The 71,282-nt window shown below is 45.0% G+C and overlaps 3 protein-coding genes across 3 annotated transcripts in view; all 3 read left to right on the top strand.

Annotated features, from left to right (window-relative positions):
* VSTM2B (V-set and transmembrane domain containing 2B) overlaps window positions 1-19,874 on the top strand; it is a 20,330-nt gene extending 456 nt beyond the window's left edge. The window contains exons 2-5 of the mRNA XM_074586868.1: window positions 593-777; window positions 2,384-2,413; window positions 3,405-3,801; window positions 19,305-19,874. Of these exons, the coding sequence (XP_074442969.1) occupies window positions 593-777; window positions 2,384-2,413; window positions 3,405-3,801; window positions 19,305-19,393 (701 nt within the window). The 3' untranslated portion in view covers window positions 19,394-19,874. The remainder of the gene's footprint in view (window positions 1-592; window positions 778-2,383; window positions 2,414-3,404; window positions 3,802-19,304) is intronic.
* A 19,281-nt stretch (window positions 19,875-39,155) lies between these two features.
* Window positions 39,156-42,408, top strand: POP4 (POP4 homolog, ribonuclease P/MRP subunit). Its single transcript, XM_074583033.1, has 7 exons — window positions 39,156-39,221; window positions 39,295-39,347; window positions 39,817-40,040; window positions 40,693-40,770; window positions 40,987-41,048; window positions 41,398-41,499; window positions 42,021-42,408. The coding sequence occupies exons 1-7, from the start codon at window positions 39,215-39,217 to the stop codon at window positions 42,155-42,157; spliced, it is 663 nt and encodes a 220-aa protein (XP_074439134.1). The 5' UTR covers window positions 39,156-39,214; the 3' UTR covers window positions 42,158-42,408.
* A 19,723-nt stretch (window positions 42,409-62,131) lies between these two features.
* On the top strand, window positions 62,132-70,921 carry PLEKHF1 (pleckstrin homology and FYVE domain containing 1). The gene is made up of 2 exons (XM_074583034.1): window positions 62,132-62,220; window positions 67,607-70,921. Exon 2 carries the CDS (start codon window positions 67,619-67,621, stop codon window positions 68,438-68,440), a length of 822 nt encoding a protein of 273 aa, XP_074439135.1. The 5' UTR covers window positions 62,132-62,220; window positions 67,607-67,618; the 3' UTR covers window positions 68,441-70,921.
* The last annotated feature ends 361 nt before the right edge of the window (window positions 70,922-71,282 follow it).

Genomic DNA, 71,282 nt, shown 5'->3' with positions numbered 1-71,282 from the left:
GGGCTGCGGTGCCGGCGGGGCTCGCCGCCCTGTCCGCAGCTGAGCTCTTGCCGCTTCGCTCCCGCCGGCAGTGGCTCCGAGCCCCGTCCTCCCCGCCGCTGTTTCCAGGGGAAGCGTTGACGGCTGGGGGCGGGGAGCGCTGCCCGGGGGGGTGTTTTTGCAGAACAAGGTGGCACTGTTGCGGCCGCAGCTGCCGGCAGCGCGGGCTCGGCGCCTCGTAGCCACGGGCGCGGAGCGGCGCGGAGAGGGGCGCAGCGGGCGCACAGCCCGGGACAGTCAGTCCCCGCGCCGGATCTGGGGGAGGGGGCGTGGGACACTGATGGCCCTCTGTCCAGCCGAGGGCTTTCTTGGGTTTTTAAGATCCTCTTCAAACTTTCCCTTTCGGTTGGTGGCGGGGACCGGCTCGGCCCTGCCCCAGGCGCGCAGTCTGGATGCTCCGCGTATCCTGCGGTCACCGGACTGCAGGAAACCCGTGTCTCAGTCAGCGCCTAGTCCCTGAGCTGAAACCGCTCCCGTTACACGGAAAAACACTGATCTTGTCTTTTAATCTCTCCCGTTAACCAGCCCTTGTAACTCTGTCTTCCCCTCCCAGCTACCTTTACTGAAGTTCCCAAAGATGTGACTGTTAGGGAGGGAGATGATATTGAGATGCCTTGTGCTTTCCGAGCCAGCGGATCCACCTCATACTCCTTGGAAATCCAGTGGTGGTACTTTAAAGAACCAGCCAGAGAACTTGCACACGAATTAGCCATCAGTGTCCCCGGCAGCAGGAGCAAGGTAATCCAGTGCTGTGGAGATATATCTATTCATCGAGTGCAACACGCTCAGAGAGCGATCAAAATAAACTCGTCAGTCCCAGAGAGGAGAGTGCTTCTTCTAACCAGTGCCAGCGAGTGGTTGGAAGCACCAGCATCCCCAGGCCCTCCCTGGGGCAGAGGAGGACAGGGCATGCACCATGGGGGACTTCACCTCAGGAAAAAATGTCAATGCTTTAAGGATTGTAAATAGAAAATTATAAATGTCCTGCTGCAAAATCAGCAATGAGGGCCCAAGACAGGCAGTCAAAAACAGCTGTACTATGAAGTGGGGACAAGCAAAAACCAGTGGTTCTGTGGGCTGAGCTAAGAATCGTTGTAAAAGGTGGGAGAGCTCGTTGTAATTGCTGTTAAAGACTTGCTCACTGATAGAGCTGATAAAGGCACGAGGGATACACCTCTCTGTTGGTATGTTAAGTACATGTCAATCTGCATATACAAATGCACACAGTTACTTGGGGTGCACGTACACACCTGTGTCTGTATCTAGAGCTCCGCAAGACATTTTCAGGCAGTCGGATGCAGTAATTAAAATGCATGAAGCAGAGTTAAATCTTGCATGTCCTTTCCCCTCCCCCTAGCAAGCCACCTGGTGTGAGGGTAGGCTCTAGTCGAAATTTTTCAGCTGCATTTCCCCAACATAAGCCAGTTCATTCTGCAGCCTCCCCCCAGTGCAAGACAGCTTGCTGGTGCCAAACGAGGCCATACAGGAGTGGGGTAACACAGGATTTCTGGGCCGTGTTGCCCTACTGTGCAGGGCACATCATCCTCTCCAGCCCCTGTGCCGGCAGGGTGCCCCGCGGCAGCCTCCATGCCTGTGCCAGCTCCCCTCTCTGTGGCATGCTTGTTTTCCTGCAGAGCTCAAATAGAGATGCAAAGCATATAGACACTGAGCTAATGTGATGCCGCCTAGCTGGGGAAAGTGTAAGTCAGTTGTCAGACAGGGAAATAAATCGCTTGGATTTAAATGTCTTCTTTAACCTTATTTAAAAACCGTGAGTTGCTTTTACAATAAATGATGACAGAGCATGCCTGGAGAATGATGACTGTCTCCCTGGGAGATGCATCAATGATATCTGAGGCATCACTTAGGTTTACAGTTTACAGTAGTACAGACAAAAAAAAAAAACAACAAGTACGAAACCTGCTGAGCGATACCTTCTCCCAGGATGTTTCAGGACCACAGCTCTGCCCTGAGCAGTGCGGGATCCAGCCTGCCCAAGCACATCACCGCTGTGCTAATGCGTCTTCCCCCATGTTTGTCGCTGGCTGTGAGCAGCACGGCATGCAACAAGCATTTCTTTGGCTGCTGTTCGCACCCTTGGTGAAGGCAGCGCTTCTGTGGGCACCACAGGAGCTTTACCAGAACAGTCCCCCCAGCTGAGCACTGGCTTGCTGCCTTCCCCATTGCCTAGGGAACTCCCCCAGCCACACATGGGCTGTGTGAATGGCAAGCGGAGAAAGTTGCATCTGTCCGTGACCTGTCCTTGCACTGGGGTGGGAAGATGAGCATCTTTTTGATGTGCTGGCAGACCTGAGTCTAATCCCCCTTTTTTCTGTTCTTTTAGGTAACAAATAAGGATGCAACCAAAATCAGCGTAAGTGTAGCTTGAGCTGGGTGATGTGCACCCCTCCTCCCATATACGTGGGGTTTCCTGCATGCCCCCCTCGTTTCCTGAACATGAATGCAGCTGGTCCCACTGGCAGCCCCTCTCCTGCAACGCTGCGGGAGGGGTGGCACGTTTCCCCTCCTCGGTGTGTCGTGGCTCTGTCAAAACATTACCATCTGTTGCTGGTTTAGCAGTCACGTCTCATTCCTCGCAAATGGAGAGGAGGTGGTGCTCGCCTTACAGCCCTTCCTTAGCCACGTTTGAAAAGGACCGTGGGACGGATCAGGAGAGAAGTTTGCTTTTTTCCCTGCCCTCTGCAAACCCCGGTCGCCTGTGGCGACCCCCTTCTCCCGCTGTGCTGCAGGAAACGAGCCCCTTTCCCGTCGGTGCAGGCCCGGGATCGCCCCTGCCCCAGCGAGGCGGCCGCCGGCCCCTCTCCGTGGTGCTGAGGCGCGGCTGGGGCCCTTCCCTGCAGCGGCACCGCCGGGCCCGTCCTCGCTCGGGCCGGGCGTCCCTGCCGCGGGCGCGGGGCGGAGACCCCCGGGGTGCCGGCTTCGGGGCGCTTCGTGCGGGCTGGAGACTGCCCGGCACCCGAGGCTGCTGCGGGGCTCCGGGCGGGACCCGGCAGGGGGAGAAGGGAGAGAGTCCCCCGCCCCAGGCTATGGGCGGGCAGACGGGGCCGTTGGCAGAGCGGTGAGGGATGCGTGGGGATGATGGGGAGCAGGGTCTGATTCTGGATAGCCCCTTGGGATCCCGAAGTGGGGGTGCTGGGCTTAAATGTCCTGTGCTTTGCGGGGGGAATGAGCCCAGGTTCCGTGTTCTGGACAGCAAAAGACACGTACCTGGGGCGAGATCCAGGTCTGCCGGGGCTGCCCCGCGGAGAGCGGGGCCGCTGCTGGGGAAGGGAAGGAAGGGGAGGGAAGGCGGCGGGGCCGGCGGCCGCTGCTGAGGCGGCGCCCGGCGGTGCGCTCTCTTGCAGACGGTCCGCGTCCAGGGCAACGACATCTCGCACCGGCTGCGGCTCTCGGGCGTGCGGCGGCAGGACGAGGGCGTCTACGAGTGCCGCGTGGCGGACTACAGCGACGACGAGACGCAGGAGCACAAGGCCCAGGCGCTGCTGCGCGTCCTCTCCCGCTTCGCGCCGCCCGACGTGCAGGCGGCCGAGGCGGTCTCCCACATCCAGAGCGGCGCGGCCCCACGCCGCCACGGCCCCGCCGCCCGCCCCACGCCGCCGCCCGGCCCCGGCAAGCGCCCGCCGCCGCCGCCCCCGGCCGAGGGGGATGCCTCCACCGCCACCGCCTCGGCGGCCGCCGCTGCCTCCTCGGCCTCGCCGCCGCCCGGGCAGGCCGCCATCCTCCGCCAGCAGCACGGGTCAGGTAGGGCGCGGGGCGGGGGTTGGGGGCGGGCCTCTCCCCTGCCCGACCGTGGCTCCCCGAGTCCCGCTATTCGGTGTAGGGTCGGGTCCGTCGACCCCTTCCGCTATGGGCGGGACTGTCGCTGCGGTGCCAAAGCTAAATGATTGCACCCAAGTCTGTACTTAAATTCTCCCAACAGCCAGGGCTGGTGCGTCGCGCCCTGCCTTGCCAGAAGTTAGCACAGGAGCGTGGGGCTGGGGAGATGGGCCTGAGAGCAAGGTTGGAGGGCCTGTGTCCTTTCGGTAGGTGCTATGGGAGCCCCTGCTTTCAGAGTCCTCCTTGCAGCTTTTGGGACATGGTGTTTGAAAAAGTAGCTGCAGCTCAAGAGAGCGAAATGCCATGGCTGTTCTGCAGAGAATTTAAATCAGCGAGCAGTTACAGGGGCTGGTCGCCCCGGGCAGGAACAGGGTCCATGCAGAGCAGGGTGCAGGTTCCGAAGGGAAATGTCAATTGCTATGTAATAAGGTCCACATCTGAATTACTGGCAGGGTAAAAATTGGAGATACTGCACTCTTGTAATGGTTTGCAAATGTAAACATTGTGCTAATACCAATTGTCTATCAGTTAATACTGTATTAAGTTATTAATGCCACATTACCATGTTATAGCTAGCTGGAGAAGGCCGTTGTAAACCTTTATTTACATTAATGACAGCAAAGTCTGGGACAAAGAACGCAGTCTTAAATCTGCATTGGGAAAGTGTTTCAAGCCATGTGGTGCTGCTCTGGCTGGGCTTTAGCTCCCCTCTCAGCCACTGTCACTTAGCTAATGTTGAACAAATGTCCCTGCCAAGATATCTGTGGAAGAAGGGAAATAATTTTATGCCACTGACTGTGCAGGGAAAGCCCTGAGCTCCCCTCTCTGCTGAGTCTGTTCTGACGCAAATTCATAATCCTGACATAGGAATGTTCACACTTTTTCCTGATACCTATTCACGCTCTCAGGGTGAACGGTTACAAGTTTTGGCTCACAGTAATGGAACTCAGTTTTATATGGGTCACTGTGACCTGCTAGTGCTTTACAGGTGGTGTGTTTTCTCTGGCTACTACCTGTTGCTGCTTTCTGAATAATTTAGCATCTTTCTCATGTAGAAATATGTGTGAAAAGTAGGTTTTATTCCTTATCATTCCTAAGACTAAGCTGTCTGTTCGTTGGTGTCTGGTGGAAGACAAAGTGATAATTCCTGAGGTCTAATTACAGGAGTTCGTGGGCATATAAAAAAGTTCAATTTGCTCTTGCTGAATTCACTGACCACAAGAAATTAAACGATCTGTTGTCTTCCGATTGGAAAGATCTGCTTTCCTCCTAAGAGCCTAGGGCTGGTGGTTGTTTTCATGCTTCCTCTTTCCACTACCCCACAGTGAGAATTCTTGCGCTGTCTTCTATGCCGACAACAGAAGTTAGGTTTAGGATTCGCAGCACTGTGTGCCCTGCCTGCTGAACCCAGAGCTTACGCGGTGCATAGGAACTAAACACAGGACGACGGCAGTGCAGTGGGCTCAGTTCCATTTCAACAGATGGATGTGAGTGTGCGCCACCAAGACAGCGTGTCACATATGTCTGTTAGGGCGAGACCCCCTGCTCAGATCATCTAAACTGCTGTCTGTCCTGATTTTTTACATGTCTGTGGTTTAGGGATGTGTCACTGCTGCATCATTTCTAGGCTGGATTAAATTCTGAAAATAAAATAAAAGCATCATGGCCAGCAGCGGAGATAATGGAATGACTTAAATCAGTGAAAAAGGTAGTGGAATGCAGAAAAATATTTTATTGGGATCTCCAGATGGAAGCTGTTGCTAAGAGGGCTACAAAATAGGCTAAACCAAAATTTCCTGCTGTGACACTTCTCCTGTGCACACTGGTGTCTGTGAACAGTGCCACTCCATGGCAGTTTCTCTTCTGGGAGAAAGCTGAAGTCAGTGCAGAGAGCACAGAACTCCTGTTCTTGTTCAACATACTTATTAATAAGGTATAAACCAGCAGCTGCTTTTGTCTCCATGTGAGGGTGGCAACTTTTGGTATGGTCCTCTAGAAAAAGAATGTCTTTTTCCTCTACTTGAATCAAGACCCCCTGAATAACAGGCTTGTACTTGGTTTACTGTAATCTCCATGCCTCTGGCAGTTTGGAGCTGTGTGTAATTACTTACCAAGAAACCATCAGCCACAGCATGGCTCAGTAGATGAGTAGCTGCAAGATTTGGCCCTCAAAGTACCTGATTCAGGTGCCTCCTGGACCAGAACTGAGACTTGGTATCGTGAGATATCTCCTTGGTTGCTTTTGTGAAGCAGATTGCTGGTTGCCATCCCAGTCCCCATCACCGGTGTATTTTAGAAAGACTGTCTGGGCCAAGCACTTAGTTTGAAGCAGAGAGATACAGCTTGGTGCAGAGACAAGAAATGGATTTAGCTCTTCTAGACATATGGTGTTGCTCCCTACCCAGAATAAAGGCATGTGAGTAACGTGGAAGCCAGTGTGATGTGGACTTGCAGGGATATTGCCCGCTTTTGTGAGGAAATAGAAGACTCGGGTCTCCAGTGCTGGCACTCGGGTTAGATAAGCATTAAACTTTCTTCAAAACGTCTTAAAACAAAATGACGTCCTTGAGCTTCAGAGTTTCCCTTTTGTATGTTAAAGTGGTGTTCTTTAGAGCTATTTTAGGTACAGTAATTATTTTTCTCTGTAAAGAATGCAGTCTCTTTAAAGAAAATACATTTTTTTTCTCTTTTTACCTCTGTAAAGTGTAGAAGCCTTGATTTGAGTCCACCCCCTCAAGGCAGTGGCGTAGCTGGTTTTCCAGACAGTAGGGCCATCAAATCAAACCAAATCTTTGCTCGCGTAGGGTGTATGAGACTGCAGGAACTAACCCTGTGTTGCTGTCTATTTTGAGCTCTGTGACACACACACAGATAAGTACTTGCACCAAATCTGTGTGTAATAATTGAATCATCTAATACACTTACTCTCAAAAGTCTTTAGCATTTGTAAGTCTTTCCATTGTACATGGGGATATTTCCTCTGTATAAAAGCAGAAATGTCTTCAAACAATGGATTTGCCATCAGTGATTAAGAAACACCCTCTGGAGAGCTGTGCCTAAAAGCTGATGGCATGGCACTAGCCACAGTGTCCTGCACGAGTTGGATTCTAATCCTGTTTTCTTTGCAATAGAAATCTTCCCAATATGTTCAGTGTAGTAAGATAGGGCCTCTATGTGCTTGTATTCCAATAAATGTCATTATAGATCAAATGCTGCTTTCAGATGTGCCTGCAGGGCTCTTGTTGACTTTAGTTGGAGTCCCAGTCACGTGCTGTGGAAAAATGGGATTCTTTACATCTTCTAGTTGAACTAAAACATGAACTTACTGGAATAAATGTGTCTGCTACTGAGATTCTCTGAAGAGCATAGAGTCTCATCTGACAAACCAGGTATAAATAGAAAATCCATAGTTTTGTCCGTGTAATCTGAAATTGCATTTGGTAGAAATTTGTGATCAGCATCATAGTATGTAAGGGAATAAATCCAATGTAACAGAAAAATTGCCCAATATGCCAGAAATACTAGCTACTCAAATGGAACTTTATCAGTAATATTTAAACTGCCATATGAAAACTTAGTGCTGTGGTCTTATGAGAGTCAAAAATATTACTGCTTGTCTGCCGGTAAGGTAGACTGAAGTTGAAACTGAGAACAAGTTGCTTGGGCTGCAGGGAGGCAAAGATCTGCTGGTAAGATCATTGATTTTAATGCTATCAGAGAAAGGGTTGTTGTCCATATGGTTCTAAACGAGAATAATATTTAGCTTTCAGTTTACTTATAAGCAAATGGAATTTTTTGCTTTAGGAAAAAAATCAAGGTGAGCAAGTGAAAGAGTGAATATAGTATTAATGTGTTTGAAAGTGTTCCTAGTTTTTACTGGGTAAGTAGGGGGGATATAGGAGCATGGCTGGGCAAGACACGCAGTGTCTCTGTCCCAGCAAGTCTGTAGTCCAAATGGGTGAGAAGGACAAATGGCAGGAAAAGCAATGACCAACTTTGTTGAGTGTGTGGCAGCTGTGAAATTAAATATGAAAACTTAATTTCAGATCTCTTAAATTTAAGTCTGGTGCCTTAGTCATGAGACCAACTTTGTTCTCTGATAGCTGAAGTAATAACCAAGGATCTTCATACTGACCTTCTGGGAGGCAAATTGGCTGTATTATATCCTACCAAACGGTCTCCAAAACGAGTGCCTGTGTATTGGCTTGGGGGCAATTTTTTCAGACATTGCAGCTTCCAAATTCTCTTTTATTTGTTTGATCTCTAGCCTCAAAGCTCTGAAGTGAAAGCTTTAAATAAAATAAACAAAGATGGGAGTGTGAAACAAGAAACTGTGCTTCATTATGCTTAGAGTGCTCTAGGAAGGACACAGAGAGACTCATGCGTTATGCGGAGATGAAGTGTTCACAGCAAGGAAGAAAATAAGTCTTCACTTCACGCCTATCCCCTTCTGCCCCCCACAGAGCCTTTTATGTCTGAGGCAGAAGAAGTCTGCTTGTGGGCTTGTGGCCTGAGATGGCAAAGCACCCAGGCCCGATTCTGCAGTCTCTGTGCATGTGCAGCTCCCTGTGATGCTCTTGAGAGTGGTACGTGCACACAGTCAAGCTGTGGCAACCTACCTTGAGGCAGGACACCATGTGGGGAGAGTGTTAGATCTCCATTGAGCAGTGGAAAGCAAAAAGTATTTTTTTGCAGCTTAGAGACAGGAAAGTAAATGAGCACACTCTTTTCTTGAGTATAACAAGCTGTGGCTGGTTAGAGGGCCTCTGGAGGGGCTGTGGGTGAGTTTGCATTAATTTTGGGTCTAGGGCTCTCCTGGCTTTGTCAGAATTTTAATGCTAGTTTGAGAAACAGCCCATCATTTATCTTTGACAGAGGAACACTACACAAAATAACGAGAAAGTAAAGTCTGTGTATGTTGCTGCTGTTCAGCTTAGGCTCTCTGCCCTTCCAACTCGGTAACGTCTGGGTCTGCTTCACTCCCTCTGTGCTTTTTATAAGGCCATATATGAGCGCACACTCTGTTGTTATTTGTAGTTAAATGCAACCTGGGTCACACCACATTTTCCTTTACATTAAATAAAGTCACAAAACAGAGGCCATAACTGAATTATCAGGCTGACCTCTTAAATGTCACTGGACAATAAACATGCAAAAAGAATTCTCATTAAATACACATCACTAGCACTTTAATATCTAGGCAAATTAGACTGCTTTGAGGACAAGTGAGGTCAAATATCTTCTTTTGTGTGTGTGTAATATGGATTAATTCTCGAACTGGACAAAAGCATGAACTGCCGTACTGTGTCACCTCATTACCTAGGGCAGAAACAAGCTGTGCCTGGGTGTTTTTGTACTGTGGAAATGCAATTTATTTGAGTAGCCTCCTTTCAGCAGTTCTTGTTAGCTCCCCGGAGGACAGACAAGACTGTACTAACCTGTTCTACTAAAGCCTGCGCAGTGTCCTTGAAGAAATCTGAATATTATTTGGACTTCTTTAATATCTTCAAGTTATAGACAAAAAATGTTTTTAAAAAATACTACTGAACACAATGAAAGGGGTATTCCATGTCTTTATAATGAATATGGAAGCTGTACCTAAGGTTGGTCTAGATTTCTATATGAGATTGATTAATTAGTGAGTGAAAATTAGAAATTTCTATGAGGGAAGGCTGAGTGCACCCATGTGTCTTTTTTGCATGAACAAACAGCATTTTGGGCAGGAATGTCCATATTCTGCTAGTTCTTTATGTAGGGTTTCAAGAGATAATTTGCAAAATGAAGTCTTAGTTTGCAGTGCCAGGTAACTTAGTCTGTATATTTTATGAGGCAGATAATTGTTATACATTTCCCACCTCGGCTACACCGATGCAGCTTTACTGATGTATAAAATAACGCTTGAAGTGCTGTACTTAGCAATCATAGCACAAAGAAACGTCAAGACAGTCTTAACTGGTACTAGTTTTGGGAAGGGTAGTAATGGTGGTGGTCTGTAGTTGGAAAGCTAACATAAAGTAGGATCTGCTGGGAAATGAATCTCACAGTCGTCCTGTGAAGAACGTGTTTCTTCTTTACATAAGAGATCCTGACAGGACTGTGCTGGTAGTAAAAGGGGTTTGTAACAGGTTTTGATTTGGCTTTGCTAAAGCAGCGAGAATGCTGGCAGGTTCACTATTGCTGTTTGCTATGTGTTTTTTAAAATTAGATAATGGCAGAGCAGTCCCATATGTCAATAATAAACAGTTCAAGTAGGTCTGTATTGGAAAAAATGGGGTTGTCAGCAGAATGGTATTATTTGTCACAACAGCGGTTAACAACCGAGTATTTTATATTGCTAGGCTGTTATCAGTTGGGAGGCAATTTTATTAGCTGGAAAGAAGAGCAGTTTGGCAGAGCAGCGACTGTGCGCTGTGGAGAAGTCAGTGTGATCGCAGTGTGCAGATCGTTGTGCCACGGCTGGAGAAGGGAGCCGCGCTCGTGTAGCTTACGTAGGACGTCAAGAAGTTGCCATAATGTCTGGTCTTAACCCCGCACTTGCACAGTTGTGACTAGGAAGCAGAGCATCCTTGTGCGCTAGGAGCGGCTGCTAACCTGAGGCAGAGCACAGTCAGTAAGTCCTTTAATGGACACCGTCGTCTTTGTCGTTTTATTGGTCATGTGTAAAATTCACCAAACCGGTATAATTAGAACTACTTTACTACTTTATAAATTTAAAGTCAGCATTCTAATCTGAATCCCTCTCACGCCAGGGAGCTGGAGATTTTACACGTGAAGAGGGCACTGAGGAATATCCTGTGTCCAGCTTTTTCCAAATAACCCCTTGCTGGCTTGTTCTGTGAAGTTTGGCCTCCCTTAGTTAGCTAAGATGTAGCAAATATCAGTGGAAAGCTTTGGAGGGTCTGCATATTTCCCGCTCACTCCTAAAATGTAACTTTGTTTATAGCAAAAAGGTGTAAATCAAAAAGGTGTGTATTTATGTAAATCACAGGCTCAGGGTTTTTTTCAGGCACATGCTCTCAATACCGCTGTTTTCCTTATGCCATCATGTATTCTGCTAATGTACTTAGCTCTGTTCTTTAAGCACGGACAGGATAGGGTTATTTAAAAAAAAAAAAAATCCTTAGATAATCTGCACTCGGATCTGCTTAACTTCAGTAATTCTGATTGGAATGATAATTACAACTACATTGGCAGTTTGTTCCTAATCCTGATCAAGTCAAAATACTCTAAAAGACAGTGAAGTGGGAACGACAGTGTCTTGTTCTTTACTTCTGAGTTGCAAATACTTACAACTTGTATCACGTACAGAATGTGAAATCTGTGGTTCTGTCCAGCGTGACCTTTATTGCAAATGTTTTCCTAAAGTGTTGACTTACGGAATTGTGTGACCACATCTAGCTCGCCTGCTTTTTGCAATGTGGCTTTTTAGTGCTCCTGCTTATAACGAAAAGCTCAAGAATATGGCCCAGACTCCAGAGCTCAGTAACGGAAACCCCACTACCAGTGTTCTTCATTGCCTCCTGAGCTGGGCAGCTTGACTTGTGCTTTTTGCTATTTGTGTGTATCAATATGCTGTGGACTTGCTCACATGGTAGGACTGAAGAAGGATGTGTAGGACTGGATGCTCATTTACCACCTGAACTACCACTAATGTAGTTAGTTATTTTCTATATGTTTTAGTTCAAAATTCATTTTCCACCAAATCACATTACAAATAATTTTGTATCTCTCATTATTCAAGTGTCAAGGAGTGAATTAATGATGCTTGGTTTTGTTAAGTTAGTTTTAGATCATGGAACTGCAGTAAATTTGGGAAATGGAACAAATCCATAGTTGCATGTTTTGGGTCCCTCTAATAAGATATTTGGTGAGGAGAGATCAGCTCACGGATAGCAAAGCAGAAATCTGTTTATGGGAATGTACTACCAAGTAGAGACCAGCTGCAGGTCTCAAAAGGGGAAAGTTACAGACTTATTTACATGCAGACCAATAGAAAGTATTTAAGCTTTATAATCTATATAGAATTAATGACTTTTTTAAAGTATTCAGGATACGTTCCTATTCTACATTCACCGTGTCTATAGCAGTGTTTCGTTTTAGAGGTTGTTATAAATTAGTGTTGGTGTTTTCGTGAAGCATGTGCTGATGTTTTCTTGAGGTTTTTCCATAATTTCTCCCCAGAGCGGATGTTTGGAGTGGTTGGTTTGTTTGGCTGTCTCCAGTTGAGGACAGATCCCAAGAGCAGCCCCTCAAGGGCCCAGCTCCATGTGACTCGGCTCAGCTGCTGCTCTGCTGGGCTTTCGGGGGACACCACCTTCTCTCAGTACAGAGGTTTCCATAGTCAAACAAGGTGACTAGAAGTGGAGTGAGGCTTTCGGTAAGGCTGTTGACCACTCCGCAGGCATTTGGCTACTACAGAAGGCAAGTGGGTGTACTGAGGGAAGATGTACCAACTGTTCCCTTATTGTGTGTCCCTGCTTCTTGTAACTTTAGTGGGAGATGAGTTTTTACTAGCCTATTGACAATGAAACCGCGTATTTTTCTGGTAACCTAAAAAATTGGAATATTTTTGATAAAGGTATTTCTTGCTCTCTACCCAAAACGTACTTCCGTACATTCATCAAACCCACTAGTTCAACTACCCATCTTTCTGTTTATTAGTAGCTGTGTTTAATACAAAAATGTCTTGCCGTGCAGACCTGCAGCAACTGTCGAACTGGACCGAATCAATTGTCCATGTAATCCTGTAGCTATTTCTAATAAAGTCCTTATGATCTAGGAGAAAAAGGCAAAAGCCTACATAGAGGATAACTGAGCCCTTGACTGACCTGTGTACCATATGCATGTTTGCAAGGGAACAGACCTACCCCACAGACACTCACACAGATTGACTTCCAGCAAAGCACTGCAGTACTTTAGAAAATCAACATGGCACAAAGAATCTTTTTCTTTTTTTAGCTTTGTATCAGAACCAAACTTTTCTTTCTGCAGCTTTTCCTTGCATGACTATCTCTCCTTACCATCCAGTTTCTTTGTTTTCTAATCTCTCCATAATTATATGATGTACATGACCCATTTTTCATAGAATCTGCTGAACCAGGCGCTTCACAGTGTTCAGGAGTGGCTAGCTGTGTTGTAATTTTCTTTCTGAAAGTGGGGGTTAAGCGTGTGAGTTGAAATGCTCAGGCAGCTTCTCAAGAAAACAAGGTTCCTCTGCTCTCCGTAACAGTGCCGTCATGCCTCAGTATGCTGCCATTCCCATGCCTTCCCAGCTACCCATGCTGTGGTTCACCACTAAAACACCAAAGTCTTCTGCCCTAGATGGGCTTTTTTAGATGAAACATCAAGAACAATCAAAATTAAGAACAGGCTGCTACAAAGAATTGGATTCTTCTCAAATATACGTACTTATTTTTCTACCTATGGTGGAAATTTGCATTGTGCTGCCCTGTACCCAGCCTCTGCAGTTACCGAGCCTTACATTGTACCTCACCTCTATGTTCAGTCACATGAGGTCAGTCCAGCATCGATACAGGTATGGGCACATCAAACACGGTCATTTCAGGAGTGATAAATACTCCAAATGCAAATGCAAATCTTGCTTGAAATACTAAATTAGGATAGGAGTGGCTTTCAGTTACATGTTACAGGGTATTTTGGTAATTCACTTCTAAATACAGGCCTGGACACAGCAGTGGGTATCTTCAGAGAGAAGGCAGACAAACGGTGAAACTCAGGTGTAATTGAGAAGCCCTAGAGTTTTTACAAAACTCTGGCCAGTAAAACTGGTTTCAGTTTCCTGGAGAGTTTGAGGCTATGGTGTGGATAAGGAAACGTGGCATTTGCGAGACGGGTATGGAGGCCGATGCTGATAATTTCACTTAGCTGCGTGAGAAGATTTACTCTTCACTTTAAAAACCGTGATGGCATGGATGAAGGAAGAAAACGGGATCACTAGCTTATACCTGCATGGTTTTGTAGAAATAAATATATGTGCTGACTTCTATAAGGCATTTTTTTGAGTTGAGTTATGGAGAGGTGTTCCAAAGTTCAGCAAATCATAAATAAAAATGTGTAGTGGGTAGAAAACTAATTTTGTCCTTGTGCCTTCTAGGCAGGTTCAGTGGTGAGCAGATCCCATGCAGTTGCTTATAAACATGTGGGAAGTCACCATTGCCAAAATTAGCAACACCAAAAGGCAACTCAAGAGCCATTTCTGGCTGTGCTGAGGCACCATGGTGCACAGCCAGCTGAAAGCCAGGAGCAATCAGGACCCCATCGTTTAGTATTTTTGCATAGATTGCCATAGTACCACATACTTCTTTTAAGAAGAGCACCTCACCTCACATACTGTGCTCTAGGGTTCAGCTGGGAGAGCGTGCTGAAGTCAGCACAGGCTCTGGGTACAATTCTGCACAGCAGAATTAGCACTTGGTGAGGAGGAAGAAGTTTAAGGTACCAGTTACAAGCCTTTAAAAAAACCCCGACAGCAAAAATGCAGTGTGTGGATTGTGCTGTAAGTATTTAAGAGTGGAAGAAGGATATATGCAGCTTATAAGATCATGTCTTAAGCTGTGGAGCAATTCTAATGTGGTGTAGCTTATTATCTCTTCAGTAAGTGTATAGTGACTTTAGTAATGGTGTCTTTTTAATTAAAAACTTCTAAGAGGGTCTAAGATCTGAAGTTTGGTGAATTCCATTCGATTCAGTGGAAGTATTCCAAATGTATGTCAGTGAAAGAGAAATGGTTTTATCCAGGAGGTTATTGCCTGTAATGATCCTTGACCAACAACCCATATAAACCCCTATTTTTTCCATAGATACAAGATAGTAGGAGCAGTTTTTCCAAAAATATGTCTCGAGCAGAGTCTAAAGTTTCTGGACTGAGAGAATAAATCCATCTATATGGTCAGTTTGACCCCTCACCTCTTAATGAAATGCCAGGTTTGAGAGTTTTAATTGAACATTGTTCTGTAAGGAAACAGGCTGAGGCTAACGGGTCACTGCATAAAAGCCAGTTCAGAGGAATATCTCGTGGCACTGCCCGCCAGGGTCCCAGCTCCATCACGAACAGCCAGTTGGATTTTAGGTGTTACGTCATCTTTCAAGGAAAACAGGCTACTGATGTCTTTCAGCTTCTTATTATATGGGCCACTGCATTTTACCAGCACCTCAGAAAGAAAGATCAAGGGACGTTTCAGATTCTTTCTAGGAAGAAAAATAGGAAACTGCTGGAAACCATGTTTTTTTGCCATTGGTTAAATATAGCTTGTAAAAGAATCATCCCATTTTTGCCATGTGTGTCACGAGTCACTTGGTTAACTAATGTTTGTTTTCAATTCGATGAACTGTTTTAAGTCAAAATGTGATGAATGCTGGCACAAACTGAATTATTAAGTAGAAAACTACAGTAAAACGTTATTATGTTGTAAATCGAGAAGAAGGATGCCCAGAAAACAATTCACCATATACGCACAGAACAGTTTGTTATTGTTCTGCTTAGTGGTGGACTTTCCCTTTAAGCGATCTGCGTATAAATAATTGAAAAGCAAAATTGTAAATTTATCTAGTGATAAATAAGCTTACAATAACAAAGCATCAAATGAGTATTCAAAACATAAATGAAATTAAATGTTTTCTTCTAAGTGTCTGTAGTTTGTAAGTAACTCTGTACTCCTGATTTGAAGTCTCTGGATAGAAACTCTCTGTTCTCAACTCTGGATTGATGGAATGTCCAGATCAAGAATGTCCATGTCAAGACCACATTCCGTTTGTTTACATCTACAAATGTAGCAATTTATTGAGCAAGTCAAGATTTCCACTACTGCAGTAAAAGCAGAATTGAGGACACTAAGTCCAGCTTGTTTATAACAATACTACCTATAATGAAAAGGGTTCTGGTTAACTAAATAGGGAGAAATTACTGGAAATTGTATTTCTGGTCTGCTTATGTTCAGAGGGAGGAGAATTCTGAAGTTCTGTGTATCTGCTTCTACTGCCTGAGGTCTTAGAGCAGAATAACACTGAATTGGCATGAAAAAAAGATGCTTGTATGTGGTGTTCAGTAAGAGTAACTACTTTCAAACAGTTTTTTAAAAACTTATTTTATTTAACTGCTGAGATTCTGTTAACAGACTCTGAACTCACGTTCTGCTGCCAAATTAAGAAGTTGGAGAATGTAGGTTAAAAACAGCAGCAATTTCTACAAGAGGAAAAGACAAAAAATTTGGCCTGTTGCATTAATTCACAGTCCTGCGCTGAGATTTAAACTAGTACATAAAGGTAAAAGTGGCATAGGAATGATTTTGGTAGGCCGGCACACGGTTCCTGCATGGAGTTGTGACTAACACCCCTTTCCATTCAAACAATCCTTACCTGGTGTCCTTTGCAGCCCTCCAGTACAATGGTTCTAAGAGCACTCCAGCTACGAGAGCCCATTTCTCCAGGTTGAGTTCCTCAATGTTTCCAGAGGGATTCCCCCCGTACAAAAGCACAGCTTTCTTTTTTGATTAACTGGCAGCAGCATCTCCTCAAACTCGAGTCCTGTTCATCGAAAGAACAAGTTCAGCCCTGGCAGGGAAAAATGGGTTCTCACTACCCTCAGGTTTGAGCATAATAAATACCCAAAGCCAGATCTTCACCGCAGTGGTGGGCAGCTGTGGAATTGGCACAAATTCGGGACCGGTGAGCTGCGTGCAGCTGCCAGAGTATTGGCTGCTGCTGGGCTGCCCTTGCCATCCCCGGGCACAGGGGACGGCGAGAGCACATGGGACCATCCTGGGCTGGCGTTCCTGCAGCTGTGCCTTGTCCCAGGAGTGAGAAGAGCCATCTGACAGCTTGGAAATGGGGATGCGCTGACTGGAAGTATTGGGTGCGTTGTGCCCATGACTGCAATCTCTGAATAGGCAGCATGTCTTCAGGTACCACACAGCATGTCAGGCTCAGAGACGGACAGAAAATGGGGGCTTAACTTCAGCCTTCTTGGGCAGCAAGCTGTTTTCTCTTGCTGGTGTAGGTAGATTTGTTGTTAGGATTTTAGCCTTGCTAAAACCGTAGGATATAATGTATTTGTGAATTGACTGTATATTTTTAAGGGAACCGTGGGAACTGCTGTAGGAGGGAGGTCCCTGAGGCCAGGGCATGGCTGTCACAGCCCTGTTTGCTCCCAAGCTGGCAGAGGCTGGGAACTCTGGCAGGGCTGGCATCAGCAGGGGCAGGGCTCCCGCTGCCCTCACCCTCTCAGCGCAGGAGGGGGGATTGTTTATCCCAGGGACAGACCCTCCTTGCACCTGGGACGGTGTCTGGGCAGGGAAGGCAAGGCTGAGCTTGTGAGCTCCTGCGTTGCTGCCTCAGAGCAGCAAGAACCTTTGGGAGTGGTGATTGTCTGTCCCATGTGCCGGCCGGAACCTGAGCTTTGGCAGCTGTTGTGCACTTTCCTGCACGTTGCTAGTGTCTTTTTGCAAGAATTTAATAAGTTACCTGAGTTAATTGTGTTTGTTAATGCTTTTCAGCTTTAAAAAGAAAAAATCCTGTATTCATCTTGATGCCTTGCTGTATGTAGGCAGTCCTTAGCCACATGTTTGCACATGCAAGGATTTAATTAAAACCTTAATAACTAAATAATCTCTGCACAGTCTAGGCATCTATGAGATAGCACTACGGGGACATTTCTTGAGTTCCTCAATTGCACACCACATTACTATGAACTGTTTTTTGATATTGGATAATAATACTCTAGCTTTGCTGCTGAGGTATATATAGATTAGGAGGCAGCCGGAACAGTGAGCCCAAGAGCAGTGGTTTACTCGGGAACTGTTCGAGGTGTTTCCTTTGATCATGCCATGGCTGAGAAAGACTCACATCTCCTAGAGACCAAGACTAAAGTGTTCGCATTAGGGTGCCTGAAGTGACTTTCCTAAATAGAAGTGGCCTGATTCCTTTCCCAGAGATACTGAACATGAAAAACTGGTTTTTCTAAAGCCTTCACGCTTTGCAAAGTGGCTCTGACAGTCACTTTTCTGGGTGGCTGTCAGTATTTTGGGCGTTGATTACTCCTGTATGTAGGGTGCTCAGCACAGATGCAGCCCCTCCCCAGGTGCCTCTGTGCACTCCAGCTGCAGGGCAAAGCTCCAGATGGGCTCCTGCTTTTGCCCGCAGCCCTGTATTGTCATGTTACAGTGGTGGTTGGTGACAACTGCACACACTACTCCATGTCATGGCTTTGGAAAGCTGTCACCCATTGGCACTTGGGACGCAAACAGCTGGTGCTGTGGACCAGTCCTTGTTTGCCTGGGCTCAGCAGGGACTTGGGGAGTGAGGGGTGGTAATCTCTTGTCCCACAGCAATGCTGTAGGCTGCACCGGGACGGCAGAACTTCTCCATAGGAAGGGGCTACTCCCGCCTTTGCCCGGCAGCAGCACTGTGACTGGTTTCAGAGATGGGGCAGTCCCAGTGCCCCACGCCGTGCCTGCGTGTCCTGCTTTCCTGGCAGAACGTGGCCAATGGACCTCGGCCCCACGGTTCAGCCCTTCCACACAAGGGAGAGGGGCCGGACCATGGTGGCACACAGTAAATTGTGCTCTTTTTGGCGCAGGTAACTAGAAAATAAAAAAACTGAAGAAGTATCTTAGTGTAAGTGGATACGAGGCAGGAACAGGCTTGTTAGCTGCAATATGGACATGGATGCCACTTCTCGCTGAGAGCAAAGGCATCGGTGTCTGCCCCTGCCCAGGGAGCTGCGTCCTCCCTCTACAGCCGTAAGGGCACAGGCACCCGCTTTCCTCTGATGGCTCATACATAACTACCCCTGCAGCCCTACGTCGTGCCGCATAAGCTTACCTCGTAGAAGTGGGAGCAGTCTTGCCATCCCTGCGTTTGGATGAAATGACTGTAACAGATGTGTTCCATATCAGACCTCTGTTTTTCTACAGCTCCTGTGCACATTTTTAATTTAAAATTCTGCTCTTTCCTATAAAAGGTAAAGAAGATGTCAAGGTCTTGCTGTTCCCATTCCAAATGAAATGGGTTCATGTCCTGTTAATCAAGGAGTACAGCCACAGCATTTGTCATTTCCCTTTAAAGTAATGGGTGGTTGATACCTGTCATTTCTCAAGAAACTATAAACCAGATTAAGGTGTATTTATAGAAATCTCAATTGCTGGTAACTTGGCTGAAGCCAAGTTTAGGCATACCATTAGTAATGCATAATGAAATGACCTAAGTGGAGTTAGATTTGGGAGGGGGAAGAGAAAGCTATTTGAGTTGGATAGCTTGAGGATGCTGTTTTACTATTAAAATTAAGCTTCTGACCCCTGGCTCTGAAGTGATAAAAATAAATCTTCCTATATTTCTCTTCTGCATTTAATCTTCTATATTGGAAAAGATAAAGAATAAAATCTCCTTCTCTCCCTTGTCTCTTCCTTTTCTAGGTACAGGACCTATTTATGCTACAGACCCACTCCTATATATGTTCCTGTTAATACTGCATAAGCTTGTACATTTATTAGTAAACCACTGACGGACTACTTCCTCCACTCCTCCTCAGCGAAACAAAAGGGAACCTATTTAAAAACAGAACAAACCCCTAACAAAAAAATACCTACAGTTTTAAAGATGGACAGAAAGAGACTGAAAGAAGCATGATAAATTCTACATGAGGGGAAAAACGTATTTTTGGGGATGCCACTGAAAGTAAACCACATAGAATAATGCATCTAGTTTCCAGACTCTATGGTGTAAAGCCCTGCTCTGCGCATGGCACTTATGGTTTCTCTATTTTAATGTAATATTTTTTCTTTTCTAAACCTTTCCTCTGACTCTTCATTTTGCACGAACTGTTGAGCAGTTATCTTTATGAAATATGTAAAGATGTTGGGTCAAAGCCCTTCCTAAGAAAGGAAATATTTTTAGTAGATTATTGTGTTTAGGTTTTTGGGATTTCCTTTTTTCTTTTTTAATTAAATTATTTCTTTTGGAGACATTTTAATTAAAAAGGTACATCTTACCATAATTAATATTCACTGTCAATAATATTTATTTTTAAATGAAGATTGGAAACAAGGTAAGACATTTGTTTATAAACTGTATTGTATATTGCTGAATAACAGTTGAATAAAAAGATTTTGAAATAAAGTTTTTACAGATGTGCGTGCCTTTCCCTGTGTCCTGAAGCTTCCTGCGAAGGCTTCGTGGCTGTGTCTGTTCCCTGCCTCGTCACAGCACAGAGAATCGAGGAAAGGTGCATCACAAACCAAATAAAATTGAAATCGGTTATTTATTACACACCCCCATGTATTGGCAAACCCCACCACGGAATGTGCTGACAGCGAGTCACAAGCTCTAGCTGCATTTTCCTGAGGTGACACCAGTTATCCCTGGGCAGTTAATGCAAGACCTAGTCACAGGGACAGTGTGACAGTGTGGAGCATTCAAGGTAGGTTGGTTTGGTTTTCTCCAGCCTCTTTGCAAAAAGATGAATCAACCAGTGGAAAATAAAAATGCATCAACCTGGAATGTTGTAGTCCCCAGACCTGGTTCCAATATTTGTTTAAAATATATTCCGATTTTTAAGATTACATAATTGTGTCACTTGTCTTACCAAGTGAACTTTCCTCTAATGAAGCAAAAGGCTTTTTTACAGTAAATACAGCAGTTATTTTTCTGTTCCAAAATTCCTTGGTTTTAAGTGAGATAATAGGATGACTTGGTAAAGAAACACGACCTTTTTTAGCTGAATTTAGTGAAGTACTTTGAAATTTCCTGTGTCTGACTGTGACTCTTATCCTTTCAGTTGTGTAGCATTTTAGAAAGCGCCTTAATTGTGGAAAGGGTAAAGTGCCAGCTACAGCGCCAGCAGGACAGCAGCTGTGGAGCAAAAGCAGGACGTGCCGTTGCCTCACCGCGAACCTGAGTCCTCTTCTAGAAGGAGGGTAGGAAGGGATTTTTCAGTTTCTCCAGTGGTCAGAATTTGCTTTTTCTATGGCTGCCAGTAATAGGGAGGGATCTGTGCTGCTCGCATCTCACTAGGCGTGAGACCAGAACACATCTGTGGGTCATACGTGCTACTGCATTGTGGTGATGAAAGTTCTCTTGTACGGGGGTAAACTCACCGTGGGGAGCCAAAGGTGATGAAATCTTTGTAAGAATGTTCATCCCCTTAATGCCAGCTGTAGTATCCTGTGGACTGAGGAATAATCCGTAATCATCCCACAAAAAGCAGAACTGCTCTTTGTAAGGACGCGGGGGAGGTGGTTGTTGCAAGCCTGGAAGTGCATCAGCGTGTGAGACACTGAAGAGCAGGATGCTTGGCTTCCATATGTGCACGAGAGGGCAAATCTTTTATAACCTGAAAGGGAAAGACAGGTAGAAAAAAATATTTGAATGTTGGACCATGCCTAAATTAATAGCAGCATTCCTGTCTGGGAACTTGTTCAAGGACAGTTGTTCAATGCAGAGGTATGTGTGGAGCCTGTAATGTCACAAGAGCTCTAAGCCTTTGAGTAATGGCTGGTCATGAAAGTGAAACCTGCCCGGGTTTGAACTGTGAGTCCTCTGGTGCGCACACCATCACTGCTGCTTTTTGTGCAGGGCAGGGGATATTTCTCAGTGACTCGTCTTCCTTCTAAGGGAGAGAATCAAAACAATTTTTTCCACAAGAGGAAGAAGCAAATCTGCCTAAATTTATCTAAATAAATAGCTGACACTTGAAGCAGTGGACCGTGTCTATCTAGGAGTAGTTATGCTTCCAGTTCAACTTCAGCCATACCTCAGCATGGTCTCTTAGTAAATAGATCATATTCTTTGCTCTGATACTTTTACTTCATCATTTATGTGTCTTGAATTGCGTACTGTGTGGTTTGCAGAAAACATGGGAGGAAAATATATCATCTTGTGTTTGTCCTTCCCTTTGTATTGTAGCCTGTTACCTGCACAGCAACTGGAAGTTTTGTGTGCAGTGGCAGGAGTAGAATTATCAAGGTCTTTCAGACTTTAATGACATTAAAGGTGAAAAAATATTAAATCTGCAACTAAAAATAACTTTTTTTATCCTTTCTGAGATCAGAATTAAGTGTGCCACAGTAGGAATAACAATTATTATATTCCAATTCTCTATAATACCTCAGAACTACTAAACAATAACCTGAGGATTTGATGAAAAATCTCCTCTAACAGGAGCAGGAGGCATCTTTTCTTTCCAGTGAAGACCTGCACACATGCAGAGATAACTTGCTCCCAGCACACAGGATAACTTCAACAAGGGAGCAGATTGCCCAGATAACCTGGCTTTACCGTTACCTTCGCTGTATTGCTGCCTTGAAAAAATGTGCAGAATGAGTCTTCCAGGTTCAGGGCTTTGGTTTCCACATTTGGGCCAGCTTTTTTGCAAAATGCACAGCCTGTGTTTGGCCCCATATTTGTGTAGGGCAGGGGAAATAACTGGCTAAAGAGGCGGCTGCAGCTCTCACTACACTATTTAGTCTTTAAAAAGCACTTAGAGGAATGAGAAACATTTTGATGGAAAAATGTAAAGAATTTTCAGCCTTATTGCTTGCGAGTGTGTTAAGGACTTTTGCTAAAACGTCTGTCCTTTGAGAGTGCTCTTTCTTCTGAAAAGGGCAACTGCCTCACTTCTGCTGATTGTATTTACAAAGGGCAAAGTGAGGTTTTGCTGTACCCTTAATGGACAGGGGCTAGTGGCAAATCTTGCTCTTTCATAAATCTCAGCATTCCTCGTGGTGTCTGCTGTCAGAATCGATTAGGAGTAAGTGCTTGGACTGCAGAGCGTGGGAAGGCGGCGTGTCTCCTGCAGCGCCGGGCAGAAAGTCCCGCAGTGCCGGTGGTGGGGTGGGTGCATCCCTGGGCACCTGGGGAGACAGTCTCCGGTCCCTTCACTGGGGGACCGCACAGTCAGCGGCTCCTTTGCACAAAGCCAGCAAGAGGCAAGCTGGGCAGCGTGAGTGATGGCTGTTAGGGGCCAGAGCTGAGTCATCTATAATATAGTCATAAGGAAACACAGATTTTTCCTGAGAGAAAATCAATAGAACTTTGCACTTTTCCTTGTAATATTTCCAGTCTGCGCCATCAGCCATAGTTTGCTCACAGTTATACTGCTATAAATTCACTGTGAGTTAATGGATTTCTACAAAAATGAATGACTTTTTACAACAGTGTAGCAGAGCTGATGCTAGAGCCATGCACACGTAAAAATACATGGAACAAAAGTAGTTTTATAGCACAGAGGTGACCCTCAAAGAGCCAAAACCTAGCAAGTAAAATGCAAAATTACCTATTTGCTGGTATGCGCCTTTTCTGGCAAAATTCCCACCGAAAATAAAGCATGCAGTCCTGACAGCATTGCTGTGCGTGGCAAGAGGGCCAGAGACCCACTGAAGGGAAGACGGGTGAGCAAGCAGCTCCACACTGTGATGGAGAATGCAAAAGACTGTCTGAACATGTCATTATTTTTTTTTTCAGTTCCTGCATAAAACACTTTGGGGCCTAGTCTCACTTAGAATTAGTAAGTAAATAATGTGCTCCCGAGCTTGTGTGTCAAAACTAGGTTGGTTAATATATGAGCTGCCTCTCTTGCATTTGTTACTACACAGTAAATTTCATGCTTAGCCAGAGGGTGGCAAAGTTCATTTATTCATTATCCCCAAACTTCGGGCAGTTATTAGTCAAACTCCCCTAGTACATCTATTTAGTAAGAAAAGAACAGAAAATTGATGGGATCAAAAATGTTAAAGTCTTAATTAATGCTTTTAGCAAAGACTGATGGGGGAGGGTGGTTGTTGCGAGAATATTAATTTGTAGCGAGCGTGTGCACTGCTGGGAGCAGGGAGGGTGCTCCCAGCCCTGCCAAGGGAGCTCAACCCCTGCAGCCTGGGGAGCTGCTGGCCCTCAGGGCCACCACCTGCGTCACCCCAGGGGCCTCCACCACCACTAAGGGAAAACCAGTGCTACAAGCTGTGGGAGAGTGCTAAAATACCAATATATGCAAATTAGTGCTGATTAATAAAGTGTTTGAATGGTACACTCACTTATAACAGAGAAAAGATATGGTATTTTCTTCTTCTTCACTGTTTTGGGGCTTTTGTGGTGGTTTTTGTCCCCTGGCAGCCTTGCAGTACTGCAGGTCACTGAGCTGCGATGCTGGGGGCTGCGGGGCAGTTGGGGGCTTCAGTCTCCAGCAAGATGCCCTGAGGCAGAGCCCAGGGCTGCATGCACGCGTGGGACAGGTCTGGGCTTTGCTCACACAAGCGCAGTTACAGTTATTCCATATGAAAATTAACGTCCCTAAAATAAAGGGAAAGAGACGAAGGCTGGAAGAAACCCAGCGAGGCAGGAGGGTTATCATGGTTCCGGCATCACCCTGTCCTGCCGCAGAGCAGCAGCCGCGCTGTTCTTGGGGCACGGCCATGTGGTTTGACAGGGATAGGGAAGAGGAAGGGAGGGGGTGTGTTGTTGGTTTTAGACCATGTTTCTAAACCCAGCAATCTCTGCTGAGGACAGGCGGCTATTACTGTAAATGGAGCCAGCTGGGAAAGTATGTGGTTCAGCTCTGCATCAATGACAATCTAAAATAGAGCCCCGGAGAAGACAGCTTTTTTTAAGGATCCATGCTAATGTCAATGAACGGACTGAAATCTCCTGTTTTTCCTATGGTGACTGCCAGCCTTTTAATTATAGCAATTATGGACATTCCAATTAAATCACAGTTATATTAAGAGTCGAATCCAAGAGGACTGTGCAGTAGAGTTAGTTAATGGATTTCCCTATTTGTTACCTATAGATTTGGTTTCCTGTTATGGTTAAAATGTTTCTTAAATCTCATATGGAAAAACATCTGTAGTTTAATACAAATGAAATGGCCAAGGACTTGATAACTAACTCAAAAATGCTTACAGTTCAATTGAGGATTATACTTATTTATAGGACATTTTTGGCATTTACTCTGGGGAAGGTGGGAAAGGGGGTATTGAGCTATTTTTTTGCTATTCCTTGACCAGATCTGTCCAAAATTTTGATTTATCTCTGCATTAGTACCCTTGAAATAGGAAACAACAGGTAAGACTTTGGGAGTGTTATGCAGGATGAAAAAAAATAGATGACCACATAAAATGGGCTCTTATTTTTGGCTTTTCTTGTCATTTTCCTTGAAAAATCTGAAGTCATTGATTTTTTTAACAAACTGGAATAGGAATTCTTCATTACTAAATGTTTTCCAGGTTTGTCAATTGCTCTGACAATCCAGTGAGTATCATGAATCATTTTGGGTTTCAAAGTGATCTAGGTAGTATCTGGGCAGGTGTTGATATTTAGGCTCTCAGTTGAAGTCTGCTGTTTTGGCAAAAATTAGTAGGATACTTCTGATTTCCAAGTGCTGTGTTTTTTATAAGAGTTTTTAATTTCTTTTTTTTAAGAGAGTGCTTTTGTATTCATAGTCTATGGTAAACACCAGCTTTAGCTCTAAATTCCCACGGTAGAGCCTCTTTTTAATATATATGCTGTAATTTATTTACTTACTGTTCTGGACAGTTGTATTTCAGTGCTTCCAGAGTTGTCAGAGTTGATCCAAGTGACTGATACCTGCCAGTATGTCATTAATCAACTGTCTTCGCAGTTTTAAAAATGTGTCATCAGCCCCGCAGGGAGAGCTGCTGCGCTGTGAGGATGGGTATGAGGAAGGTCAGTGTCAGGACTTTGACACCCCCCCCTTGGTTTACCTCATCCTTCCCTGCCAAGAAGAGCAACATGGTGGGTTCCTGTGACCTAGATACGAGCAGCTTGGCCAGACTTTAGCGAAGGGTCTGATAACACAATTACCCCTTGGGACACGTGCTGTCCCACGGCATCGAGCAGCCCAGGGCTGGCGGATAGTCTGTGCTCTGAGACACACACTCAGTCCTCTGGGGCCTCCGAAGCATCCCCAGCATGGTGGGGAGTACTCTTTTTCCCTTTCTCTGCTTTCTGGGATCCCCTGAGAAAGCACTGAAAGCAGAACAGCAGGGACTGGGCCTCCAGGCTCCCAGAGCCATGGCCAGTGCAACTCGGGATACCTCTTGCCCACTGTCCCAGTTCACGGCTCGTCCCCACGTGCTCTGCTCCAGCAGGACAGGAACCACCTCTCCCCCAGCTTTGAGCCAGCAAGGACAGCAGGAGCACAAGAAAAACCGCCCATCGGTTCCTGAAGGGACCTCAAGGTCCTGAAGGGACCTCAAGTGGCTCAGGATTTAAAAGCCTCCTTTCCTTAGTTAAACTAATCCTTTGTCTCCAGCAGGAATTACGATGTTGTGGAAGCACCTAGTCAGTGTGCCTTGCCGCAACTAAACCAAGCTGTGTGTGAGCTTGGGAGCTGCGCTTGCTTGGGAACATTGATAAATCTTTGGACAAGGACATGGTGTGCACATCTAAATCCAAGTCAGGCCAAGGAACAACTGTACTGAGCGATGATCCAGACCGACTCACGTCTGTCAGTGATACCCGTTACCCTGAGCGGAATGCAACACTTGAAATAGTGCACAAGAGAAGCTACAGACAACAAAATCAAATGAGATGATGAAAATGTACAATTTGATTAAGGAAACATCAGATACTTTATGATCTTTACCAAATACACTCAGTTTTGTGATTCATTTACGCTAATTCGGTGCAAGACAGTAAAAATACAACCATTCAGTGCGATGAATAATGGTAATAGTGTAATCCATTTATACAGTTCTTGGATATAATTTCAACTTTTATAGTATAGTGGTATGAAAGTCTCAAGTTAGTTAAATGCACAGCAAGGTACTAATTGCAATCCCGGTTAAAATGAACCTCAGTTTATGGTTAAGTTGCTGGTTGAGCTAATGCCTTTGTATCCGAGCTAGCCAAGTCCCACTGAAGTCAGACAGACTCCTTATATAGAGAAGTCTTTTAATAATTAATAACACCGGCATTTCAGTCTCCAGGGAAGCAAGCAGGGTTTGACAAGACAGGAAAACCAAAACTGAGTACATACCGGTGCATTGATCCTGTTGTGGGTTTGCTGATGTGGCCACCTTGCAGTTTTTGAGCATGTTGGGAGAGAGAGAAGAAAGGCTCGCCCCGCTGCCGCCAGAACTGGGGGAGCTCAAACCCCAGCAAATAGTAGTTAGCAACACGCAGCAGGCACCTGTCAAAATCTGAACTATAACATGATTTAATATCACGACTGAGTAAATGGAACTAAATCCAACTTGCTGCAGCATCAAATGTGAGAAGTTGAACTTTTTGTGATATTTTTCAAGAACATAAAATCTCTTTATTAACCCAAGAGTTAATCACTTTAAGACCAGAGAGGTCTTATACTACTTAAACTAGACTGAAGCATTTCACTAAAGCAAACCATCTCAAAAGCAAACGCGTGGAGCTCTGCTGGGTTCAGAAAGTGTTTGTCAACCTGGTCATAAATGTGCATAGCAACATCAACCAAGTTTAGGCTCATTACCTGGGGTAATTCAAACTTTGCCCCTGCAGGTTTTTGGAGCAGAGCAGCACCAGAGAAAGCGCTGCTCATGTTCAGGGCCATGAAAACACCATGTGTTCACACAGCGCGTTTCCCTTCGTTCATGGCTCATCTGTTGCTGCTGGCATTTACAGGGCTTGGGAAAAACATCCATCCAGTTTGCCGTTTACAGCTGGGAGTGCGATTGCAAAATGGTGAGGGAGGGAGGAGGGGAGGTGGTGTGGACGCCACAGGGGCCATTTACCTGGGGACACTGTAAAACTCACCTGCTGTGGGGTCTCGAGAGTAGGAAACAGCCAGACAGCACAGCCTCCGCAGGGAATGTGCTCGGTCAGCTCTGTGGTCATGCTGAAGCCATTTATTTTTATTTGAGCAACGCTTAATGCTCCCAAAACAGCCGATGGAGCTCAGGGAGACAGGTGAATAAGCAGGAGCAGCATGATTTGCCATGGCTCAAAGTTTCACTCTGCTCTGAAACAAGCTTTTCTCAGGGGAGGAAAAGGGTTTGTGTTTTTTTTCTTCATATGCTGAACCAAGCAGCAAAATAAGGTATTTCCTCAAATAAACTCTGATAATGATTTTTGTCATGCATCCCTAGCTAATTGGGGTGCGATGAAGTGCATAATTCAAATGCTATCTAGCCTGAGGGCTTAAAGAAAAGCTTAACTCTGCCTGCAAGCCAGAGCGGAGATAGCTGATGTGACAACTGCCTATCAGCAGGCTGCAGGCTTTCAAACGAGCCGGCGACAGAGGTGCGCTATCTGATTGCACCTCACATTCTGCCCGCAGTCGTGCCTGCGTGGTTCAGCGTAGCTACTCGATGGCCAATAAAGCATTAAATAGTCACAATGTACAGCTTACTTCAGGAGAAAATATTTTAGCAACACAGGTGACTATTGTGCATGCATTAAGAAAACCAGGACACAGCGTACAAAATTTAGTTTAGCTCCAGTAAAATAATTGTAATAGAGCAATGCTGACCCCAACTACTGAATGGCAACACCTGGCTTCTGCTACACAGGAGAGATTAGGTTCTTCTGGTTTGTTTTCCACCCTCTCTTTATATATATTTCATGTATGTAGCATATATTTAGTATTCAGATGTTTGAGACAAACCCTGGGCATTTTAGAGAGAGAAGTGCCCTTCAAGCCCAGCAGCACAAACCACAGTCTCATGGAAATAGCAATTGCAAGTGGAAAATAGCCCCTGCTGTGCAACACCTCCACTTTGTTATATTGCAATATATTTTCTTATTTTTCATGTGCCTCGTTCGTGTGACCCTGCCAGTATGTAAAAATGGTTGTTGACAGTTTCTTTGGTTTTGTTTTATTATAATGTAATTTATGGGATGCTGAAAGTCTGCAAGTTTCTTGTACTTGACTGACATTTCTCTGAGAGTCAAAAAATTGCTATGTATACTTGACTGAGATTAAAATGGGTAGACTGTGTATAGCTGTATCCTGCTTTCAAAGTGCGGGATTGGAAGGCTTCCATTAAATTGTTATTTTCAGTTATTATTAGCTCCTAAATCAGTTAATATAATTTCTTTCCCATAATGAATACACAGCATTGTAAGCCTAAATGCCATATTTTCTATTGATCTATTTCCACAACCTGTTTAGTGAAATAATTAAAATGATTTAGAAGGCTGACCCAATATCTTAGTGGTTTAGTAAATCATGTTGCTGTGTGGGAGGGCTCAGCTGGTTTTAAACTTTCAGCTCTTGGCAGCAGCAGGACCTCAGAGCGGAGCTGCAGCGAGAGCTGTGCTGTGTCTGAAGGTGCGCTCAAAGCCGGCCTGCGGAAACACCGCCTCTGATGGCGAGGGAGAACAAGGGCTCCAAGTGGTTTGCTTGTTCATCACCTCTGTTCAAAGCAGGAAAATTTCCTGGTGCTACCAAGACAGAGCAGAATTTGAGCTGCATCTGCAGGTTATGTATCTTCACTGGCAACTTGAACATCCCTGTTCTCGACCCACAGAATTGACCCCACGTGTCTGTGAGCAACGAAAATGGGAGCAACTGTGGAGCTTGGTATAAAAATACCATGCCAGACAACGTGGGAAATTATTATTTCTATGTTTTTTGGTTGTTTTAACTCATAAAAAGAGGACAACTCTAAAAACAATCTCTGTTTAAATGCCAGGGTTATGGAAGGGCTCAGTGGGATTCAGTAGTATCAAGACAGAGATACACTAAGGCATGCCCCAGAGTCTCTTAAAATCTCTGGAAGTCCCTTGGGTAATCTCAAAGGGCCACAGGTGACGCCTCAGCCATTGGGAAGGCTTCACTGAGACATCTCCCTGGCACGGGAGCCCCTCCCGTGATGACAGGGGCTCCTGTGCCTCCTCCACATCTCCCACAGCTCTTACAGGCATGCACACAGGGCTGTACAGGTAGGACTTACAAAATATTCCTGGCTTTGTTTCTAGTTCACGTCCTGGTATTACGGTGACACCTACAGGGAGCCCTCAGAACCGGGGCAGAAGGACAACTGCAGCAGTGCCTGGGAGGAGACGCAGCATCCAGTTTCTGTAGAGAGAGTGGCAAGAGCAGACCTACATTTAAAGTACTGTTATGAAAAGCTGGTAGCAACCCTCTTTCTCATGAAAAATACGCATTTTGACAGCTGCAGTCTGGAACAAAAGGGATTGAGATGACTTCTGTGGCATCAGGGCAATGGTTGCAAAGCAAGGAGTGTGCAGCCAGGGCCAGCCCTCCTGGGGATTCCACCGCCGCGGGGTCCTGCCCTGGCCAGCCGCGCAGGGAGGACATACCCTGGGGACATATGCGTGGGCAGGAAGGTCACAGACCTCCATCCTGGTCCATGACAGGAAGGACAGAGCCCATAGCTCTGAAATCAGTCAATGTTTGAGACACCATTTATAATGTCTCCACTTGCAATCCCTGAGCAAGCTTCAAGCTTGCTTTCAGCATCTAGTAGATATTTTTTTTTAGTTCTATTCTTTTGCATAATTATACAAAGAAAAGAAAAATGTCCTATTAAAAACTGAAAATTTTGAAGACAGTTGTTGGATGCACTTTGCAGCAGACGTCATTATCTTCCTTCCCTGACCCTAACCTGCCATCATTTCTATTCCGCTTTAAATGGACCTGTAATTTCACAATGTGAATTCAGCTGGAACTATTATTTTTGTTAAATAAACTTCACCCTTGTGCTGACTGCTCCAGGCTCTGAAAAGAAACACTTCTTGCTCGTGACTGTTCCAAAACGTAGGTCTGAAATTCACAAAGAAGTGTTGGTAAATGGGCTGTAATCACACAGGAGGGCAAGTGAGTATTCCTCCTCTAAGGCAGAAGAAAATAAAGGAAAATCTGCTTTGCCTGCTGCTGCCTCAATGCTGATAATTTTACAGATCAGAGGACTTTTTTAGAAAGAAGCCTGCTGTGCTGCAGTGTGTGTTTCAGAGCTGAAATACCTATAGTCATGCCCTTAACACCACACTTGGAAGTGTAAATCAGGGCCTCGTTTCTACATGGATCACGCACCCAGCAGAACCTGGTGCTGCCAGCAGTGGAGGGCCTGTGTGGTGGCACCACCACCAGCAAGCCCCAGCAACTCCAGATTCACCACGGGGCAGAGCGCATAATGTTAATGGCATATCTACCCTCTAACGCAGGCAGCTGTGTGCACGTGAGCTGTAGGGATGTTATACAAGAGCTGGATGGCTTGACAAATGATTGAAACTGGACACAAGGGTCAAAAATGACCTCAGAGAGGGACTGTAACACACAAACGCATGCCGCCTGTACGCACGGCGGGGTCACAGTCCCCTCACTGCCTTACGCATCAGGCGGACATCTCCCCCACTTCGATGTCTGTCTAGCCTCAGAATTAGTTTTCTTCCGGAACAGGACAACCCCAAACCAGAAGGAGCTGCGCAGCTCTGCCAATGCCAAGTGCCACGTCGCTAGAGCGGGGTCAGTTCTGAGCCCCAAGCCCAGGCAGCACGTGCATTGTCAGTAACCACCAGCGCACCTTTACATGCACGTCTGTCCTATCCTGCACCTTCTCTGGGCACCAACCAAAGCATCCTTGAGCTTACCGCAGCCTCAAAGAACTGCTGTTCTTCCCGTAGGTGCGATCCGTCACTGCAGCACTCCTAATTTCACACTCATGTAACTCTCAGAAATCCTTTTAAACCACACCAACACAGAGTGACTCGAGCTCAAGCTATTTGCTAACTAGGGCTCTGTACTTACTGAGTTGTGGCAAAGCACAGGATCCCCTGGCAGCTCTCTGCAAAGGGGGTTCAGGTCAGTTATAAGTCTGTGATTAGTTAATTCTGTTTAGAAGATCTGCTTAAATTAAACATTTTCTCTCTCTCCCATTTTCACCCACTATTCTGTTTTTAAGAAGTATAAGGTGCTTAATAATCTTTACCACTTGAAATAATCACTGGCAGGATGAAAGCTCTCCCCCTCGCACCCCCATCATTTTGTCCCGCTGCAAAATGTATGAATTAATCTCATGCTAAAATTAACATATATTGCTGAGGCAACTGAATTGGCATCTCCATGTATAGCTATTAGCTTCCAGCATTTCCTGAGAGGGGCTTTCATTTAATTACCAGCCTGACAGACCAGCTCACGCCAGAACTGCAGCCACATTTATTACTTTTATCTCCTTGGACACCTGCCTCTCTCCGTGGTTTATCAGATTTCTACTGAAGAGATGGACAAAATATTTTCTATTGCACCAGGTTATTGTTTCTTTAAAAGGCACTTACTAGAGCACTGACCTCAAACAGGGGTTTTTTTTTGGTTGGCTTTGGATGGGCTTTTTTTTTTTTTTTTTTCAATTATCAAAGCAATCCAGCAGCATTAACCCCCTCACTGCCCCACCACACACCGGCAGTTCAGAAGAAATCAGATTACGGCGAGGGAGCTGAAAGCCTCACCGCCAGCTCCATGCAAGCAGCTGGCCACCGCTCATAAAGACCTCGCCTGCAGTGGGAGTCACAACCCCCAGATGCTGCGACTACTTTTCATCCTCCCATGTATGAAAACTTCAAGTGGAAACGCTGAGACTCCTGAGCACATGGCTCAGAGCCCTCCAGGGCAGCCCAGTGAGAGGGATCTGCCTGAATGCCTCTTGATAGTGTGGGCCACACTTTATGCTGTCACCAGTGCCTCTCTAACTGGTTGATAAAAAGCTAATGGAGATACGAGGACCATTAAAAAAGAAAAAATTCTGTCTACATGCATCACCAGCATAGTCACAGACGGTGTTATGGGTTATAAGTAACCTGTGTGACGCACACCACTCCATAATACCAGGGTAAAGCAGCTGTTATCTCTTATTGCCTCAGGCAGCAGCTCAGGACATCGCTACTTCAGGAGCTGACATCACGGAGCTCCTTCAGCCCAGTTTCAACAGATAAATACTCTTCACTTGTTTTTCCTGGGTCACACTACCTGAATTTGTGGAGACACACATGTCCCACGGGCAGGACTTGCGTGAGCTGGTGTGTTGTGACAAGAGACACGTTCAAACCAGTGGGACCTGGAGTTTTATGGTGCCTCGGCAGACGAGGCATTCATGTGTGTGGACTCAGCAATGCCTCTCCTGAACAAGGAGAGTGCAAGCTGAGTCGTTTTATTCAAAAGAACAGTACACTCCTGACAGCCTGTGTTACTTCGAAAGAGTCTGGCAGGAACAGGGCCTTGCTGATAGTGATGCCTTTGAGAAAGACACCTGATTACAGAGGAAAAATGAGAAATTTGTATCCGTTTAATTAATGAACCTTTTCAACTTTCTTGGGATTTCATCCCAGTTCCTAACTCCAGGCACACTGGCAGTTTGGCACAAAGCACCTGCTGGCTCTGAGCTGTGTAGGAGGCAGCTCATTGCAAACCCTGCCCTGTGCAGCTGGAGCCTTCTGCTCCTTGGTGGGTCAGGGCAGCAGGAGCAGCCCCCCGAGCTGCAGGGTGCCCTCTGCCCCGACTCTGACCCAAGCAGTTAGTGCTTAAGCACTTTCTGGGAAACGCAGCAAAAGATGCTTCAGTGAGACATAAATTATTTTAACATAAGCCTTGCGCAAAAAGTGCCTCTTCCTTCCTGCCACCTTAGTCCTAGTAAAAACTGCTTCGTCTCGCTCCAGAGCCCTGAGTTATGCACAGCACATGTAAAACACTCCTCTATGTTCAGGAGCTCACTGTGTGTGGCCCCTGAGCACGTGGGTGGCCTGGCAGTGCCAGGAGGTTTGGAGGTGACCAGAGGAATCACCCTGGCTGACAGGCATGCACAAACCCTGCAGCAGCCGCAGTACCACAGCATGAAGCGATTTGAGGTACCATTTTTCTATTGCACTCTGTTACAAATAGTAACACGCAGTATGCAGGAACATATTTTTAGCCAAAACTTAACTTACCATGGGTGAAGTGCCAAGTCGAGACAAGCAAACCATGTCACACAGGGTTGCAGAGTTTGACAACCCTTTTCTAACAAAAGTTTAAAGCCAAATGAAATACATTAAACTGTTCAATTTACTATAACTCCCATGACGATTGTTGCTTTATAATTTATCGTTTTTAATACTCATTTTGCATCGTACATCCCTATCACATGTAAGCCAATGGTAATTATATATAGTGTATATATATAGTATATAAAAGTATAAATAAAATAAAATATTCAACAAGATCTAAACGAGACTCAAAACCCAGCAAAAGTAACAACTCTAAGACAGACTGTCATGGAATAATACATGAATGTAGAATGCTGGTATTAATTAGTAAATACAAGCTGTTCAGGAGCAGCAGTGGTGTCTGTCATCCTGATGTGTGTTTGGATCATACGTGATCTCAGCGTGCAAGGAAACCAAACGTCAGCTGCCAAAGCCTCAGCTTACTGGCTCCTAGTTACTGTTTTTGGGAGAAAGTCTTGCTTTTTTAGCACTGGTCTGTGAGGCAGGGCTGGGTAGTTCTAGTTTGCAGTAGTTATCTCCAAGGTATTCTAGTCCCACATATTTTTAGTATTTTAAGAAGGATAGAGCTTCTTATTTTGATATAAAAATATATTGGTGTTTAAAAAAGTGGGCTCCTTAACTTGTGGTGAAATTGAATCTCTTCAAAATCCTCTTTACGCTGGTAATTTTACTGTGATGCAGAAGAGGTTGGTGTATGGGAGAACTGGAGTCCTGTATGCTAAAGAAGTAGCTGCAAACAAGCTCTTCCTGGAGGAAAAGGAAACCATTTTTAATTTTTTTTTCTTTGACTTGAAACAGTTATTTGAATGATAACACGTACAGAACATTCATCAATAGTACTCAGCAGCCCATCTCCAGCTTCACTCGGCCGACGCCGGTGCCGGGCTGCCCTCTAGCGAGAGCAGCCGCCCTGGCACGGACGGGCTCCTGCAACCGGCCTCCCAAAAACCCTGCTGCTTGCTTTCTTTTCGTTTTAAAACCCGGCTTTTAAATCATTGACGTTTTCTGAAAACATTTTGGGATTATTATTTCCGTCTGATTTCTGTGCTACTAAGACATATTTGGATTATGTTTCCGAGCGTTTTCTTATTTCCTTCACACACAGAAAAGCCAGTCTTTTTTATTCACCCTGAAGTGGTACCTGCAATTCCAGATGACAAGGAGCTGGGACTGTCAGGAAATAATGAACCTTCAGCTGAAAACAATAGTTTATCAGCTAGGGGGGGCACATCCCATCCTAATCCATGAGTTAAAGACAAGCTGATAAAGCAGAAAAACTTACGGAAAAGAAACATTTGTGGGATACAGGGTAGATCAAAAGATGACACCCATTAACCAACCACAGCCGTCTAAAATCCATCAGCCAGACCTGTAATTCAAGAGTTTGGGCTCCCACACACAACACTTACAAACTTTCCCCTAGCAAACCTACACTGACATGAAATGAACATTCAGGCTACTGGTATCAAATACTCTGTCACCCACCTGGCTGGGTGGCAGTTCTCACTCTGCCCGCCCACCGCCACCCCCCCAGACATGACCCTTTCCTAGAATGGTTTTTCCAGGGAACCATGAGCACCGAAATCCTGGAAACGACTTGCACATGGCACAGCAGCACCGCCCCGACGCTGCACAGCCAGAGCTAGGAGGAAGCAGGGTATGCAGGGCACAGTCAGCCCTAAAAATGCTGGCACGCAGCGTCCCTGCACTCCCTGCCAGGCCGAAAGGAGATGGGGGCCGGAGGAGGCACAGGCAGCAGCGGAGGGGCGGTGAGACACAGGCAGGAGGTGGGGGGGACAGCCGAGGGACCTGCACAGGCTGGCTGCACCCTGCTTCAGCATAACCCTGGGGAAGGGGGTGGAAATTGGCAGCTTGATATCTGGATAGAGGAAATCACATCAGAGGGTTTTAAATGGAAATTATTTTCACCAGTACAAATGTCCCTAGGGACTAAATTCAGCTGCTAATACAATTTGGCCAAGAGGAATAAACTATATTGACCTTGAGAGCTCAAACACTTGTTGAGACAGTCTATCTAGAGAATTATGGTATTTATTTCTTGTATCAATGACAACCAGCAAAAGCATAACAGTGATTATAATCCAGTCACTTTTTACACGCATCAGTTAACTTCATACACTTCTGCTCATCTCTTACTTCAGTTCATAATTATGCTCTTTTAAAAAAAAAAAAAACGCTGATTTTCTATTCTTGTGTCACACAAGTATCTTTAATTACCATCTTTGGTCACTCTGCATCTCAAGGTTTAGCTTTCCGTGACTCTGAATATAAAGCTCCTTCTCTAATTGCTCCCAGATTCACTCAACTTCCCCCAAGACACTGCTACCACCTAGCCTGGCCGGCATAAGTTTTTTTCCCCATCACTGTAATTCAACAGTACTTACAGGTACAGCAATATGGCCCCCTAGTGCACACAGTTAGATTGCTTCCTTGTTGGGTTTTTGCATAGGTATTATTATCATTATTATTATTATTATTATTGAGCAAAAAATAAAGCCATATATATATATCTAATAGAATATGAAATTCCAAATTTGGCACCTATAACTTGGTATTAATAATAAGTATTAGGGATTTATATCACTACAAGCCTATTCCAAAGTGATTTACTTGAAGTAAAATGCTTCAAAAGCCTAAGCACTAAAACAGGCAGAGCAGGTGATGTTGCACATTCGGAAACATGCATTATAATTATTTGATTTGCATACTCCACTTCTTTTATACTCACATTTTACCCATCTTTCCTCATTTCTCCGGGCCTTCTCTTTCTTACCTACAAACTGTCTTTGCATACTCTCTGGTTTCTCTATTTCTTTGCCTATTCTTTTTCATGTTTATTTGATGGGAATCTCGACTCGTGATGTGGAGCCTTCTTGCTGGGACACACACTAACATGCTGATCTCCCTCCCTCAGACTTTATATCTGAAGATAAATTGGGAAATGAAGATGTAGAGCTGTTGGAAGAGACTGGCTTCCCCAGGCACCAGTTTAGCCTGGATCATTGGATTTACAACACCAGCACCGCCAACACTGATTTGACTATTAATCCCTGAAGTGCCCTAGGAATTGCAGCATAAATCCAGTGAAGGAGCACTCATATGGCCCTGAAGACCCATAGTGCTTATCCTGGTACTCCATTCATGAAAATTGATCTTTTCTTAGTAGCAATGACAACTCAAGGAGTCCATGCGTTGTAAAACCAAGAGATCTGCTTGCTGTGGCAATGTACTTAACTGCCAGGAGGGCTGTGATACAAACCCACAGGTGCTCACGCTTAATGCTCTGCAGAGACCGGCCCTTTCTTCTTTACACACATACAGAGAGATCTACAATATTATTCCCTGTTAGAGACCACTTTAGTGCCTTTGTGCTCCACAGCAGCACTCAACAAAATCATCCTGTTTCCTACACCCTGTTCTCAGTAACTTGTTCCCTAAGTATCCTTTACCAAGCAGTGCTTAATTATCTGCTGAGACAATATCCCCCTGTGACGAGAATATAAACCTCTTCTGTATTTGGAGAACCATCATGTCTGAGCAGAGGGCAGCATGAATTGGGACTAAGGCTGGCAAGGAAAAGGAACTGGTTTCAAAGTACGTCCCTGTTGTACAGCAAGAGGCTGTCCTATCCCAGGAGGAGAGAGGCAACAACATATCAGAGGAGGTAAACCCCACAGCGAGCGGCATCTTCCTGATTTTTTTACTTTGATTGCTAGAAACACGGGGATAGATTTTAAAGAAAGATCTCATGTTCTGGGGTGTGTGAGTACCGGCACAGTACAGTAGCATTTGACACACTGTTAGCTACTGGGAATAGCTGAATGAGGGCATGCAAGAGCCAGGTACCTGCAATGGTAGTGAGGGCTATGGCTGGAAAGGCGTTGAAGGACAGGCTGGGACTAGGAAAAAAAACGCTCTCTCCTACCAAGAGAAGTGGGACGGGAAGAACTTTGGCAGGGGGCAGAGAGGGTCTGCACCTGCCCAGAGCCTGGGAAGCTTAGGCCGTGGCTGGCTCCAGCACTGCATTTGTAAATGCTGGGCGATGGGGCAACTAAAGAAGGTGAGCGGGGCTGCAGGATGGAAAGGTGGAAATGGATGTCCCAGCATCTCTGGTGGGAGCAACTGCAGGATGAGGCAGAAGCGAGGGTTGATATGCCCAGGCTGCCCATCACAACAAGCATCCAGATTCTAAAGCAACACTGTTACTGTGGGAAGGACGCTAACAAGTCACCACTTGAACAACAGACTTGTCTGCTCCAAGTGTACATGATCACACTGAAGTGGTGGATAATTAGAGAAAACGAGGTGGCCTGTGCTACAGAAGGTACGATGACATCTGGCACTCAACTTACTCTCACAAGTCAGAGAATTTGTTAGTATAAAAGAGATAAATAATAGCCAGATTTCATTTTCTATGACTGTTTCCTTGATTCTGGCTAGAAATGTTAGTTTTGCATCCTGATCTCTGCTGAAATAAACCTGTGACTTGTGTAATAATAGCAACGTAACTGACATTAGTTGAAGGCATTGAATGGTCCCTAGCTAGCTTAATCTAAATGGCTAATCTAACAATCTACCCTGGCCACAGCTTCCCCCTTTGTAGAGCCTCATGGTTGCAATAAGCAATATCACTTCCGTTTTATGTTCTTTTCTACGCGTTTTGGTCTTAGCAATGGCTTCCCTCTAAACCAGGGTCTACCACGGTTTGTGATTTATGAGGGAGACTGAGCTCTTTGGGATCCTTGAGTGTGCAGACCCTGGTGCCAGCCACGCCAGGCAACAACCCATAAATGCTGGTGTATGGAGGGAGGCTCCTCTGCCCAGGACGCACAGGGCTCTTGGTTCCCTCCACCAGGCAGCCTCTGAAATTTGAGGTTAAGGCTGGGATTTACTACCCTAACCAGCAGTGGGGGAGACGGTAACAAGATGGTCTGTCTTCTGATACGCTGAGTAGTGTAAACTCTCTATAAAAGCCTTTTTTTTTAGCAAGCAGAATCTAACAATTCTCTTCAGCCTGACCTCCGCGGGGGCTCAGCAGCGTCCAGGCCCGAGCTCCGGTCGCGGGCAGGCCAGGCCACCGCGGCGCCACCCCCACGCCCTGAGGGGCCCCGCGAGCCTTACACGCGCCGGGCTGCGCCGCGAGGTTCGTTTAAGCACATGATAATTACAGAAAAAGGCCCGCTCGCCGCTCCTTTCCCGGGCCCCTCCCCACTCACACACCTGGGCTAGCGCGCCGCCCCCGGGCCCGCCCCGGGCGATGAAGGCGGCACGCGCCGGCGCCCCCTGGCGGCCAGCCCTGGGAGCCGCAGCGCTGCACCGGCGCACGTCGCCTCCGTGACGTCCGCCACCTGCGCCGGAAGCGCCGGCGGCCGCCGCGATGGAGGGTGAGTGCCGGTGGGCGCGGGGGGCCGCGGCGCGGCGGCCCCGCCTGACGCTCTGCCCCGCTCTGCCTTGCAGGGGAGCTGTACCGCCGCCTGACGCCGAGGGAGACGGCGGGCTTGCGCCTCCAGGTACCGCCCACCGCGGAGGCCCTGCCCGGCGGGGCGTCCCGGGGGCAGCGCCGGCGGTTCCGTGGCGATTTCAGCCCTCGTCTCACGCAGCCGCACGGAACCTCCGTCTGCCAGCGCGGGATATGTGTGTGTGTGTGTCGGGGGGAGTGTCCGGCGTCGGTTTCCCCCGTCCGATGAGATCAGGATTCAGACGCTCTAGCTTTGGCGTCTGAATGCGCCGTGTGGGACCGAACGCAAAAAATCGGCGTTTTCTCCCCAGTTTCGGCATTACCCAAAGCGATGTGAGAAAACCGTAGGCCCTCGCACGCACCAGGTCTCGGCCTGTCAACATTTCCCATTTAGTATTACTTTTGTGCAGATCTCTCATTCCTGGGGTGCTTTTGTCAACTCGATAAAACTACTAGTCATCAGCAAGTTCTTAATTTAATTACAACTTAATATTTTAAAGTATCTTTTACAATGTCCCTAGCCTCAAGGATCAGAAGAGGCCAAAGCCTTTGTAAATGCCTTCCTGAAGCGCAGTATGCCAAAAAAGAAAGATGAAGCTATCCAGGATATACTAACTCGGAAAGCTGTAGTTCTTGAGCATTATTCCAAAAAAAAGACAAAGCAAAAGAGGAAGAAAACAAAAGGTTTTACTGCCAAGCAAAGGCGAGAAATGCGTCTTTTTGAAATTGAACCCGAACAGCAAAGGTAAGATCTTAAACATTTCCTTTGTGTAGTAAAAGTAGGAAGTGTGGAAAAGCAGCAGCACGTACGTGTGGATACTAACTACTAACCCTGCAGCATGCAAACTCAGCCTGAGACTCCGTGGCATTTCACCATAAGAAAACAATTATTTTGTCTGTATAGTTGGAAAGTTCCATTCTCTTTGTTACTGGTTCTCTTTCCTTTTGGGTAGCTAAATATAACAAGAAATCAAACCCAAGTACAATCAACCCGGATTTCAGTTTTTAAAGTTAGACTGCCTGTGACCAGAGAGTCTAAATTCTGCATCAGGTTCCTCCAACTAATGCATGTCGAGTAACGCCCCTGCTGTTACTAACATGAAATAAGTGGGGAGGTAACAGAATAGAAATGGTTTCGGTGTTAGCCATAGCCCAGTCCTCTAAAACACTGCACCATTTTGGGTTGATAGAGAGGAGCATACTTAGTTTGTGCCTTTTTTTATAAAGCAAACCTGTTGTTTGGAGTGGCTTACCTCAAAGGTTAAGTTATGAGACCAGATTACAAAACTTAAAAATGTTAGTCTTAACTCTGATGGTAAATATGGATTCCTTCAGTAATCAACAGATTTTTTTGATAATGAAGTTTTTGTATAATACTTTTTGACTTTTTACTGCAGATATGCCATCTTTCTACCATTACATGAACTCTGGAAACAGTACATCAGAGACCTATGTCATGGCCTTAAACCAGATGCGTAAGTTGAGATATTTTAAAATTAGTGTTGTTTTGATTTAATAGATACTTGCAGGTTAACTGAGTTACTGATAGAAACATCACAGTGACTTGATAAGGATACGTACTATTTCTGTAACCTTTGACCACGATTTCAATAGCCACCGTCACATTTTATAAACCTGACTTTCCATATAATTTTCTTTCCCTCTTCCCTGATCCCACCCTCTTCTTCAAGGCAACCACATATGGTTCAGGGCAAGCTGCTAAAAGCTGATCTCCATGGAGCTATTGTTACAGGTATTCTTTTTTTTTTTCTTTTATAAAAGTCATCTGAAGTTCAGTAGACATTCCTATATTTCAGGTGTTTATTTTTAAATTCCTTTCGGTGTTAACTCTGGAATCACATAGCTGAGATCATATGTTGATGGATTCTCTCTCTACTTATCAATGCTAATTACTTTTCAACTGCTCTTAGAAATCATGTGAGTTAAAAAGATTAGCTGCAAGTTTTACCAGTGATTACTGTAATTGCATTATTTCAGAATATTGCAAACCAGTTTTTAAAATCATGAAGCAACTGTAGAAGAGCAAATAAACTGACTGAATCTGAAATTTTCTAATAACCTACATACTTCTGTTCTTTCAGTCACAAAATCAAAGTGCCCCTCTTACGTTGGGATTACAGGAATCGTTCTACAGGAATTTAAACATGTCTTCAAAATTATCACGAAAGAGGACAAATTAAAAGGTATATAAGATGATTTTTTCAATGCTTTTCACAACTTGAATAATGAGAAGTTTCTTCAAAACACTGTTCGTCTTACACCTCTGAGAACATTGTTATATCAGTGCTTTTCTTTCTTTGCATGGAATGGCAGAAGTCAATGTCTTTGTAACGGCTACGTAACGCTCAATATCTTACCAAGAAAGTATCTCATTAGAAATGGGCAATTAAAAAAAAAAAAAAAGCATTTCCAATGAACCCAACATGATTATGCTTATGGCTCATTCACCTGATTCATATTAGATGTTCTCTGCAATACTTACTGCGTGCTCCTGGAAGAGGACTAGCTTTAGGAATTCCAATTTAAAATTTATAAGTTTTGATTATTTTTCTTTTCTATATCTTCTTGCTAAAGCATAAAGACCTTGAAATGTGGCAGACCTCAAGTCTACATGTGAATAATATACCCTGGTATATCAGTATATTTCATAACAGGGATTTACATTAGACCACTTTTGTTAATTTCTTTCCATTTGCATTTTCAGTTGTTCCAAAACTTAACAATGTATTTAGCTTGGAGATTGATGGATTCATTTCCTACATCTATGGAAGCAAGTTCCAGCTTAGAGCAAGTGAGCGATCTGCAAAAAAGTTCAAGCTGAAAGGAACTATTGACCTATGATTTCATGGAAAATCGGAAGTATTAAGATAAATGTCTGCTGTTTTCCTGCAGTTTAAAGGCCAGGTTTTCTGGCAGATTGAAAATGGAAGAGCTATGTGAAATATTTCTAAAGTATTTCTTCTTACTGAAGAATGACTAGTATCTGTTGTCTTTAAAGCAGTCTCTCAGACTGTTGGAGTTTATTGTATCTGTTTTGTTATTTGTATATAACATTCTGGCTTTTATTAAACTTACATGATTAGTATTGGTTACCTGACTTCTATTTCAATATATAATTATAAATTTGCACAATGAAAATTGCATCTTGTAAGTCTGTGATAAATATTATTGTTGCCTTCTGTATAAACTGGGCTTTATCTGCCTATAATATGCTCATAATGAGACTACAGGTGATGACAACTGCTCTTTTATAATCATTGTTCCTGGGCCAACGTCAACATCTTTGCCTGGTGCAAGCACATGCAAGTGGTTTCAGCCGATATGTTTTACCTTGAATAGCTCCTTCCCTGTGGTTAATAGTTGCAGATAACATGTATATGCATGAAAATATAAACATATCAAACATGTAATGCAGCCCTGCAAGCTGTTTGCTTACCAATAACATACTACTTTAATATTAAATCAGATATGTCTATATTAGTAAATATATATTGTCATGCCAGAGTGCAGGGAACACAACACATCATGTAACAGTGAAGCACTTGAAGCTAGAAATTCAAAGACGGAAATGACCCCCATTCAATCTTGTACTTAAATTACCCAAAAAATTGCTTTATGAATATTTAACCTCTTCATAGGGCTTTACTCTGGCCTATTTTTGTATATATTTAGACATGGTGTCTATGATCTATGCTTTAAAAATATACCCTTATTCTGATTAAAATATACATGTTACACACAATTTTAAAAAAGGCTAGCATAGACGGCACTTAGTTTTTATCACCTGTTTGTAAGCACTACATCAGTAGGACACAAGGAGTCAGGTAGTTTCATAGTGTACATCTTCTAAACTCACCAACCACCCTTTATACAACACCACTTGTGAGGAGGCTTCTGGTGTTTAAAACCTTTTATCTCCTGTTTTCATAATTTTTTTTACTATATACTTCAAGGATCCTTTTTTGGCTGCACCGATTACAATCTCTCATCAGCAGGGTTGACTTGTTAGGGAGGTGGTAGTGACCTCTGTATTTAGATCACTTAACTTTTCTATTATAAAAGCACCTCTATGGTGTTTATAATATAAAGATAGCTTTCAGAAGCTTTCAATGTAAATAATGAAGTCTGTTTCAGAGTCAAATGAAAGACCCGTATCTAGGAAGAGGAGATTTTCCCAGCCACCACTCAAGTGCTCATAGCCAACCAGGGTCACTTATTTAAAGAGAACTTAGCTGTTCTCTCACATACCTGGGGTTAGGAGAAGAGCTCCAGGCTAGAGCTCTTATCCACACCACAGGGCACAAGCCATATATCTGCCACAAGAAAGCCAGAGATCATCAACACCTCCAACACCCCCAGGTCTTACGAAAACATTAACAGTGCCAGTCAGCCCTCAGTCAGTTGGTCTCCAAAGCTCCTACTTCCCTTCTGGACCTGTTCCTGGGAGAGGTTACAGGAGAGCTGCATCTATCCAGCGTGATCCCTCAGACGCAGACCAGATTCAGCATCACTGAACCAGACTGATCAGCTGAAATCACAGCATGGGCAACAGTAGTTTTCGAGAACAACAGACTGCCCCCTTTGAAAAGTCGAGTAATAAAGCGGTTGGTATGGAAATATTCATTGCAATTTTATGAAGTACTGCCTTTGAGATGGGGAAAACAGACTAGTTTTGCTAGAGAAGTATATTTTATACAGGGAAAATACAGTCATTTCACACCAATGGGAAAGTAGGAGAAAGAAACACTGTGAAAGCTTTTGAAAAGATGAATAAACACACTTGAAAGTGCCAAAGAGCAGAAGATTTTTTCAATTAATTTATATCCGTGAAGTAATCCGTTAAAGTTGTTAGACCTGAGCTGTTATTCTACCTAGTACCCGTTACTTCTCTCAACATTCTCTGAAATTAAATCCCTTGGTTTCCTGTGAGAGGTCGGGAGGAAAAACAAACAAAGTGGTAGAAAGCATAAATCATAGCAGCAACTCTCCTTTCAGGAAAATGACCTAATTTTAATTTTGCTCATAGCCTTCTGTGTAACATCTAATTAAGACATTTGTTAAATGCCTATAATATTAAATTAATAGGGAGAAGCTAATAGAACTTTATTGGCATAGTCCAGTTAATCAACATTAAGGGCCTTTAATGGATGTCTTAAATAGACATCATTAATAGGAACGCCATACAAATTGGAATTAGGCACAATCATGTTTCATTGTGCTGTGAAGGACATACCATATTCTACCATATGGACACATAGATGAACACAATACAGCTTTGCACAGCTACTGGCATCTCCATTTTTTAAACTATTTCAGCAACCAAAAGAGACAAACGCTGCCTAGCAGTCCTTTTCGATAAATAATAGCAAGGCATTCATTATTTACAGTGAGGAGTGCTGAAGAGATGTTCAAAGGTCTCGTCAAGGTAATCCCATGCTAGTAGCACATAAAGACAGATGACAAATGAAGAATAACAGGAGAGCTGAACAGCCAATGCATTCAAGATGCCTTGACTGCAGTTGGTAAATCATCTGAAGAGGCCTTTTCGTAATGACTAGGTGACGTGTTCCAAACAGCCCCCATAAATTACCTCAGCTAAATCGCTCCTCCAGACCGCTGGTATCACTGTCTACCCATCAGCTCCTTGAACCAAACCCCTGTCCCATCTACTTTCTCCAGAACACAGCTCTGTGTTTGTCTTTCACTAGAACTCATTAAACTCCCTGTTGCTTGTAAAGGAACTTCCTTAGAATATGGCTAACTTGAAAATGACTGCTCACCAGTCCTTCCTTGATGATTCATGACCATTCCCCGTCTCTTCATTAGCTGAGATAGTAAAAACTTAATAGTTTAATATTAGAAAATTGGAGCACTAATCACAGCTGCCTCTAACATGCCTCTTCCTTCGAATGCTCAATACTGAATTGCATACAGCAGAGACACATTTTTCATTATGATTTTTATACCTAAACTCTCACTAAAGAAAAGGCTAACCAGAGAATAATGAATGACAATGAGCAATATACTATCTCACTACATCATGCATTTCTGCTTTCCTATTACTATGGATATATAATATACACAAGAACACATATATTTATAACCAATCTGAACTAAAACAATTGTCAACAATCCAGTTACTGAATTTTGAACATTTAAGCAGGAATGGGAAAACAAACAAAAAACCCCATAATTTCTGTTTGAAACCTCAAAATAATTCATTGTAGGAAATGCTTGAAATTAAAGGAAAGTCACATCCAAGAAAACACATAGAATTTTGTATTTGAGGGGTTTTTTAATACTTCTCTAAAAGATGGATTACACAGCAATACAATGGGAACCCCCAAAACAACCCTCCTGGGACTCTCCTTGGGAACCTCATATTAAATACTGAAATTGCAGCTGCACGTAGCTGACGTTAACTCTATATATTCAAGCCACACAATGTTTTAGAGAAGCGTTAAGAGAGAGCATAAAATTCTGATCTGGACCAGAGTCTTTTTTTAATGAATTCTCAAGCCTTGGACAAGTTCATCCCTTCAGTAGACTCTCTTTGTCCATTTTAGTATTTCAGAACTGGGAGGACTCATGTCAATGCAAGAGGTTAAGAATAATTTATAATCCTCTTGCAACCTTTGACCAAACAACTCTTGTTAAACAAGCCTTAAAATAATTTGGAACAGTAACACACAGTCCTTAATAAGCAGCTGCATTTTGCAAAGAAGAAGTCCCAGCAAGGGCAACTAGTATTTTTTACTAGAACAATGCCCCTATTGAACTGCAAAAGAAAAGGACAGGATATGGCTATGCCAGGCTGCTATGATCTGGAAAAGTAAGCTACTTGTTCTGAGGGGTGTACATAAAAAGTAGGCAAACCTGGCTTAGCTATTTGCACCATTATTTGCAAATCATAGAAATCTTGACTGGAAACATTGGTGGTGTTTTCAAATAGAAAGAGACCAAAAAACGGCATAGGGTGAGAAAGAGTACAGAACCAAAAACAAAGCGAGTCAGAGTTCAGACTGAATAACAAAGGGAAGGAGAATCAGTTTGGTAGGGGAAATAAATCCTGCAGAGAAAAGCTGCAGCTATTCATTGGTGCGACGCTGGCAATTCTATGCATCATCTGCCAGGTTCCACTATTCTAGGGAAAAAGATACTCCAATTTTGCTATAGACTGCTTGTGTCACACACTAACCAACTGGGGGCTATTGGTCCTTCTCCACATTAGCACTTTTTCTTTACTTCTGCTATTTATAAAGCTTTTAGAAAAGATTCAGAGGTAACCTTTAACATTGTAAAAATAAATATGAAGCAGTCCTTGAGAAGTGAAAAAAAGCCACAGCTTATAATCTAAAAATTATCAACATTTTTCACTTTCCAAGGAAAACGGTGTCCTTGGGCATTTGTCAGCGTGACTGAGAAATGCTGAGCTTGTGCCAGAGCTCTTACAGCAGCCCAAGCCCATACTCTGCCCGGTGTTTCTGTTGGTGTGCATGCGCCAAAGAACCAGCACACACTGCAGAGCTACTGACAGGTTTGCCATCAAATAACTTAAATCTTTGCTTATAACTCCTTTCTTAAATAGCATACTTTGTCTCATATAATCAGAATAGTTCACATTTTTTCCACAACTCCTTCTAGTCCTTTTAAAATTCACTTAAAACACGGCTGTGATGTCAGGTAAGATCTACTGTACTGCATTAGACCTGAGACACCATCTTGCTCCTCTAGATCAGCAGCGTGTTTTCAGGGAACAGGAGTCTTCTCAAAACCGGGGTGGCACTGCTTTTTCTAAACAGACCGATTCCTCAGGGCCTTACCAGAGCAGCTACACAAGCCGATTCCCCAGTTCCAAGTGCCAAAACCATACACAGACAGGTTTTCTAACAAAAAGTTCTGATCACCTTATCATTTCTGCTGCAGTCACTGACACCTTCACACTGAAGACCACTAGATGGATAATTTCTAGCTCCTGCTGTTCGTACTCCTCCCTCAACACACACTACAACTTCCCTAACTAATCTCCCTTTGCCTCTGCAGTGACCTTACCATAAGTGATGCAAGTACGAGGCTTCAGCAATCCACAAGCTCTCTTTTCTGGCTCCAGCAGATCCATTTTCTTCAGCCTACACACCATGTGAGATTTGGGCAGTACCAGCAGGATAGAAGGTCCCCAACAGACAATAGCAGCTACGTTAGGCCGGTCTCCTGCACGACCACAGCTAAGGCAAATGCCCAGCTGGCCTCTCTGGCAACACCAAAACTCCAAAAAGGCTCTCCTGATATGGAAAACACCTGAGTACTTTGAAAGACTAACTCTTATCAGCTGTGCCTCTAAACCCAGCTGTATTGCCTTCTTGCACCCAAGGTGAGCTCATATGCATGTAGGGCCTTGGTAAATCCATTAGTTGACCTACATAACAAATGCGCACTGTCATTCATCTTGTTAGACAAACAAAAAATGGATTTACAAAGCTTGTCATGCTACAACATTCACCAGACCATGGTCCTACGTAGCAGGTCAAATTACACACCGACAACAGCCAATTCCATGAAGTTTCACAGAGGTTTGACCCACCTTTATCTCACGCTCCCCTTCCTTAAATCTGTCATTCCTATGGTAACTATCTCCAATTCTGAGTCACATTCCCTACAGTTTGTGATGAAAATGTATTATTTTGGTAAGGCAGAAATCTCCCTCAGTGTACTGGTTTAATTAAATTAATGAGTGAATGTGAAAAATAGAGGATAAAGCATCCACTGCTGCTGAGAGGAGCAGTTACATCTGGCAAACACAACCCTCCCGGGCTGCAGAACAAACAGTACCTGGCGCTCTACCTACAGACAGGTTTTGACACCTACATCTGCACACTCTGCCTGTTGGAGAGGGATTATGGAGAACTACAGAGAACCCAGCAACATTTAATACTGAATTAAGAGCTCTCCCTGTTAAGAGAGCTCTCTGCTGCTTTCTGTTATTGTATTAGTCAGATAAGGTATAGTATCTTATAACCATTAAGAAGAGAAAAAAAATTAGTATACAATTGACTAAAATAACATAACAGACAGCTTTAAACCAGGATGCTGAAAGAAAATGCACAATCTAAACTTTACACTCTCTCCTGCCCTGCTCCCCAGCCTATTTTTAGGCTATTACTTTTTTTCATTCTCCTGGGAACTATTACCCATAGTACGTAACTGTTGACAAACAACACTGATTTAAACCATGTTATTTTCATACACTTTTAGGCACTGACCAATCTTCTAGTAACCATCACCTTCTATAGGCAGATTTGCAGTACAGGCCTGTTAACAGAAATCTCTTCCTGGTATATTAGTTAATAAATTCAGCCTTATTTCTTTCAGCTCTCAGAAGGAGCTCTTAGACTTATAACATAAGTGCATTCTTTTGAATGAGACACTAATCTTAAAATAAACAAAAATATATAATGATATAGTTAGAACATTAATTATAATATTCATATAATAGTTTCTGGGAAGTATATTATCAGTAATGCCAAAGGAATTTGGCTTGACCTCACAAATTTTAAATCAATAAATAAAATTGAATGTAAATCCTAAAGTCCTCATATGCTTGTTAAAGGCAAAAGTTAAGACTTCAAAACCAAAACCTCAAGCATGACTCCACTCACTTATCTGTAAGTCAGGGCTTCTTGGCTGAGCCACGTGGCTCTGAAGCCCCAGGCTCATAACAGAATGTTTAGGGAAATGTGCTTGTTGGGCATGTGAGCCCAGCTGCCAACACAGACCTCTGACCACAAGCTCCTTGGCCATTCTCTAGTGTACACACAGTATCAGCCCCAAAATAAACTTGACTTAATAGCACTGTTATTCTGGGAGGGAGGGGAAAAACAGGATTATGCACTTCTTGTAAATGTTAAAATAATCCCATAAATCTGAATAAAATGAATTTTTTTTGGTGAAATTGTCTGCAATACTCTGCCATGCATATTCTTCCTCTAAAGGATTATTTCAAAATTATGGACTTAGAAATGTTCAGCTGGATAGTTCTTGGGTGGCTGAGGTGCCCACTGAAGAATTTAAATGATGTAATAGCTATTGAACACCCCATTATATGGCTGCCTAATTAATGTAAATGATAGTTATGTCTCATTCACAGAGGATTATTTTACACGGAGGAAAATCTACTCACTGCCACAGTAGCCATTTCGATAGTTTTTATAGGAGCAGTTGCATTATGGCTTCATTGAGTAAAAGGTAAGTAGCCGTCCTAAATAACGAAGATTGAAGCTTTAATAGTCTCAATAAGGAATCCTGCAGGTTTTTTATTTCAAAAATTAGAGTTTGATTGCAAGTGTATGATAATGAGAGGGAAAAGAGCACTGGCATGTGGAATTCTTCTGCAGTCCAGGCTCCTTGGGAACTTCCATTTCTTCTGCACACAAATATAGAAGAATAAAGGATAGAAAAAAAAGAAAATAAGCTCGTCTCTACTTTTCACCACAGCATGTCCAAGCTCCAAGCCTCTTCCCGTGGCAACAGCTTAGTGGATAAGGATATGCTAGAATTGTGCCTGTTATACTTAGAAGGCTGACATTACTGGAACAGCTGTATATGGCTAATCACGTACCCTCAAATAATATGAAGACTCCAGCTTAGACCCATTTAAGTGATGATACATAGACATAAGCCAGCCTTGCAAACTTGTCTCAGACTTACAGCCTATTACAGCAACTCTTTTTTGCAAGGCAATAGTCAAGGGACTCGGCATTTCTGTTATGAGACCCTATTTCCAAGGTTATATATCAGAGATTATAACAGCTATAAAAATTCAAATGAGATTTAAAACTTGGCATAAGCATTCTTGCTTGGGATCTAGTATTTTTTAAGCAAATCTTTGCAGGAAAAGCTAAAAGCTTTTACAAAGCTTTACTTGTTACACTTGTTATTTTAGGTCTCTATTGCTATGTAATTCTCAATCTAGATTCTTATGCGTTCCCCATCGCAGTACCCAAGTAATCTCTTCTCACAGCTGCACTTTCAGAATGGCAGTTCGGAGCTAGGACAATTGATTTGACATTTGTTTCTCCAAATAGCAAACTTCCAAGAAGGGTTTTAAAAGAACTTCTGTTCCAAGACAGCCACTTTTTTTCAGCAATAAAACACCACATGTGTTTTAGCAACTAAAAAGTGGCAACAACATTAACCTGAATTATGGTAACAATGACTACAAAACAAGCTGGCTGGGGATTTGCAAACACAATCTCCAGATGTCTGCAAAAGATCTGATTTATCAAACACACTCCAGGCAGGATTTGTTGTGGGTTTGTACTTCCTAATAAAAGAGATCTGTAGAATTTATTTACTGTTAATGTTGGTGAAAGGTGCTACCCTTGTGACATCTTTCAGAAAGGTGAGTAGATCCCTTTAGAATAAACCACAGGATATGGAGAGTGTCACAGACGCTAAAAATCAAAGCTTGGAATTGCCGATGAAGTGAAACAGGATGAAGCTGAAGGTTAAATATAGGGAGAGGAAAAAAAAGATCATAGGAATTGGAGGCAGCCTTGAGAAAAAGCCTTGGGTAGTGCCAAGGGGAAGTCCAGTACACTCTGGCTGCAGGGACCGGTTAGAAACACCGTGGAGGATGCAATCTTATTATATCAACACAGGCTGTGACCATTTAAAATGCATCCCTCTGTGTGGGGCCTTAAAAGCACCGCACTGAAGAGTAACGGCTAGTTCTACCTCCGGTTTCAATCCACAGCCTTGCTGCTGAAGCCATGATGAGAAACCTTGGCTAGTGCTTAGTTTAGGGATGATTTTTGCAAAACGACTCCCTGTCATACAGAAGCTGGACTGACACAAATGCATGCTTTCCAAATAGGTCTCCACACAACACTCCCCATGGATAACTGCTGCATGCAAATACCTTGCCACTTGTGTTAGCAAAAGAGTGGCCCAAGTACAGGCAGAAGCAGTGGGGCCATTAAATTTATGTTCCCTCACCTTCATTCTTACAGTTCTGTCATGAAGTAGTTTTGACTGAAAACTAATGCTTCATACAAAGAATATAGGGTCCCTTGTATCCTAGGCTAATATCCATGGGGGGGGAGGGGGGAAGACATTCGTATGTACACAGAAGTAAAACAAGTAAAGCACACAATCTGTATTTTCAATTTTGTATTTACAGTCCAATACCTTCTTTTTGCAATGACTTGTGAACAACAGCTTTAGCACAGCACTGCATCAAGATAACTACCTTTGTTTCTGCCTTGTTGTGTTGTTGTTTGTTTGGTTTTTTTTAAAGCAACAAAGTTGAGGCAACTCCTTAGGATTACTTAGAAAACCCAAGGCTTACCCAGAGAATGATAACATCTTCTGGTTTTGAACAATGACTTCTGTTTAAAACAAAATGAGTTACTAAGGTGAACAGATTGAGTAATCAAGCTCAATTAAGCATGCACTGTAACAACATTCACTGTTTGGTGAAGTGATAAAACAGCTTTATTTTCTTTTGACTTCTGGCAGTCTACCTCAAAGAACCACTCATTCCTATTTCTACCCAGAACCGCTCATTCCTATTTCTACCCAGCTAGCGTTTCTGTGAAGATGTATCATGAATTTTAGCTACTTTGCCAAAGATATTGTTGGGGAAGGGGAAACAAAGAAACATCCTACAGCTACAAGCAGAAGACAATATTAGCACCTCCACAGGCCTCAAGCTTCACTGGTACAGTCCATGCTCTGATCAAACATTGTTTTCATGTAGGAGAGCAGTGTCATGCTTTGGAAGACAAGCCACTTTTGGGGCTACACAATTATAAGAATGTTTCAAAAGACAGTTTTCTTCCCATGCAGCAGAATGGTTTGTAGCTTCAGGAAAACCACATTAATAGCTTGTGGGGCTTGGGTTTGAGGCACGGATATTTTAATTTATTATTGTTGTTCCTGTTGTTTTTGTATTTTGTTGCTGTTGGCTTTTGTTGCAGCTAACATAAAAACACTATAGAAATCTCACCTCCTTTATGCCCAGAGCAACACATTTTGCTTTGGTACCAGAAGATGGAGCCACATGCTCACAATTTTAAAGTGATTTTTTTTTTTTTTTGCTGTTCTGACAGAACCATCCATGAAGCAGACAGTGCCTAGAAACTGCTCCCTTACCTTACATGAACTTGCCTTTTTACCGCGTCTGTGTGTACTGCTAATCTGGTGCATTCCTTAGCCTATGTCAGCTGCCTTTCTCAGATGTTTCCATAACAACTGAATCTTCCTTACTGCAAATTTGTTTTCTGAATTGCCTACCGTGTCAAAATGAAATCAGGAAACAGAACCAAACTAACCCAGGCATTTCCAACTGCTAAAATATCACATTTTTCATTTCCTTCATGAAAGGATATGCTCTTAAAGAAAGTCATACGTGTCCCAGAACCATCAATGTGAGATTCTTAACTCCTCATCTTGTTAAAAGGCCAAATAAATGTAGATATAATATTATGTCTACTCTGCATCCTAAAGCTAAAAATGTGTGCTCAGATGAAAGAATAGGCCAGGTTTGTACTCTGCAAACCCTTCAGCACTGCTGCAGTCACTCAGAGTAAGCTACACGTTTGATGTGACTGAGGCATGCCTTTGCCCACCCCAACAGTATGTTGCTGCCCAGTATGACTGGTTGCCACACGGTAGGGCACAGTCAGTTCTCACTCTGGTGAAGGCTAATAAACCCCCTGTTGTGCTTCAAAACTTACTTGCCAAAAAACAAACCAAACAAAAAAACAGTCCACAGTGGGAGATGCTCTACCATGGCTGCTCCTTCAGCTCCTGCTCTGGGGCAGCTCCCACCCACGGCCCTGCAGAGGCATCCAGGCTGTAGCACTGCCACTGGCAGCTGCTCCATAGGCAGGGCAGGCAAGGAGCATTGCTGACCCACTTCCCCCCACAGCTCCATAGGCAGGGCAGGCAAGGAGCATTGCTGACACACCACACCCCCACAGCTCCATAGGCAGGACAGGCAAGGAGCATTGCTGACCCACCCTGCAGCTCCACACTGTGCAGTGGGACAGGGCTGGTCAAGTCTGACAGCGAGTCTGCTAAACTCTGCCCCTTAGCAAACACAGTGTGTGCTTGTCCTACTGCACACAGCCATCTCCATGATATATTAAGATGAAAAGAGCCTTTGTAAAATGACATACATCTGAGGGGAAAAGACACTCTTCACTAAAGGTATTAAAGCCTATTAGGGCTTTCTTTTGTTGGCTACTTGCTCTATCAGCTGTATGGGCAGCCAGTTCTACAGAGTCAGATCAAAGCAAGATAATGACATCCCTAATAAAGCCAGCAGAGATCTTTCAGGTAAAAATGTTTATTGTTCAAGAACACGGTCGGGTCCTTTCCTGACCTGGCAATGTCCCAAGTTACTACAGAACTGTTTTAAATACACAGACGTAATTATTCTTTTTGCCACTCTTTCAGACTGATCTCAGGCAGCAGGAGGAGGCAACTAGTTTTACTCTCATTCATTTCCTTATTACAATGCCATAACCTCTTTATAACAAACCCTCCACCACAACACTTAACACCTCTCTAACAGGACATTAAAAATGAAGTCAGCAAAACATTCTAACAAAGTGGTTCACCAAACAAAAAAATCATTTACTTTTTACAAAATCTAAATATGGGACAAAGCATGCTGTCTCCATAACCCTGAATGCTGCAATCTGCTATCAGCAGTAGATATTCACACAGGGCTTCAGGTCCCACCAGTCCTTGGGGAACCACCATTTGATGAGGAAAACTAGAAGGGTGTGTGTAACACTGAGTGGAGCCCACAGCAGGTGACATTGACATGTGTCATCTCTCCAGAGCTTGTAGGTACCACAGGAAGGCTTTGGCACATGGAACAACTAGAGTAATAGTTACTACTAATTCTCAGCTTTTATTTAAAAAAAAAAAAAATACTTGCAAGCTTATCTCCAACAATCAATTAAAGGCACCCTGAGTGACAAATCTGAAAAAACCGTCATACTGACCCTTTTCCCTGCCATTTACTTCAGTGCTGTGTCCGAAAGCCCAATTACAGCTTTGGCTGCCAGGATTTCTGAGCAGTGTCTCTAGCACTTCCTGAATGATTTTTGGACAATCACTTTAAAACTTGGATTTGTTTCCTTTGTCAGTAATATAGGAACAATACTCAAAAGTCCTCAGGGGAGCACTGTATTTGGGAATCACTTTGTGGCTATGAAAGCACTCTGTAAAGGTGTAAGGAATCTGTGGGTTGGGATGCTGAGCTATGCCTCAACATGAACAAAAAGAACTTTCATACTCTTCCCATCCACAACCTGGGTCCCTTGCAGAGCAGACACAGCTGTAGCAGTGGTCCCAGTCAAACTGCAGGAGGTGGAGACATCTCAGTCATATACCCAGTGCAGGCAGAGATCAGCTCTGCAGCAAAACCACCAGAACTGGCTGTACCTTGCATCTAACAGGTTTATGCCGCATTAGATTACAAAACCCACAAATGACACCCGGGTAGCACTTGTGTAGTATGCTAGATATATCCCAAATATGTCACCTGTGCTGTTCATGCTCTCTCTGCTCAGAAAGAAATGGAAATCCCAGACAGAAATACAGGATTCCTATTGAAGATCTGCACTGCAATGACAGCAAGCTGAGGAAATCTCCAGGAGGAAGCAGAAAAGGCCGCACTGTTGATTGACTACTGTGTCTGCAAGACGGACGAGAATTTGAACTCCTTTGTAAGGAGACCAAACATATCACTTAATAAAAACTAGGCATCCTACAACGAACCTCTCTTTCCCATATTTATTCCTCTCTAAACACAGCAGTGCACAGATTATAGGAAATGGTTTTACATTTAACTTCAACCCCAAGTGGTAAAGAAACGGATTGTATCTCACAATGTAAATTTGCATCTACCATCATTTAATGGATGTTTTATACATGCTATGTACTACTGTGTTTTTATGGAAAGGCAAAAAAATTACTTGGGAATTTGTTTTTAATTAAGCAATAAGGCTCAATGGGGCACTGCTATCATGCAATAAAACCACTCCTGGGGTGTTGTGAGGCATTTGGTCCAGATGAGTGCTTCAAATCACCCCCAGATTGTGATTAGATGATTACTCCCTGGAGTTAATATTAGATGGTTCTCTCTAGAGTTGTCTTATTGCTATTATAAAAAGTCTTCAACATGGGGAAACTAAGTAGCTTTTGTGCTTGAAGAAGATGAAGTTCGCAGTTTCGACTGTTGAGTGTCTGTCTGAGCTGTGTGGGTCCCATAGATCAATTCACCTATTTAGCATGCATGAAAGATCATCTCAGTGCATTTCTTTGACCCAAACAGTTTTACAATTAAGTGGCTTGCTTTTTTCTAGGAGATGGAAGGATATAAAGAGAAAACAACTCCAAAATAAAGCAATCCCAAGGCAAGGTGCTGAGGAATTTGATTCTGAGATATATATTACTGGCTTTATCTTTTTGTAGGGAATAATGAATCCTAATAGCTATTATGCTAATTATATTAATGAAGGCTAATGCATGCAGTAGCAGTAAGAGATTCTCCCAAGTTGGGTGCATGAGGAGGTACATGGCCCAAGGCATTTGTGGGGGCTCCTAAGCTAATAAATTCAAGCAGCCCAAATGGTACAGAGCGAAACTGCGGTGCTCTCCCCTGCCTCCCCCAAGCTGCTCTTCAGGGTTGAGGTTAGAGAAGAAATATTTAATTCTGAGAAAAGACAAAAAAAAAGGAGAAAATAACAACAAGAGAACAAAAACCAAAGCTTCCTGCATATTTCAGTATACCAGTATGAGAGAAATCTCAGGGAAACATTAACTCTTGCAGATTCCTTCCACTCCCAAAAAGGCAGGATGGTAGCACATGCACATGGACAATTTTAGCACAGCTTGGGCTGAAGTACAAAGCAGAATCCTCAACTCCTCCTTCAAATGTCCCTCAGCAGCCCACCACACACCTCCTATTACACATAATCCCTCTACTTTCTCGAGCAGGCAACAATTCTTACACTTCACAAATTAAGGTGTGATGCTTCACACGTCCTCTGCGCCCTAGCCTATGTCATGTCTCATACCCTGCACAGCCGAGGCTGCAATACACCCTCTAAAAGCCAATAAACCTCTTCCACCTGTTAAGAAATCCCCATGGTTCCTCCTTCAGCCCAGCACCTCTCCATTTAAAGATCCAGCAAGCCAATGGATGGGGGTCCCAGCCAAGCTGAGGTTTGCTTTCTTGGTTTCCAGGGTGTCAGCAGAACACTGTGAAAAAACCACACCACCTTTCTGTTTTCCCTTTATTTTAAGAACACGAAAGGAAACAAGGATTTCCTTTTTCTTTTTTTTTCCCCCTTTCCCTTTCACAGAGCTCTCTGCAATATGCACTCAATGCATAAAACTTCCCCAGGCAATCGCAGTAGATGCCTTCCTGCACAAAAGGCATTGATGTGGGGAAAGGCATGGGTCCCTTACAAAGAGATTATTTTTTCTTCTGAGCAACACACACGGTCAGCCTGAGCAGCAGTTCCAAAGGAAAGAGACCAAAGCGTGTTCTTCACATAAATAGAAGGTATATCCATGGGCAAAGCAGGGTTTATGAATGAAATGCTTTTATGTGTCTTTGACTAATCAGTCAATCATAGGTGAACACATTTACATCCTTTTAAATTAACTGATGATTATCACACTCTTGTTCCCCGTGCTTTTCCCCCACTTTAATATTTGAAATGCTTAATCTACCTAAGTTTAGTGTTCGAAATACCTGATTGTTCACCATGATTTATCTTGTGCAATAAAAGCGCACTCTGAATATGAGATCACTGTTTAAATAGAATAGCAATGGTAGGAAGAGAGTTCAGATGACGAATACGCACAGAATGTTGTTCTGGAAGGAAGGCTGAGCCCAAAAGACGCAGTACATTTTCACAGCATGCTGCTTTCAGCAGCCTTTTAAGACACATCTCTTTTTTTCATATTAATTTCATATATTTCTCCTATAACATTACACCCCTCTCTTGACTGAATACATGCACCTTCTCACAGTTCTAGCATTTCATACCCTCTTACCTCACCTTCCCCTTTCATATTTCGACTAGAACCTGCTCCCAATACTGGGGAACACTACTCAGAAATAGTGGTCTGGCAGCATGCCAAACCTACTGCTTGTTGGTCAGCGGTGTACTCACCCATCCCACTTCTCTGAAGAGCTTCCCCTGTGGTATGTCCCTGTACTGAGCAGCTCTTGGGTGCAACCTGGAGGCTCGCGGCAACTGACCCACTTGATCGATCCACTCAAAAAATGAACACGAAGCTCATGCTGTTAAGGATGAAAGATAGCATGGGTTAGTGATACAGCCTGAAAAAAATGAGACCAGGCAACCTGCATTAAGAAAAAACAAAAACCCTTTCCACTGAAACAATGCTTGGACCTGCTCACTTCTCAGCTACAAAATACCCTTGCTACCTTTAACCCAGCAGCCACATGGGAGAAGCCAGAGTTGTCATAGGGCACGTGGCGTTGGTGCTCCAGGAGGCAAGGAAAGGGCTACCAGTGTGGGTGTTTCTGCACCACAAGGTGAGGCGCATCCACAGTCCTGCTGGCAGCAGCTTCCCACTCACCGCTTTGCACACCCAGCAACAGAGGCCCAGCATGCCCTCCTGACATCCACCACACTCCTGCACACTCTCCATTTGATTCCACAAGCATAAATCAGTGCATTTGGTTTGCTCATAGTTTTAAGTGTCAAGTTTTATGTCTCCTGTTCACAGTATACTCTATCTATGTATACCACAGAATGGTACACACTAATGACATCATATAAAGAACATTTCAGTGACAAAATACTGACTATTTTACAGTTAAGAAGGGGGATATAAATGGAACTATATATTACATGCTGATCCAAAACAGAGATTAAAACTCTTACCAAGTTTTGGATCAGATCTTCTAGACACTTCTGTGATTACAGTTACAGACCACTGTGAAGAGAATGAGCTATTAAAACCAAAATTGGCTTAGCAGGGAAACCCCTAGCATTCCTCTCTCCCACTGTATGTTTCACCACTGCCATTTATCACTGAAAATTAAGAAGGAACAAGCAAAATACCTTATGCCTTCACAGCACTGAGATTCACAGGCAACTGCCAAAGCTTAACACAAACACTAGCATACAGCCTAAAGATAATATGGGTTTGAAACCCTTCTCGTAGTGCTGACAACCACACATGTCTTTTTACTGGAGAGATCACAGCCCCTTCTTTCTTTTTCCTAGAACCCAATCAAGAGCAAATAATTATTATGTATTTATACACAGCATTTCAGTTTAGTCTGTTCTGTTTACCTGCTTGGTCATTACTGGTTATTCAAAACTTCAGTTCCAACTCTACCTAAAGGCCATGCACAGCACTGCACACATGATCAGGAGCACAGGGCTGAAGGTCTGAGCAGCGAAGGGCAAGGCACAGCAAACACAATGGCTCTTATGATGCAAACTTGAACTTTAGAATCTGCAGGTGTGAGTGGTTTTGCGCTCCTTGCACACGACAGCTTTTGCACTAGTCATTGAGATTTCTGAGCTGGGACATTACTCTGCGGTGAGGCACATGGGGCCGTGAGTCAGGAGCTATGGGGGATGTTCCTTAGCCTCCCAAGTGATTCAGTCTGAGCCAGAACCTGTTCCTGCTGAAAACAATAGCAAATAACCCACTATTCCTATTTCAATGATCAAGCTGCGTATGACCATACGTCACTTGACAAGTTTCAGTTTTATCCTCTGTGAGATGGGTGCAAACCTCATAGAATTACTAGAATTTATTCTAAGGATCTTGAAGTGCAGCATAAAGTGCTGCACACATGCAAGGCACAGCAATGCTGTTGTAAAAACAAAACCACATTGATCATGTATTGCTTCCTTATGCAAAAGGCACAGGAGCAAGCAGGTCTCAAGGTTACTTTCAGGAACACTTTCATCACTCTGATAACCATTTTCCGGCCAGGCCCCCAGGAATAACTCAAAAAGTGGGTAACCTCCCGCACATGGGGCGAGAGAAGCCCCGAGGACACAATGACCCTCTGAAAGGGGTTTGTCTGGCAACAGTTTCAACGCATATGGACTAGTGATATTTTGGAAATTCATGTTCTGAAGTTTCAGACTGTAATGATGGACCAGAACAGGGCTCTGATTTCTGCACCGTCAGACTTGGAAACACCTCATTTCTAAAGCACGCAAATGATGCTGGTAGGGCTTCAGAGACACAAATCTATCGCAGCAATTCACACAATTCTAAAACAGGCTGATTAGCTGAATCCACCGGGAGCCAGATCAGACAAACATTCATCCCTCCATGCACACCATAATCTCACAGAGCATAGGACAGAGGTTATTCATGCTTACAAGTAACCCATATAATGAACACACTTTCACTTATTCACTCATTAAGTAGCAGGAGTATTCCAAGCTCAGTTCAGTAAAATCTCCATAGTTAAAAGCTGTCTTGTCCACTGATGAAATACCCCGTGTAGGCAATTAGTTAAAACCACTGTCTATCCTATGATCACAGTGGGTTCCTAACATCCCAAACTGAATCTCAATATTGAGTTTCATTCAAAATAATTTTATCAAATGCCTGTTGTTTTTCAAAAAAACATGCACTAAGAATACACTGAGCTCAGAATTTAACAGATGTTTTTGTTACTATTATAATCTAATCTTTTCCTGCAGGCTGTTGTAGTAATTTTGCCACTAGAAGATAATAAAAAGCCATTCTCTCCCCTGCAGAGCTTACCTTTGGCTGACTCAGCTGAGCAGCTGCAGTTTCCTTTACTTGCTTTGAAATTATTGCATCCCAGTTGGGCAAGATATTTCTGCTACTGAGAAACAAGTGGCTTTGGAGAAAACGCCAGAGGCAATAGATCAGATAATGCAACTGGAGCAAGGTAAAGAGACTTTAAAGGCTGGTAATTTGGGCTGCAGCTTTTTTCAAGTGGTCCCACAAATGTTTCACTTTTTACAGCCAGGAAAAAATAGCTCTTAAGATTACTGGTTGCACTCTGACTTTGTATCTCAATAAGGCATTCAAACAAGGATGTAACAGATTCTAAAACAACCAGCCCACAGAAAGTCAGTTCTCAAGTGCAACTGGTTAATACTGACTGCATGCTGAGAGCGCACCTCGAGACTTTCCCGGTCTCATGCAGCTTGTTGCGCAAACACACCTCCACTTCTGCCTGAGGAGGGAGAAAGTAGAAACAACTTTCAAAACCCAGGCTGTTTGGCTAACCCAATGCTATGTTTGGCCGACACCTAATGATTACTGCCCAGGTGAGCATATTGAGAAACAACAAGAAAAATAAATCAAAGTACTACATCTCAGTGATAAAGACTATGATTAGGATAACAGGAGAGCAAATTCAGAATAATTTTAGCACATAGGGGAAAAAAGGTTTAAGAGTAATAATCTACAGCTGGTTAGATATGAACTAGTCTGGCAGCTAAGACAAACTGACATATTTATTTCAGCACTTTGTATATTTACAGTTAGCTTTATGTAAAAAAGCATTTTGTTGAGGATGGTTTTCTAAGCTGGGCAGATCTCCCCAGACCTAGAAGACTGCTCGCAAGGCAGCCAGGAGAGACGGCCAGTGTCTGGGCTCAGCACAGAACAGCTCCCAGTTGCAAGAACTGGTCTGCAAAGGCTCTGCCCCTCCTTCCACGAACACACCACTCAGTCCTGCTCTCCCACAAGGACAGAAGAGACCTCACACTAAAGCCCTAGCAACACCCTGAAGATCGGCAGGCTCAGCCCAGCAGCCCGCCCTCTCTAGGGAGCTCCTTTCTCCCAGGTTTTCAGAAGTCTGTTGATGACCTGACAGCCCTCTCTGTAACCCTCCCTCTTACACTGCCAGGGAGCCACCTACTGCAATTAACTTAGTCCACGTCCACACTCATCTGCTCATCTGACACAAAGTATGAAGAAATAAGGTCTTGTGGAAACTCTTGTGACTGCCCAAGCACTTTAGCTCTAAAGCACACTATGAGCTTCCCGGACCACATTATTGCCAAAGAAAACGAAAACCTGGGGGAAAAAAAAAACATTTCTAATACCTTGACAGGTCCATCAGTTCCCATTAAAAATAGAAAAGCTATTACAGAAAGCGCGCAAGCACCTGAATTATAGATCAGCGCAGGCCTGGGTCGCTGGGGGTTGTTTTACAGTGCCAGGCAAGGACCAGAGCTCGGCTCACCCACACCTCTGGCCTAGGCTGCCTGTAGCGGGTGCAGAGGGACACCCGTGTCCTCTGCTCATCTCTCCCATGGGTGACAGGTGGGAGAAGCGCTCAGTAGCCCAAAGGGCACGCAGCCACTGGGGAGACACAGCCATAGCAAGAGACACCCCTCAAGTATCCCCAGCCACCAGCCCCAGCACTGACAGGGCATTGCCTGAGGACAGACAGCAGGAAGGGCCCAAAGGTGCCTGAAGGGCTACAAGGTCCGGCCCGCTCACAAGCCCTGAAGGCCGCGGGCGCCGCGAGGCAGCCGCGGGAAGCAGTTAACGGCCAACAGCTAACGGCTCCCGGCTCGAGGAGCAGCGACAGCTCGCGCCCGCTCCCGCCTTTCTTACGCGCACCAGCCGCAGGGCGGGGAGGCGGCGCTCGGACGCCCCCTGGCGGCGCCCCGCCCCGCCCCTCGCGGGCTGCCCCGCCCCGCCATTGGACACCGCCTAGCGAGGGGGGCGCGGCCCCCCGCGGCACGCGGCGCCCATTGGCCGAGGGGCGCGGGGTGGGCGGGGCCGCGTGGGCGCAGCCCGGGCCGGCGGCGGAGCGGAGGCGCCCGGTGCGGGGTGGCCGGGGAGCGCTCGCCGGAGGCGGCCGGGGCCCTTCCGCGGAGGTACGGAGCCGAGCGGGGCTGTGGGCGGGCCGGCCGGCAGCTTGGGCGGAGGGGGAGAGTTTTGGGAGAGCCGAGGGATTCCGCTGCCGGGCCGGTGCGGCGGGAGGGGAGCGGTCCGGCGGCTGCGCTCCCCTGCTCCGCCCGCTGTAGGGGGGGGTTGATCGTGCTCGCCGCCGGGAGGGTTCGGCCCGGGGAGGCCCGCGGCGTGCCCTGCCGGCTGGGACCTGCGCCCACCCGGGGGCCTCCCCGTGACAGCGTGTGCGGTGCCCGCGGGGGAGCCGCGACGAGTCACCGCCTGCGGCTCCACAGCGCCTTGGGGTCTGTGCGTGGACGATTAGTGACGATTTATTGATTTTCCTTAGAAGGGACTCTTAAGTTACCAAATTTGACCAAGTACTGAAACCACAGACATTGATCCCATTGCGGAGTTGTGAGAGGAATCCCCACCTTTGGCTGTACGTCTCGTCTGAGGCACGTGGGAGGGATGGAGAATTCATCTCTTCCCTTGGTGGTCACCCACCCACACTGGCAAGCCTCTGTGTCCTCTGTCACAAGCACTTGTCCAGCCTCAGCCTGTAACCGGTGGCCTGATGGAGTGCTGATACGTTAGTCCCATCGCTGCCAGCTCCAACACCTGAGAGCTCCTTATGGAGGTCTCTGGAGAGCGGCCGGTCACCAGGTTGGCGCTGATGGGTGGCAGAGGGGACCAGGAGGTGCATATGGAGTACCACCATGCTGCACCGCCTGAGGATGTGTGCCTGGACAGAGAGCAGGGCAGAGGGAGGGGGCGACGCTCTCTCTCGAGTTTTAGGTTTTCCTTCTGTACAAAGCTGCTTGGGCACTTCTGAGCCTGGCTGGCACGTGCAAGAGCCACAACTGAGCTCAGGCTACCAACTGCTGCTTTTGCTAGCATCAGTCTGAGCTCCTCAAAAGCCACCGCTCAGCTGTCCCCTTGCTCTGGCCCTACATGCCAGAAGTCCTGGGCATGCTGAGCAACAGCAGCAAGCAGCTCCATAATTTGGCTAGTCCATATCCCACAGGGACTGGTGGCATTTCCCAAGCAAAGGCCTATTTGCAAAACGTGCGTGTAGTGAATCAGGTTGCTCATAAGCAGGGCTGGAAGGGTGTTGCTGGAGCCCGCCCCCCTTGCTCCCAGTAGCCAGCAGTTACAGCATGCCGGGAAAGAGGGAGAGGCAAGCTGAAATCCCCTCAGGCAGGAAAAGGAGAGGAACTATGTTTTTCTTGCTCTAAATGCCTCCTCTGGATAAAACGTGGCTGCATTCTGCTTACTGTGCTTGGCAAGGAAGAGCTAACTCCAGGAGAGAGTTCTCAGCTGAGCAAAGCAGAAAGAGGGAGTAAGGGAGAGCTGCAGAGCAATGAGCCTCAGGGCATTTTCTGCTGGCAGACCCCAGCAGTCAGATCTCTCAACGTGCGATACTCATGGACCATCCCTTCCATGTGGTATGCATGAGGTATACAATGGATACCAAGACTGTCAGTTCTGTTTGACAGCAAGAACTGAAGAATCGGGTAGAACAGCTCACTGCATTGCTACGCCTAAGCCTTAGATACATACAGACTTGAAAAACATACCCCAGACTCGCTGACCCAGGAGCTCAAGTTGAAATGCTCTGCCTGGCATGCATCAACATGGCTGTTTATAATCACAACTGAACAAGCGCTCATTGTTAAAAGACATGGTTTGCTTACTTCTGGAGTAGAGTGCCAAATAGTATTTTTTTTCCTTTGAATATCAGTCATATTCACTGAGTTATACACTCACTGCATAATATTTGATCACATGCAGAACAAACAGAGCTTAACGAAAAAAATAACCCCAAACTTTGCCATGCCAAAAACTCCCCTGAAAAGGCACATACCAGTAAAGTGCATCTTCCCACCCTCGTTTCATCTGTGTAAGCTTCTGCTGCACATGCGTACGTATCACTTGGTAATAAGCACTGTGACTGACCTGACAGAACAAACAGAAAAAAAATATTTACCAAAATGAATCAAATAGATTAGAATTTATATCCTCATTTTTATATCTCATCACTGCTGTTCCAAAGGGAGGGGTTCTCACCTCCCAGTAAAGGAGACCATAATATCACTCAGCAGCTATCTTTATTTACCAAATTCACATAGTACTCCATTCCAAAGCCAAACTGAGCATTATTTGCAGTGAGTCACAATACTCACATGAAATTGGTCTGTATGTGGTCACTCAAGCACTGACTCGCCTATCACTGTATGCGATAGCACTCAAGTGCTATCAAGAACTGGGGGCAGGATTGATCTCGCATGTGGTGGGACGAGGCCAGTCACCCTCTGCAGATGGCTCTTTCTGCCCACTAGCTGAAAAGGGAGCGCAAAGACAGATAGAGTTAGTTGTCCAAGTCTAAAGGACGGCAGTGTGAATCCCACCCCTCCTGTATTTTACTGCTTATTGTGTGTATGTGCTCCTCTCCGGTCATTTATGCCTGGGGGGAGAGAGATGGAAGAAAAAGGTTCTGGTTTTGCTTCCCTGGGAAGACGCCTTTGGGAAATACCGTGGGCTAGAGCAGCAGCTGACTCTTTTAGTCTTAGCAGGGAAGATTTTCCTAGAACAGAGTTACCTTTTCGCTGGTTAACTCGTGGCATTTTAAGTAGGTAACAAACCAGAGGCTGGAGGAATAAGGACGTACCCTGCAGGTGGAAGCGTCATGTGGAATGAGAGTTTACTTTCATTTCTTTCATGTTGCTGGATTGTGTCCAGCCCCTTCTCGCTTTGCTCCACGCGGCAAGTCCAAAGGCTCTCTGGCCTATGTAGGGGCCCAAATCAATACAACAGCTAAAGCTTTCATGGCAGCAGGGCTTGCACTGCTCTTTGAAAATGAGCTTCTGTGTCCTGGCTCTTTGCAGGCCCCGTCTTTATATCTGACAAAATGTTTCATTTCCACTGGGATCCGGTACACTGAGATCCTGAGAAATAGAGTTGTCTCAAGTATCATAGCCGCTGGAGAGATTGGACCGTGCTTCTGAAATACATAAAATAAGAGACACAGGCTAAGAGCTGGGGGAGCATAACCCAGAAACATGGGGAAGCGAGGCTGGTAGGAGCAGGATTAACTGCTTGGTTTATCCCACTTGGTGTTGCTGGCGCCAAAAATTCTTCACAGTATTTTGTTGTTTCTGCAGTCTTTCCACACCAAACTTCCCAAGCTGTAATTTCAGTTTTTCTTTTTCCTTTTTTATTCTGTGTGCCCATCTTGCTCTTTCACTCAAGAGCTCCTCATCCAAGGATTTGTTTGTAAGAAACCCCGTGAAACCACATTTTAGGATAGGTAAGACTGTGGGTATTCGAAGACAGGGAGTTTGGTGTTCAAGTTGAGGACAGTAGTTTTCCCTGCCTGTTTGTTCTTCAGCCTAATCTGTGTATTTAAGAGGGGGGAAAAAACATATTCTGCATCGTTGTAATTCAGAACAGATTCCAATGTACATCCTGCAGCACAGCAGCTCCTTCGGTGCGCAGGTCCACTTGGGCTGATAGATCAAGGAGGGGAACGGAGCCTTTCCCCTCTCCTGGCAGCAAGTAATAAATCCCTTCACACAACTTCTGCATGTCCGTACCAAAACGGCAGGTTGGTTGGGGCATTCATTCAGCCACCGCTCACAGCATCGCACCCCATGTGGCTGCAGCACAGCCCCCGGTCAGAGCGTTGCAGTTAATTGTAAATTGCCCTCCACGTTGGAGATACGCACGAGTGGATATGCTTGACACTGTCCATCTCCATCAAATCCGTCCTGGTGCTTCGAGGCCCTAAAGATACACGTCCTTTGAGAAGGAAGATGGAGGCCTTGGGACCCTCCCTCTAATTCAAGTGAGACCCTGAAGTAGCCAGCTCTTCAGGAGCACTGGCCACACAATACTCAGAGAAAGCTATTTCTGCAAGGTAGGTCGCTTCATTCAGGTCCCCCAGGGCTAAAGCCGCACCTTAACTTTGTGCAGGATACCCCCTGCTCTAGAGAAGAAAATTCTGAGGAATTAACCAGTTTTTGTCAAATAGCTTAGGCGAGACATAAATAGCATGCAGTGGCCTTGAGCAGTGGCTCTCTGCTTTCCCTCCTGGCACACCAAAGGGATGATTTGGGGTGAAGGGCAAGGGAAGAATGTAAATCATGGTTGTCCCAAACACACAGGACCAGGCGTGCTCTCCTCCTCCTCCTCTTCCCTTCCCCCCCAGCCTCCATGGTTACAGGGGCTCTGGACAAGGAGGACATGGTGGAGAGCGGCTCTGCCCGAGTGATTCGATGAACCACTAAGAGTGACCAGGGCGACAGGCATCCCTGTGACCTCGGAGCTGCCTCGTGATGGCTGAGCTACCTCGCTGGGGGAGGAAATGACTCACATTCCCGTGGCCAGACGGCCCCGGGCAGCACCCTTTGGCCCAGGAGGGGCTAGGTGATATGAAAAATTCAACTTAACAGCATGGAGCGCCTTCATTGCTGCAAACTACAAAGAGAAAACATTTGCTTTCACTTCAGAGTTACCCTTATTTAGGTTTTTCTACTAAAAAAACCCTGTTGAAACTGAGAAGGAGGGCGCAGAGGCGTGGGAAAGGATGAGCGTGCTGCCTTCCACTTCCCCTTCAGCAGAGATCAGGCTATTTTCAGAATTATGTGTCTTGTAACTGGAAGCACCAGCAGCCCCGGCATAACTGGGGTAATGGGGGAAGAACTTGGCTTGTGTGGGTTTATTCACATAGCGGGTGCTTTTTTCTTTTCTTTTTTTTTTTTCCCCCTTTTTGTCACACAAGGAGGATCAGTGGGAACAAGTGGTACCGCATGTTTCTGTTCCTGCCTCCGCTCTGTCCCAAAATGGCATCACGGGGTGCATGTGTCTGTAACTAATTTCGAGAAAGCAGATGCGCAGTCAGAAATGGGAGGCTTGCTCCTGAGACTGTGGGTCTCCTCCCAGAGCCTGTGTCCAGCCCAGCATCAGTCAGCTCCCAGCACCAAGAGGGATGGAAAGGGGGAGGTCCTGGTCCCCTTCAGCTGTCACAGTACGGTAACTCCCAAGCAAGTACTTACACCTGCATAAGAGCAGGTTCAGACCAACCAGCTTCCTTTCCTGTGGGCACGCAGGTATACTGGTAAAAAGCACAGCTGTAATGGAAATGACAAGCTGTCTCTCCCTTCAAGGGCTTCCATTGCTGCAAACTGAACTATACCAGTATAGATGGGGCTGTTGCAAAGTGAGATCAGAAAGTTTGAGAATTTAATTTAAAAAGATAACAAGAGTGGTAAAGAGATTACTCATAACCTTGGGTTGCATTAGGAGCATCTTACCTGTGCATGTGTTCACTGCTCAGCTTCACCACTTGCCTCTTTATTCTCCTCCCTTCAGAGCGAGCTGGAGATGGTGGACCATCTTGCAAACACTGAGATCAACAGCCAGCGCATTGCTGCTGTGGAAAACTGCTTCGGGGCTTCTGGACAGCCCTTAGCCGTGCCGGGAAGGGTCCTTCTAGGAGAAGGGATTTTAACCAAAGAATGCCGCAAGAAACCAAAGCCACGCATATTCTTCCTTTTCAATGACATCCTCGTCTACGGCAGCATAGTCATCAACAAAAGGAAGTACAATTCCCAGCACATCATTCCCCTTGAAGATGTCACTTTGGAGACGCTGCCAGACACCTTGCAGATGAAGAACCGTTGGATGATTAAAACCTCCAAGAAGTCCTTTGTGGTTTCCGCGGCCTCCCTCACGGAGAGGAAGGAGTGGATCAGCCATCTGGAGGAGTGCATCAGGCACCTGCTGACGAAGACGGGCCGGCAGCCCTCCACAGAGCATGCGGCGCCCTGGATCCCAGACAAGGCGACGGACATCTGCATGCGCTGCACGCAGACCAAGTTCTCCACGCTCACCCGAAGACATCACTGCCGCAAGTGCGGCTTTGTCGTCTGCGCAGACTGCTCTAGGCAGAGATTCCTGATGCCCCGGCTGTCCCCCAAGCCCCTGAGGGTCTGCAACCTCTGCTACAGGCAGCTGCTGGCAGAAAAGAAGAAGGAGGCGGAGGCAGATCGCAGGCAGCCGGAGCCAATCCATTCTGCCGTCCTGGGCTACGAACCCTCCAGCGGTGATGACAGCGACAAGTCTGATGATGACAAAGCTGACCATTGGCCAGCAGACACGGAGTTTTATACATCAGAAGTATCCTGGTCATCTTTCCATAGCTGACCTCCTTGGGAGTCGGTGGCGTTTAGACATTGGGAAGCCAGCTTCTGGCCTCCAATGCATGTCCTTCTTGATGTGTTCTCTGGAGGCCATGCCTAGGAGGGTGGAACTTGGCCCCTCTCTGTGGTGTCTGCGTGGAGAGCAGAGATGGGGTTACCCCATGGGACCATGTCTCATACAACGTGAGCACCGAGAGCAAGAGCTCAGTGGGGAGCACAGACTGGGGCAGAGACCGGCGGATCAGCCGTGGCCAAACGAGCTCACCATTCAGTGCCTTAGTCTTTCCCATCTGCAAAAACAGAGCAATAACAATTTATTTTCTCAAATGCTTTGAGTTTGGCTCTTGGGAGAAAAAGGAGCAAGAAATCCTGGACTTAAACACGTTTGCCTGCTAGCGGTACGTTCCTCTGTCATGGCGAGGGGCATTCTGGATGGCAGGGATTCTCACTGCAAGCATGCCAGCCTGAGGGGACAGCTGCTTATCCCTGCACGGTAAGGTCGGCATGGGCTTCCATTTCTGCACCCGGGACTCTTAACTTCGGAAACACTAAGGAAATGGTGTTCTGATTGCAGGGAGCTTGTATGAGGCTTAGTGTGAGCAGCCTTGGCAAAGTGCTGGAGCATCCAGCTCTCTTGCATAGGAAGAGGCCATTTCAGCGGTACCGGGGCAGGAGGCAGGAAGGAGAGGGGAAAGGGACAGGTAAAATTTTACAGAGGAATGAGATAAGGAGGGAGACACTTACTGCAGTTGACACAACTAAGTGCAGAGCCCCACATCACATAAACAGGCACTTCCACCAGATTACCAGCAACTTGATGAACTGTAGCCTATCAGGTAAAATGATAGCCAAGGGAGGACTTGTTACAAGTCTTGAAAAATCCAGGAAAACGCCCCAAATTAAGATCCTATGAAGCATAGCATTTCAGCTTCCACTTCCCTCGGGAGCAGGAGCCCAAGGCATTGAATGCTCGCTTGTGGGCTCACCTCACATCTATCAGTCTCACGACTCCAAAGTTAAGGTTCTTTATGTACTGCCAGGACTGGAGCCCAAGATTTTACAGTTAACTTGATATCAATTTTAAAGTTCAAATTAAGTTAGAAATAAACTGTGTTTATTCAAGTATTCTATCATAATATAGCGTGGGAATAAATATACTGAAAATCAGACAACAGCAATTGTTTTGCAGCAGACGTTTCTACAAACTCCGTTATTACTTTTAGTATATTTTTGTATTGTGTATTTTATGCTCTGGAAAAGGAACATGGCTGGGAATACACTGCCAATGTTATAAAGCGTTTCCTCACCAGGACCTGTTCCAAACAGTGCATTGCCTGCCGGATGGCCAGACTTAGGGTTTTTTAAATTTCAGTTCAAAGTAATCATTCTTACTGCCTTTTGTAAATTGCCACTGTTGCAGTGAATTTGTATCACTTGACTGTGTGTGAATAAAGATATGGCAAACAGGAAGAAGCCAGGAAAATATGACAATAAAGCACGTTGTTATTTAACAAAAGTCTTAAACAAGAGCTGGGATTCAGGCCCGGCTGGCCAGCACGAATTCTGACTCCTCAGCTGGGGGGGGTCAGTGCTCTGGGTTTCTATTTACTGCTTGAAGGTAAGCACAAGTGAAAAAAAAATGCCAAATCTGATGCTTCCTTTCTATTTATACCATGTTATCATCTGACTGAATTTTCCCCAGTCTTTTGCAATCCCCTGCAGTAGTCTGTATTAATTGAAACGGTATTTTTCCGGTGGGGGCTCAGCTTAATAGTGGGTCAACAAACCTTAAGACCTAAGCAGATGTTTTTGGGTTTTAGCGCAATAAGTACACCAAGTTCTGTTTTTTCCATCCCTCTCCAAGCTTAGTGCATAACTCTGTGCAGCAGCGATTGTTTTTATAATGCCTCCCACCCACCAGAAGGGTGTAGATGCTATGCAAACAGAAAATGACCTTAAAAATAAACAGCCATTAGAATGGTTCACAAGCCAAAAATAGCCCAGCCACTGAATCCGTGTCCATAGCTGGCGTTCCAGTTCCCTGCTCCTGAGGTGAAACTCCCAGTTTCTTCCTAGTAACTGGCTCCAGAAATGTATCCCAGTTTTGAACCTACTCCTGAGCTGTCTTAGAGATCAGCTTTTCTTTATCTTATGTGTCCAAAGGTCTCACTATTATCAGCCCCGAAAGAGCTATGAACTGGTTTTATCCACTAATGGAGGACAGGCATGCCTCTAACAAATGCCTTCTTGTTGAGCAAGAGCTTTTCTTAATCACAGCAGGAAAAAAAAAAATCCCACCAGTCAACCAACCAACCAACCAAACTCCACCAAAAACAGCCCAGCCCCTTTTTTCTGTGCATGCTGTAGTTGATGGCCTTTCTGGAAACGCGCACACTAGTCGATGGCCTTTTTGGAAACGCGCACGCCTCCCAGCAGATGGTCTGTCCCCGTTCCTTACAGGAGGTGGGTATGGAGAAGAGCCAAGGGTGGAAAAGCTGCGACGCTCTTGTGAATAATCAAGAATAAATGTGACTCGCGTCACATACACACACGTGGTGTTTTGGAGCTGAGGTGCCCATTAGCACTTGCACTTCCAGAGGTTTCTCACATGCCTGCTGCCCTCCCGTGCTGTCTGCCCGGGCTCTCCCTGTTGCTGGCCGCTCACCCGGCATTGTTCCCAGCTCTGCAGCCGTGCGGGCAGCAGCGGGCTCTGGTGCTGCAGCTGCTGCTGCATGGGGACACCCCGAGAGGCTGGGGATGCCACGGGTCCCAGAAGACATTTCACATGGAAGCCCCAAGTAACCTAGCGACTCTTGAACTGTTAATGGAGCCTGCCCAGGAAAACA

Source organism: Larus michahellis, chromosome 4 (assembly GCF_964199755.1).
Source record: "Larus michahellis chromosome 4, bLarMic1.1, whole genome shotgun sequence".
Taxonomy (NCBI): domain Eukaryota; kingdom Metazoa; phylum Chordata; class Aves; order Charadriiformes; family Laridae; genus Larus; species Larus michahellis.
The sequence above is the reverse complement of the archived record's forward strand: the minus strand, read 5'-3'. Positions and strand labels throughout refer to the sequence as shown.

Excerpts from the sequence above, each read along its gene's own strand:
- POP4 (XM_074583033.1), top strand. Across the intron at positions 39,348-39,816 it reads CGGCGGGCTTGCGCCTCCAG|CCTCAAGGATCAGAAGAGGC; the intron begins GTACCGCCCACC and ends CAATGTCCCTAG. Across the intron at positions 40,041-40,692 it reads ATTGAACCCGAACAGCAAAG|ATATGCCATCTTTCTACCAT; the intron begins GTAAGATCTTAA and ends TTTTTACTGCAG.
- PLEKHF1 (XM_074583034.1), top strand. The coding sequence starts at position 67,619 with ATGGTGGACCATCTTGCAAACACTGAGATCAACAGCCAGCGCATTGCT.